At 53.1% G+C, this 68,639-nt stretch overlaps 2 protein-coding genes across 5 annotated transcripts; one reads left to right on the top strand and one right to left on the bottom strand.

The window, feature by feature from the left end:
- The first annotated feature begins 22,793 nt into the window (after positions 1-22,793).
- Positions 22,794-43,455, top strand: ADA (adenosine deaminase). Of its 3 annotated transcripts, XM_037402362.1 has the most exons (12): positions 22,794-22,886; positions 30,170-30,231; positions 33,380-33,502; positions 33,639-33,782; positions 34,566-34,681; positions 36,963-37,087; positions 39,119-39,160; positions 39,498-39,569; positions 39,826-39,927; positions 40,688-40,755; positions 41,247-41,376; positions 42,636-43,455. In XM_037402362.1, exons 1-12 carry the CDS (start codon positions 22,851-22,853, stop codon positions 42,735-42,737), a joined length of 1,122 nt encoding a protein of 373 aa, XP_037258259.1. In that variant the 5' UTR covers positions 22,794-22,850; the 3' UTR covers positions 42,738-43,455. The 3 variants fall into 3 exon arrangements, with proteins under 3 accessions (XP_037258259.1, XP_037258260.1, XP_037258261.1); XM_037402363.1 differs by lacking the exon at positions 39,119-39,160; XM_037402364.1 differs by lacking the exons at positions 40,688-40,755; positions 41,247-41,376; positions 42,636-43,455 and adding an exon at positions 40,081-40,676.
- Positions 43,456-45,906: 2,451 nt separating this feature from the next.
- Positions 45,907-63,563, bottom strand: PKIG (cAMP-dependent protein kinase inhibitor gamma). 2 transcript variants are annotated; one of them, XM_037402366.1, is made up of 4 exons: positions 63,466-63,563; positions 57,739-57,806; positions 47,999-48,174; positions 45,907-46,855 (listed from the first exon to the last, which is right to left on the bottom strand). In XM_037402366.1, exons 3-4 carry the CDS (start codon positions 48,147-48,149, stop codon positions 46,776-46,778), a joined length of 231 nt encoding a protein of 76 aa, XP_037258263.1. In that variant the 5' UTR covers positions 48,150-48,174; positions 57,739-57,806; positions 63,466-63,563; the 3' UTR covers positions 45,907-46,775. The 2 variants fall into 2 exon arrangements, with proteins under 2 accessions (XP_037258263.1, XP_037258262.1); XM_037402365.1 differs by lacking the exon at positions 63,466-63,563 and adding an exon at positions 63,170-63,391.
- Between the last annotated feature and the right edge of the window lie 5,076 nt (positions 63,564-68,639).

Genomic DNA, 68,639 nt, shown 5'->3' with positions numbered 1-68,639 from the left:
GTTACCACCCTGATTCTCTGCTTTGGTTTTGCTTCGTTAGCTGCAATCAGCCTGTTAATGAGGTCATGGCAGCTTGTGGAAATACCAGGCCACTTTCCAAAGGCTGCTGTCACTGATCCTGGCGCTGGACTCTCTGCTTCTCACGCGGGAGCCCCAGCTCCCTGCAACATCAGAGCCATGCCCAGAGGTCCAGGGATTCGCACTGGCAGCCCTGCCTATTGCAGGGAGGCGTGAGGACCCCGCATCTCTCTGTCCTCACTAGCAGGGAGGTCCAGGCCCCACTGACAGGTGCTCACAAGCCAGAAGGTTTGATACTGAAGGCTGGAGCCACATCTCTGGGGCACAATCCACAGCAGAGCACTTCAGTATGGTGCACAGGTGGTTTATGTCTCTATAGAAAATATATGGATATATGGATACATTAGCAACAAAAGGAGGGCTAAGGAGATTCTCCAACCTTTATTGGATAGGGAAACACAGGGACAAAGGGTGAGGAAAAGGCTACAGTACTTAATGCCTCCTTTGCCTCAGTCTTTAATAGCAAGACCGGTTGTTCTCCAGGTACTTGGCCCCTGAGCTGGAAGGCGGGGATGAGGAGCAGAATGAAGCCCCCATAACCCAAGGGAAATGGTCAGCGACCTGCTACACCACTCAGACACACACGGGTCTCTGGGGCCGGATGGGATCCACCCGAGGGCACGGAGGGAGCTGGCGGCAGCGCTCACCGAGCCAACCTCCATCATTGTCACCAGTCCTGGCTAACCGGGGAGGTCCCAACTGACAGGAAGGTAGCAGGTGTGATGCCATCTACAAGAAGGGCTGGAAGGAGGATCCAGGGAACTACAGCCCTGTCAGCCCAACCTCGGTGCTGGGGAAGGTTATGGAGCTGATCACCCTGGGTGCCATCACGTGGCATGTGCAGGACAACCGGGGGTCAGGCCCAGCCAGAGTGGGGTTATAAAAGGCAGGTCCTGCCTGACGAACCTAATCTCCTTCTATGACAAGGAGACCTGCCTAGTGGATGAGGGAAAGGCTGTGGCTGGTGTCTACCTAGACTTTAGTAAAGCTTTTGGATACTGTCTCCCACAGCATCTCCTGGAGAACCCGGCTGCTCATGGCTGGGATGGGGATGCTCCGCGCTGGGTGAGGCCCTGGCTGGGCGGCTGAGCCCAAAGCGTGGTGTGGGATGGAGTCTCATCCTGCTGGTGCTGGGCACCAGCGATGTTCCCCGGGGCTCAGCGCTGGGGCCAGCCCTGTTCAATGTCTTTACGGATGATCTGGACGAGGGGATCAAGTGCACCCCCAGTCAGTTTGCAGACACCACCAAGCTGGGGGGGAGCGCTGGCCTGCTGGGGGGTGGGGGGCTCTGCGGGGGGGCTGGGCAGCCGGGCCGAGGGGCCGAGGCCACTGGTGTGAGGTTCAGCGGGGTCAGTGCCGGGCCCTGCCCGGGGGTCACACCAGCCCCCAGCAGCTGCAGGCTGGGGCAGGGGGCTGGGAACTGCCCGGCGGGAAAGGGCTGGGGGGGCTGGGCGGCAGCGGCTGGGCAGGAGCCCCCAGTGTGCCCAGGTGGCCAAGAGGCCAACAGCAGCCTGGCTGGTGTCCCCAGCAGTGTGGCCAGCAGGACCAGGGCGGCGATCGTCCCGCTGTGCTCGGCACTGGTGAGGCTGCACTGCGAGTCCCGTGTCCGGCTCTGGGCCCCTCGCTGCGGGAGGGACGTGGAGGGGCTGGAGCGTGTCCAGAGATGGGAACGGGGCTGGGGAAGGGGCCGGGGCACCAGTCTGATGGGGGGCGGCTGGGGAACTGGGGGTGTTCAGCCTGGAGAGGAGGAGGCTCAGGGGGAACCTTATTGCTCCCTGCAATCACCTGAAAGGGGCTGTAGGCAGGGGGGGGTCGGTCTCTTTCTCCCAGATAACAAGCAGCAGGACAAGACAAAAGGGCCTCAAGCTATGCCAGAAGAGGTTAGATTGGATATTAGGAAAAATGCCTTCATGGAAAGGGTGGTCAAGTATTGGAACAGACTGCCCAGGAAGCGGTGGAGTCACCATCCCTGGAGATTGTTTGAAAGTCGTATAGATATAGCACTTGGGGACATGATTTAGTGATGGGCTTGGCAGTGCTAGCTTAACGGCTGGGCTCAATGATCTCAAAGGTCTTGCCAACCTCACCGATTCGATGGTTCTATGATCTCACGCTGCCGCTTCTCCTCCGCTGCCCCGGAGCCGTGCCCTCCCACGAGCCGCTGCATTTCCAATGCCGCGGCCAGCCAGGTGTCCCGGGGTGGCTGCTGTGCCTCGGTCAGCAACGGCTCCGGAACAGCCAAAGTGCTGATCCAGCCTTGCCACAGGACGGGCACTTCAATTACTTATTGCAGGCTGGTGTTTATTAGGGACTCCTGATTAATGGGTGTGACTTTATTTCCCAGTTAGCAATCAGGTGACAGTGCTGGTAAGGGAAATAAAAACCTCTCATCGCCCTGAGCGAGCAGCTCTGGGAGCAGCCAACAGCCCCATGTGTGGGGCCTTGGGGGGCAGCAGGGCACCCCTGGGGGGGCTTAGGGCTGCCCAGGGGGTTACCCTTTGCCTGCCCTTCCCTGGGTACGGGTTCAGCTCTTTGGGATGGGGACCCTTTCTTTATGTCCCTCAGCTAGGGACAAAAGGGGATATTGCTTGCCCCACATGCCTGATGTCACTGAGATGTTACTGCAGTAAGGTGACATCACTGGGATGGTACGATGTCACCAGGAAGCCAGCGGAGCTCAGGCAGTGACAAAGAGCTGCAGCAGTGAGTCAAGCAGCCAGGCAGGGGCCAAACCCACCACCCTGTGCAGCTGCCCATACTTCAGGAGGTGTTGGCCATCCCAGGCAGTACCTCATTGGACTTTGGGGGTGCTCAGAGGAGCTGGCCGGAGGGGTACCCACAAAGCCTACTGTGACTCTTGCCGTCCTGAGGAGGCTTTTCCATGGGGGAAGTGGGCTTGAGCTTCGCTTCTGCTGGCTCTCCATCCCCAGTGCCAGCAGTGCAGGGGCTGCAGGCAGAGCCTGGCAGAGCAATACAGCCCTTGCACAGGTTTTGATTTGCAAACCACGTGAGAGCAGCACGTTAGCAGTTTGTGTTATAAATACTCAGCCATAACCCTTCCCCTCTGGAGCACATGCCCCATATGTGTTCTGTACCATACGTGTGATCTCATAGCTACTAATTAAGTCCATATGCTGTGCTCCACAGTTTCCATGGTATTCTTGTCAGTTTTTTTTGGGGGTTGTGATATTTTTTTATTTTTTGTGGTCAGTTGTGCAAGAAAGTACTTGATACAAGGATCTGGATACATCTCCTTGAGTTAGCTACTGGCAGGCTCTGCTGTTTCTATAGAAATGAAGGAATGGACCCAGTGAATTTACATTTTAGACAGCTGGGTTTTTTCGTGTCTGTGCCATTTAACGTGCCACCATGAACACCACAGCAAAGTTCTCATGTGTGCACCCCGCTCAGCTGAAATTGCATCCAGCTGTGATGGATATAGGCCGTATTCTCCCTCCATCCCTTTCATTTGCTTGAGACTCTCTCCTTCTTTACGCTGTGTGTGGAACACCGTCCCTAGAGCTGGCTGGAGTCAGATCAGGGTCTAGACGTGTATCTTTGCCTGGGAGCACCTGGGCGGTCCTGGGTCATCAACAGTGAAATCGTGGGTCTAGGGCGAGCCCAACTCCATACCTTGGTGAGGAGGATGTTCCCTTTGCTTCTGGGCACTCCTGGCTTGGCTGCCCACTGCAGGGGAGCAGGGCTGTCCATGGAGGGTGGGCAGCACTGGTAGGAAAGCTGGAAAGACACCCAGCTTGGAAAGGCCAAGAGCCCTGAGATGAAAAGGAGACATCTCAGGTCTCCCGTAGCTGTTGGACACTTTGGGGTGGCTGTCGGCTGTTTTTCATGAGACTTCTGGAAACACCCCGGCTTTGGGAAACTTTGAAATACCTTTGTTTTTTGGCAGGATGGGAAAGTTGTTCCTACCCAGAATGAATCCAGCTCCAGTTTCAAACAGCAAGAGCTGAGAGAGGTGGTGATGGCCATTTCCATCCCTGTCTGGCCATTTTTATTCCCCCTGGTTCTCACACCTTAACTGGAGAGTGGAGCTGGGCTGGGAGGACTGGCCACCCCGAGGGACGAGGGATGGGCCAGGCAATCTTTTACCTTGAGGTCACTGCTTCCACCCCAGACACGGGCTAGCAGAGGCTGAAAGTATTTACCATCTGGTGCCTGTCCAAGTGACTTGTGAGAAAAGAATTCAGGGCTGTCGTCCAGTTTCTGATGGTCAGGCAACTACATCAGAAAACCTCGGCTTCATCTGGGACCAACTGACCCCTCCAAGCTCCCAGCCACCGTGGCAAGGCCAGCAAGGGAGTGAGCAACAGCTGGGCATTTCCCTCGCCAAAGGAGAAAGGGTCTTTCGGATGGAGTGGTGTGTGCTGGAGACACTTGATCCTTCACCATTTTCCAGGCATTTTTTAGTAGGTTTCTTTGGAAAGAAGCACTGATAAATGGCACTCGGTGCTGCTTCTGGTCTCAAAGTCTTGACATTGCCAAGAGGAAGGAGCTGAGTGATTACACGGGGAGCAAATGGACCATCACAACCAAGAAAGGGCTTGCTTAGCCAAAATTATAGCAGGATCTCATCGTTCAGACTGAGGGGCTTCTCATTAGTACAGCCCAGCCTTGTATCAGCTGTTGTGAAAGGACAATGCTTTTTCTTAATAGACATACCAAACCCTGGGCAGTAGTTAGTTCTATGTGATTTTCTTTTTTGTGCTACAGTCCAGACGAGAGCAATTCATAATTGTCCCCCTAAGTTAAACATTCAGATAACCCAAAGAATAAGAATTTTGTAAAACAAAGCCTGGAAACTTCAGCCAAATGAATCTTTCCATTATTATTTGGAAAACAGTGTCAGAAATCATCACGTATCAAACATTATGATCCCCTGGGAGTTTATTTTTGGTATAAAACATCGTCAAACATAAACTTCTAAAATATCTCACTAGAATTTTTGTCTTTCAGACAAGATATAAACCCCAGATCCTGACCTTGGGTGGTTAATGACAGGCCTTTGGTATTTTCCATGGAACTGCACGGCTAACTCATGTTTCCTGATCAAATTGCTCATTCTTTTTTACTATCTCTATTTTTCTTGTGGTTTCAGGCTAAAACAGTGTTTTTCCTCCAGCTCTTGTCTTGCTCAAGTGTGCTATGTGTTCTCCAGCAGCTGCCATGTCCCTTACAGCATCAAATAGGCTGCAAACTGAGGCATGCACTGAGGTACCACCAGGGATGCTTTTAGGTCTCTCCAAACTCACCTTGTAATTGCAGCCAGCTCTGCTTTATCTCTCTCTCTATATATATATATGTATAGGTGAGGTGATGTCTATGCCTCCTTCCAGTCCTGTTTCCTGTGATTCTGGGAAGACCTTTGAAGACGCAAGTGCTGCACCCATGCAGCAGCTAGTGTTGTGCCTGGGAAGTGGGTGGTGCTGGAAGAGGTTTGGATGACTCGGGTTTTGTCTGTTCCCAAATGTCACAGCCCTTCACATCCTCAGGGCTGCCCTTGGCTCGCCATCAGCAGGAGCACTGTGAGCCAGAGCAGCACAGGGTGCCGGTGCTGGTGGATCCACGGTGCCAGGACTGTGTGCAGGGAAGGGAGGGTGATGTTGTTGGGACAGGATGGTGCCAGGGAGGGGACAGTGACCTGGGACAAAGATAGACCTTCTGGGCTAGCACATCTCTAGTGGATGCTCTGCACATCTTCCTTGCAAATTCCTGGTTGTTGCCAGGACCTTCCCTAAGACCTTGTGCAGCAGAAACTTCTCAGCATCCTTGTTGGTTGGAAGGAGTTTGGCTTGTGCAGGGAAGGGGCTTCCAGCTTAGGCACTGGGCACGTTAGCGGGGCTCAGTGTGGTCGGCTGGGCTGGGGAGAGCTGAAGAGCTGCCAGTTCACCTGTCTTGAACCAGTGCTTTGCTCACATCCAGCACTTAAAAAACCCAAATGACTGGTCACCACCAGCTGGCAAGGGGACCTGCTGCTATTCACCAAGGCTCACACCAAAAGCTCCTACCCCTGCCCCAGCAAATAAAGTGAGGGCTGGGCTTGCTCTCCATCTCCTGAGCAAGACTACAAAGGCTGAGGCCAGTGATGCCTCCATATGCAGAGGGATCGCAGGACCCCAGCCCTCCCCTATGCCCCCTCCCAAAGCCTGAGACATCTGGAGACATCTCCCAACCATGCACTTCACATACACCACCTCCTCTTGTCCACATCCCCAGGCAAGTCAAAAAAGATACGGCTGAAACCTTTAGTGTGTGTGTGGGACCCAGTTGAGAAAAACAAACTTCTCGGTCTCTCTATGGTTATGAAAGCAACGATGTCGCCTGGAAAGTATGTACCAGAGAGCAAAAGGAGCTGCCTGTGTCGAGGGGCGAGCAGAAGAGGTGGGAACCAGCTCAAATATGACTCAAAATCAGGGGAAGTTATTTCTGATTAATGTAATTACTTCGGCTCCAGTCCTGATCAATATGAGGAGCAAAAATGCTCATAAACCGGCCGAGAATGCAAACTATGCAGAATGATTTGTAAAAGGTGTTTGGCTGGGCGGCTGTCAGGCTGCCCACGGGGCAGGGTGACCTGCTGTCGTGGGAGCTGGGAAAGCCGCAACTTGTTAATTGCAAACCGGTGGCCCCTAAATGAGAATCCCCTGCGAAGGAACAGGGAAGTGGCTGCCTCACGCAGGTCCTGAGTCTAATTAAAAGCAACCAGCTTGCTTGGCTGAGTTTCTGTTGTGCTCTGACCACAAAGCAAGAGCCAAGGCTGGCCCTTTACAGCCAGGCAAGGGCTTCTGCTGGCCCCCACGGCATGGGGAGGATCTGGTGGGCTGGCACCCAGCACAGCCTGGGCAAGGGCTCTGTGTGGGCACGGGGGGAGTAGGGCTGGGGACCTGCAGGACCACAAGGACAGAGCTGGAGGGGACAATGTCCTCAGACCTCATGGTGGCTCAGCCTGAACTGTGCCGAGTGTGGTGTCAGCCTGCACAGGAGGGATGCTTCCTCCTCAGGGGCATGGCTGTATCTTGGGGAACCGCACACACAAAAGCAGATCAGGAGGAGGAAGCGCAGCCTGGGAGATCACCTGCAGCAAGTGCCTGGGAAGCTGGTGCCTGTGGCCTTCTGGAGGTGTCAGGAATTTCCTCCTGAGAAAGCAAGCAGAGGCTGGGGGATGGTGTCCTGGGGCATGGGGTCTCCCGTGAACCGGTAGTTTCCCTGATGTGGGGAGGAAAGGGAAGGAGAAAGTCTGTGACAGACTCATTTTTGTTCCACTCTTCCCCAGGGATTCTGGAAAACCCCACTGTGAATATCTCTTACTGCCCAGGCTTCTTCTCAGGAGAGCATCCCCAGAAACCACAATGGCAGAGGCGCAGAAATAGGAAAAGATGAACAGAGCCCCTGGGCTGGCAGCTACCCGTGCCCTGGCACCGCAGGGCAGGAGGAGATGGTGGTGAGTGCTTCCCCTTCCCGCCTGGGCTGCTCTGCAGGCTCCGAGCTGCCGCTGCCCATCAGACAAGGCGATGTCTCCATCTCCTGTGGTGACAGCTCCATCTTCCCCTGACAGAGTGAGGCTGCAAGTTACAGCCGTCACTTGATGCTGCGGCACTGCAGCCACCCCACCTCATTTCCACAAGATGCTTGAATAGCAGTTGCAGGAAAACTCCCTGATTCTGATTTAATGGGACTCTGTTGGCTTTCAGCCATGCAGGCCCTGCCTGCCTGGGGTCCCTGCACCCACAACCCTCCCAGACATGGGAAGGGAGACTGTTCTGGAAGATTTTCCTTTTCTGACTAAAGTTTTTTCGTGATTTTCTTTTTTTTAAGAAAAAAAAAAAAAGGGGGGGGTGTGGTGGGAAGCCCATCCATGATTCGTGACTCACTGGGATGTGTCAGGCTCTGGATTAGCATTTCCTTGTTCTGGGCTGGTCCCCTTCACCACAGATTGCCTTTCCCGCTTGCATAACTGGTCCAGTTCTGTTTCTGGCACAGCAATTGGCATCTCCCTGGCTCCAGCTGCACCACCTGGACCAGTTCCTCCAAGGACCCTGCTGATGAGCTCCCTTTGAGGGCTCTGGGACAGACTGGGGCAAGAGGAACCCACCAGGCATCACAGAGCATTGCTGCCCTGCTGAGCTGGCCGCAGACCTCTGGGAGCATCTGCAGAGACATCCCAGCGAGGCAGGCAGGGCGCTGTTGGGAAAACCATGTGTGCCTTGACAGCAGCCCAGATCCCCGCAGCCCCAGGAGAAAAATAGCAGGAGCTTCTACCGAGGGTCACCAGAGCAAGGCTTCTGCCCACAGCCATCTCCTCCATCCTGGGAAAAAGCCCAGCAGCTTGTGGTGGAGCTGCAATGGGACTGTCTCCTGCCCTCAGCCATGCTGGGAACTGGGACAGGCTGAGCTGTACTGGGAATTGCAGGGCATCCTTCATGTAGTCCTCAAATCAAGACCCTTCAGTGTTGGATTTCCACCTGCTGCAGGCTTTGGGGAGGGAACTACAGAAAGGGAGTGTTTGACTGATGTGACTGTCTGTACCTGGTCACCCAGGGCTGGCAATGGCAGCCCGACTGCAGCTTGGCTTGTCCCAGGAGCTGTCCCAGCCAGGCTTCCCCCTCTGGTTTGGAGTCAGCCCGAGCCCCAGAGGAACATCTCACCAGGCAGCTCCTTGCATGGACCAAACTCCAGGAAGGGGGATGCAACCTGGAAGCCCTGGCCTGTGGGGTAGGACAGACGTCTGCTCTCCCTGCTCCGGCTGAGCCCAGTAAAGGACGACATCTCCTACAGGTGCTGCAAAGGCAGCAGCTCATAGTGTGAATAGCAGTGTGTGCATGGGGCAGCCAGGCTGCACTTCAGCCCTTACTGACGGCCCAGGCTGGAAGGGATGTTCTGAGGTGCTTTTGGCTGCAGTGCATGCTGTCCATGCTGTGTTTCTGACATTATCTCACTCTCCATCCTGGAGCAGGGAGCTCCCCAGGCCACATGGAGAAATCCTGGTCTCCCTGTGCTGTGATTTTGCTGGAAACCACATCTAGCACAATGTGTTTGGGGTTAGGAGAGCCATTTCCCCAGTGGCTGGCAGCACTCTCCACTGCCAGAAGCTGACCACATTCAAACCCTGGTTTTCTTTACATCCCCTGGTCCTGCTGAGCTGTGGTCTGCAGCCTGCGCAGGCGAAGCCACTCTGCTGGCCTGCCATCCAGAAAGCATGCTCTGGATTGCCTTTATGAGAATGAAACACAAACACTTTGCAAACCGCAGTCCTTGAGTGCGAGGCAGTGAGCCGAGAGCTGTCAAAGCAAAAGGGAAGATCCTCCAGGCTGCGCAGGTGAAGCCCAGCCAGCCTGGTACGCGCAAGTGGAGTAGCAACAAGTGCAGAGGCTCTGGCTCCAAGGGACATCAGCCACCCTCGGCGTTGCAACCCTGGCTTGGAGATCTTACTTTGCTGCTGCCACTGTTCACCAGTCCCACGTGGGATCCCCGTCACAGAGGTGGTGCTGGGCATGAGAGGAGACCAGTGGTGCAGCCTCTGCTGCAGAGCAGCCTCCTTGTTCAGCAGTTTGGCTCAGGGATTGCTCTGCTCAGCCCAGGGTCCCTGCAGGGGGGCAGAGCTGCTAAAGCCTCTCTCCCTGAATCCATGCCGTGATAGTGCTGCTGTGCCTTCCCTTGCGTTACATTCACCCTTATGCCACCTCTGATGGCACCAGAGCGGCTGCAACTCATGGAAAGGCAGATTGAAGGTTCTGCAGTGACATGCAGCTTCTGCTTGGACCTGGCCATGTCCCCCACAGCTTGGTTGTCCTTCCTGTCCCCACACAGGGCCATGGGCACCTGCTTTGAGACAGCTTTCCTCTCCCAGGACCTTCCCCTCCCTGGGCTGGTCTGTGGGGTGAGAGCCCAGCCTTTCCCCTCCTGCCTCTGAGCCCTGGCCCCTGGAAACATTTGCAAGGAAATAGCTGAAGGTATTGAAAGGGGAGGCAGGAAACGCTCCGAATTTTTTTTTTTCTAAATATACTGACACTAATGTTGTTTGCAGTGTTAAAAATAGAAATCAAGGGAACCTGCCTTTTTCCTGTTTGCTTTCAGCTCTCGCTTTCCTGCCTGTCTCTGTGTTCTGGGGATCTGCGTGAAAATAAACCCAATGAAAAAGATCTCAGCAGTGTGCAAAGCAAAGCCAGATGGGTTTTACCTCCAGCTCCAGCTTCTCCAGACAGGGCCATGCCCCCCTGGGCAGCGTGGGGAGCTTGAGGCTGTGAGCTCGGTGCCTCGGGCAGCTGTCCCCACAGGCTCTGAGCTGTGGTGGGACCATGTGCTGACACACTGCTGCAACACTGGCCGCTCTTGCTGGGTGTCTCTGGCAGTGTGGCCACCCTCCTGCACCCTGTGTCCAGGCTCTGGTCACTCTCCTGACTTTCCCAGGTATCTCAGTGCAGCGAGTTGACTCCAAGCAGTGCTGCTGCTCTCCCTTCTGCGGTCGACGGAGAGCCAGAGCTGGATCTGCTGGTGTGCTACTGCAGGAGCCCTGGGCAAAATCCCCCCCGTGCCCACCTCTCCTGTTGAAGATGTTTCCCCAGGTGCCTGCGGCTGGGCAGAACACCCCTCCACCACGTCCTGTGTGTGCTCATTCCCAGGTCTCCGTCGGTACACTGGGAAGATCTTGTTGCCAGTCTCTCAATGGCTGTGCTCAGCACCTGCACCGTTGAATTCAGAGGCTGAGGGATTCAAGCTCACTTTGGCAGTACTGAGCCAGACCAGGGCACACAGAGCTTGAGGGATAAGGATGTGGGAGCCAGCTCCCTGCCCTGTATGGGGAAAAGAAAACACCAGAGCACAGCAAACTGGCCAGGGAGACTGTCTGAACACCAACGTGCTTTTCATTCAGGAGGAGATACCGCACCCCTGGTCAGCGCAGCTGCCTGCCTGCTCCAGGTGTTCAGATGAAAAGCTAGGCACTCATTTTTTAGCAGAGCAAATCAGGGTATGCGTGTCTTGGATGGAGGCTGCTGCCTGATTTATTACAGACACAGCTCTAGGTGCCTCAGGAGAGTAGGTCCTGGCAGAGGATGAGAGACAGGCGTATGTAAGGATGGATTGCAGTGCACAAAATGCTGCATTGTAGTAAGACTGCTTGGAATGCAGTCTTGCATTCCCTTGGAAGGGAGGATGAATGTGTCTTCTGGCCCAGTTTGCATTCCTCTGCCCTCCCCGTTCCTTTCTTCAGTCAGTGAACAGGGAGGATGGGCAGCCCTGGGCTCTGGTCTGTCTTGGAAAGCCACAAGGCAGCCAAGCTGCTGGGGGACTGGCTCTGCTGTGCCACCCTCTGGGCAGCATCCCTCAAAAGGCTGGTATTTCTAAGGAGTGGTTTTCTGTAGGGTGACAACTTACTAGGTTGACCTCAGGTTGTTCTTTCAAAAGTCTTTGGTCAGCTGAAAATCAGGTGTTTAAAATGTCACTGGACTATCACGAGTCACTGTCTGGGCCGGTTTTGTATCACAGAGTCAGTTCTGCGTGTCACTGGTAAGTCCACTCTTGAACCTGGCATGATGTGATTTTAAAAACACCTCCACAAGAAGCTTCCCTGAGTTTCCTTCCCCCTTCCAGCTGCTTTCCTGGCCCTGGCATAGCCCTGGCCCCTGGCAGCCAGCCCACCTCTTCTGCAGCTTTTCAGCTGCCTCTTTCCCTGCCAGGCATGTCTGGGGCCGCTAGCGCTCGGTCTCTTTGCTATCAGCAAACGTTCAGGTCTTTCAGCAGCCATATGTCAGCGGTATCCGAAGGGGCCGTTGGTTTGCAGAGTGTGACAGTGACCTGGGTTGGTGGATGGATCATGACTGGCTGCTAACAGGACACCCCTGCTGACGGGTTGCATCGGGGGCTCCCTGATTGTGCTTTTGGGGCCCATTTGGGCACCAAACCTGTGGTGGAAATGGGATCCTGACCCCACCTGGTGCTGATCAGCAACCTGTCAAGGTGTTAACTGGGACTGAACTGGAACTATTGACAGAGGATGGACGTACAGCCATGGAGACTGACAGCCCATCCCTGTAAGCTTCTCCCCTGCTTGGTGCACTGAGCCTGCACAGTCCCTCTGTAAGGCACAGAGGGCAACTGCCCCCAGTTTACAGATGGGAGCTGAACCCCAGGAACTTCCCAAGCTTTCCCCTGTTCCCGGTCCTGCTGCTGACCTGCAAGATATCCCCTCCACAGCTTTGGTGGGAATGAGGAATGGGACACAGCCTTGGCATCCGAGCTGACGCCGGAGGAGAAAATAGCCCTTTGAAAGGACTTTAGCCAGAACTTACATATTCAGATGCTCATCTGCACCCGAACCGAGGGCCCTGGGGTGGCGGGCAGCGATGTCACCCGGGGATCACCGGAGGCGGCTGATGTTTCCACGGCGCTTGTGTTCCCCTGCTGAAGGACGATCGCCCTGCATCACCGCAGCTCCGGGGGCTGGAGCTGCCTTCTGCGGTGGGATGGGTAGCAGCAGCGCCGCAGTTCCACAGCCCCCAGACCCACAGATCCAGCTCTGCAGCTGCCCCCTGCTCTGCAGCCCCGCAGCAGCCCCCGGCCCCAACTCCACAGCCCCAGCCCCGCAGCAGCCCCCAGCCCTGCAGCCCGGCCCGCAGCAGCCCCCACCCCGCAGCCGCCCCCCAGCCCCGCAGCCCGGCCCGCAGCCGCCCCCCACCCCGCAGCCGCCCCCAGCCCCGCAGCCCGGCCCGCAGCAGCCCCCAGCCCCGCAGCAGCCCCCAGCCCTGCAGCCCGGCCCGCAGCAGCCCCCAGCCCCGCAGCCGCCCCCAGCCCCGCAGCCCGGCCCGCAGCCGCCCCCACCCCGCAGCAGCCCCCAGCCCTGCAGCCCGGCCCGCAGCAGCCCCCAGCCCCGCAGCAGCCCCCAGCCCTGCAGACCGGCCCGCAGCAGCCCCCAGCCCCGCAGCCGCCCCCAGCCCCGCAGCCCGGCCCGCAGCCGCCCCCACCCCGCAGCCGCCCCCAGCCCCGCAGCCCGGCCCGCAGCAGCCCCCAGCCCCGCAGCAGCCCCCAGCCCTGCAGCCCGGCCCGCAGCAGCCCCCAGCCCCGCAGCCGCCCCCAGCCCCGCAGCCCGGCCCGCAGCCGCCCCCACCCCGCAGCAGCCCCCAGCCCTGCAGCCCGGCCCGCAGCAGCCCCCAGCCCCGCAGCAGCCCCCAGCCCTGCAGCCCGGCCCGCAGCAGCCCCCCAGCCCCGCAGCCGCCCCCAGCCCCGCAGCCCGGCCCGCAGCCGCCCCCACCCCGCAGCAGCCCCCAGCCCTGCAGCCCGGCCCGCGGCAGCCCCCAGCCCCGCAGCAGCCCCCAGCCCTGCAGCCCGGCCCGCAGCAGCCCCCACCCCGCAGCCGCCCCCAGCCCCGCAGCCCGGCCCGCAGCCGCCCCCACCCCGCAGCCGCCCCCAGCCCCGCAGCCCGGCCCGCAGCAGCCCCCAGCCCCGCAGCAGCCCCCAGCCCTGCAGCCCGGCCCGCAGCAGCCCCCAGCCCCGCAGCCGCCCCCAGCCCCGCAGCCCGGCCCGCAGCCGCCCCCACCCCGCAGCAGCCCCCAGCCCTGCAGCCCGGCCCGCAGCCGCCCCCACCCCGCAGCAGCCCCCAGCCCTGCAGCCCGGCCCGCAGCAGCCCCCCACCCCGCAGCCGCCCCCAGCCCCGCAGCCCGGCCCGCAGCCGCCCCCACCCCGCAGCCGCCCCCAGCCGCAGCCGCCCCCACCCCGCAGCCCGGCCCGCAGAGCGCACGGGCTCTGCCTCCCTCTGGTGGCCGCTCTGCTCGGGCTCCGCCGGGCGCCGGTGGGGGGCTGCACCCCGGCCCGCACCCCGCTCCCGCACCCCGGCCCGCACCCCTCTCTCGCACCCCTGCCCCGGGCTCCCCGCCTGCCCCGGCGCCCCCCGCCCCACGGCGCTTCCCCGCGCCCCCACACGCGTTATCCCAGCCCCGTGCCCGCGGGGGCTGCAGGCAAGGCCAGCGGGTTCGCAGGCAGAGCCCGATCCTTCCTTGCTCAGCACCATTCCTGGATATTCACCTTTCGCTTCTCAGCGAAGCCTTTCTGCTGTCACTGGAGGAAAACATTTTGTAGAAAACTTGCATCATGCCTAGGGAAAGACTGGAAATTAAGCCAGCTTCCCACCTCACTAGAGACAGCTAAGAATTGAATCTTTTCTTCCTGATAATCTGTTTTCAATTTCTTCTGCCACCCTTGAAGACAAGAACTGAACAAAACAAGAGCTCCAGGAGATCCTATAGAATATTATTGGGGTCAAGGCCCTGGATTAGATAAAGTGTCTCCAGAAATCTCCAGCTCAACACAGTGAGGCTCGGTTCCTCTTCAAACTTTTGTTCCCGGAGCAGGAGGGCTTCCCGGGCTGCCCAGGGGCTTGCAGCCGCCTTTCGTGGGGGCAGCAGCCAGGCAGCCCCTGTATGCCCCAGCAGCACCATTCCTGCTGGGAGCCAGCACTGGGGAGATGGGTGGGAGCATCTGGCTCTTCCCCTTCTCCCTCTGCTTCTTCTCCCCTTCACCTGCCTTTCTCTCTCTTCCTGCTATTCCTTCTTTTAACAGCATCCAATGCAACAGCCCTGGTGTTGATATTTCTGCTGGTGGTCTGCAAGCCCAGTTTGAGGAGTGAGCATCTCCTGGGACCAGGACCCCACAGGTGAGTGCTGTGACCCTTAGTCTGGGACCAGTCAGACCCCAGCTGGCCCTGCGAGAGGGGTGATCTGGGCATCCTGGGATGGCAACATCGAGCTGGGACCAGGGAGGACAATTTAAGTTACAGCTCTGCTCTCCAGATCCTAAATCTGGGCATGAAGATAGCTCCTGTATCACTCAAAATCACCTACAGGCAGGGTGGAGCAGTAGCAGGGATGGACTGATGCCAGCCCAAACCCTGCTGTCTGCCAGGTTCAGGGGTCTCACTGTGCCCTGGGTCAGGGTGGCAGAGGGGCAGAGGCAACCCCCCAGCTTTGCTTTGCAAGATGTGACACTGCAAGTGTCAGAGCCCTGAGAACACGAATGGGCCTTGATGGCCTCACCCAGCCCCGCACCCATGGGCCCAGGAGCTCTATTTAAGCTCAGCCCAGGGCCTCAGACTCTTTCTGAGCTGTGCTGGAACGTGTGGCTCCAGTCCAGCTCCAGTGGTGCATGGCCATGGGGTCATTGGTCCTGACCTCAATCTACTGACTGTCTTCCTGGCCTGGTGTCAGCCCTACACCATCACTGTGGACCTGCCTGGTGCTCTTGGACCCAATCCTGATGGGCACGGTGACTTCTCAGCTTGACCTGGGACCTGCCTCATCGCTGTGATTACTGCCTTATGATCTGTGCTCTTGGTTGGACCTGCCTGCCTGCCCCAAGTCTGTGCTGCTCCCCTTGCCGGCCCAGTGCCTGGGTCTGGGCACAGCTCCGCATCTCTGGACTGGACTAAGGTGGAGGTGAAGGTATGGGACAACGATGGACTCTCTAGCCCTGGTCCACCAGTGCTGCTGAGACCAGGGACCACTTTCAGCTGTGGCACTGCTGCACTGCAGCCTGAGCCGAATGGCTTGGTCAGAGCCTGTACAAGTGGAATAAGCCAGCACTAAATCCCTGATGTGGGGTTTTGGATGGATGGGATGCCCTTTCCCCCAGTGCTGAGGGGCCCCACACCCCCCCATGGTGTGACCCGTCCCATGCAGTGGCTTCTGCATCCCTTCAGCAGCTGACCAGCCTACTCCCATCTCTTTTGCCCCAGTCCCATCCAAACTGACTGTGTGATAAAGGGTTGAGAGCTCAGTTAAAATGCCTGAAGAAACGCAAAGCTGATCCTGTGGCTCCTTGTGTGGGGACACCCACACAAACCTGGCTCCAGAAGGTGTTGCCTGGGCACCCTGCGGAGAGGTGAGATGTGACACTGGCTTCAGCAGGAACTGGAAGCTCCCAGATCCCCTTGACCCCTGCCTGGCCTGGGAAGAGGAGCTGTGCTGTTGGCTGGGGAGATCCAGGTTTTCCTGCTGTGACAGCATCCCACTCTGGAGCTGAAGCTGTGATACTAGCAGGAGTCTGAGGAGGGCAATATTATGCTGCTGTTTTCTGCTGCTCAGTCCCAACCACAGTATCTCTAAGAAGGTCGAGTTTGGCAGCAACATTCTCCCTTTCTTTTTCTTTTTGCCACTGCAGTGAAGATGGGGCGCATGGCACTGTCCTGCGGCACCACAGCCCGTCTGAGATGTGCTGTCCTCAGCTCCTCTCTGTCCTTCAGTGGGCTGGGTGGCAGTGTCTGGTCAAGCACTTGTAATCTAATTACCTGCTTATACTGGGGGCTGGAGGGCAGCTCAGCCCTCCCAGTGCAACACGTGCAGCTAAACCCTGGCACACAGTCTCCTCTGGGGCTGGAGAAGCTTGTTCCCGCTGGTCACAGCAGCCAGGTGTGCATACAGCACCCTGACCAGAGGTTTCGTTTGGGATCCTCGTTACTCCATCCCAGTGCAGTGACTCTGCAACTTTTAGACACTACTGGACCATGGGACAGGGTGTGAAACCTAATCTAGCTCCGTGGTGGCTGGAGTGGTCTGTGAGGATGGAAATCTGCTCCGAGCGCAGCCCTGGATGGCGGGAGGAAGGGCTGGGAAGCACTGTGGGTCTGGGGCTGCAGAGCTTTGCGTAGGTAGAAAACTGCACAAGCCTCGGCTCCCTGGGCTGTGCCTTTCAGAGAGAAAATCAGAGGTGTCAGCCCATGTGTCTCCTGGTCCTTAGTAAAAAAGTGGATTTAAATAGAGACGTGTGTTAACCGGCCACAGCTGGGCTTACACTTGGCCTTGGGAGCTGTATCTGCATTGCTCTGCCCCGTGACCCACTCGCCAGGGCAGGGCAGCCTGCTCCGTGCGGAATTTCATCGTGCCGCAGGAAGGGTTGGGGTGGGGAATCGTTCTGGAGGGGGCTTGGCAGGCTCCTCTCCGCTCCTCCCTGGTGGGTCCCAGTGCGACGGGCTGCACTGCAGGCTCAGGGTGCTCTGGGCCAGGACCAGAAGGGCTAGTCCAGCTCTGCAGGAGAGGTCAGGCAGGTCTTCTCATAAGGATCATGTCCCAGCCCCATCCTGGACACTGTGCTGCTGCTCCTGTGGAGGTTCTGATCTACAGGTGAGCTATGCCTTCTGAGATGGTGCTAAAACCCCTCAGGAGAAGCACATTGGGCCAGGCTGGGCTGAATCTGGGTGCAAACCTGGGTCTCTGTTGGTGTGTGGTGCCTACAAGAAGGGCCGCCACCTCAGCAGAGAGAGAAGGGCCTGATAGCCTGTCCTCACAGGATGGTTCCTTCTCCTGCAAAATGGCAAGGATGGCTCTTCCCTGTCTTTCCCCTTGGCTCCTCTCAGCACACCCTGAGACGAGCTCAGGGCATTGCTGAGCTCCAGCTCTTGCACCCAGTGCCTCAATTAGGGATGTGTTTAAGGAACGACATAGCCGAGGAATGTGTCCCCACTTCCTTATTGCTGGCAACTGGACATGGTGTGGGGACCTGCTGGGGCATGCCTAGCTTGCATTCCACTCCTGTTTCTGCGTTTCCCTTTGTGAGCTGTCTGCACCTCACCTCCACGGTATGGCAAGGTAAACCCTGATTCCATTTGTGGTGTCGTTACCTTTCATCTTGAACTTGCATACTTGATTTTCGTACTGTGAAGCTGACTGACAAAGTGGGTAGGGCAGAGGGAAAGGTGGTGGTCCCAGCAAGGCGAAGCTGCCCTGTGCTGTGGGGACTGTGTGCTCCTCTCGCCTGCAGGCACCAGGTCCATCTGCAACCTGTGATCTGAAGAGCTGGGTGAGAGCAGGGCTGCCTTTATCTTTAGATAACCCACAGCTTCCAGGGTGGGTCTTGGAGGCATTCCCAGGTATGAAACACTGCCAGACCCAGACCACTGCTCTTTTCCCCAGCCCAAAGCACTGACACCATGTTTCTCTGCCTTTTCTCTGCTGTATCACTTTTCATGCTGTGCTGTATACAACGTCTGTGGGCTCTGGAGCAGCCCAGTTTACCCATAGCTCAATTCAGACAGCCTCTCTGGTCCAGGAGATGTTGAGAATAAGTTCAGATATATTAGCATGGCCTGACGCTCAGTGCAAAGTGGACCTCTGTGTTACAGCCTTAATCTGGTTAGGGGATCAGCGTGGCAGGCTTGCAGCAGCCCACGTGGCTCTGCCAGAAGCTGCATCCCGGGGGATGACCAGGAGTCTGTGCTGGGCATGTTGACATCAGCCAGGTGTGCATTTCTGTGCTGCTCAAAAAGGGAAAATGCAACCTTTTGACATGATAGCCTCATTTATTACCCTAGGGTATGTCTGGGGGTGGAGGGCCACTGTGGAGGTTAACAGGTTTTTTCTATTTTCATGCTAGTGTCATGTGTAGTGGTGTGAGGGTTGTGGATCTCTGGAGCAGTGCCAGGCAGGAGCCCCCGGCAAGGCTTGCCTGCCCAGTGGCAGCTCGCAGGTGTACTTGTGTAGCCACCAGCCCTCCGAGGAGCTGCTTGGTGGCACCCTGTGGTTGCCCTAATGCTCCTGGAGCTGCAGTTGCGTGAATATCCTTAAGGAAAACCTGTCACCTGCTCCCTGCTGATGGAGAGCTGGGGGAAAGTCTGCCCGGGACCGTGGCGTGATGCAGGACCTGCTTCTGCTTTTGGAGGCCAGTGTTGGGGCTGCTTCCAGCTCCTTGAGAGCAGAGGGAAATGAAGTCCCTTTGGGGGAGCAGCGTGGATCCTCAGCTGGGTTTTGCCTTTCCCATTAACCGCAGGGTCCAGTGATCCCCAGCAGGAACCAAGGCATTCACAGCTGAGTTCCCACCAGTGACTCCAGTGTGGGGACTGGTGGTGTTTCGCTCTGGGGCAGAGGTTTTGCCCGCCCTGCAGGGAAGCTGCAGAAGTTAAATGGGAAATGCTGAGATAGTCAGGGCTTTGTCTCAGAACAAAAATTTTGCAGAAGCAATGATGTTTGGGCTGAGAGCGTCTACTCTTGCAAAAACGACCACTATAGCAGTATGTCATGTTTATATATGACAGCAGCTTTTGTAGTATCTTGCTAGTAGTAATTAATCTAAACACTTTTTATTCCCTTAGCCACTTAGCATGAGCTGTAGTGTGGCATTCTTTGGTATCTAGTAAAAAAACAAACAAATTACCCCAAACCAAAACAAAAAAAGTATTTGTTTTGTTTGGGTTTCTTTTCTGTTTTGAAAAATCTAAGCCCAGCATAAGCAAACATGTTAATATCTTTGGGAAGTTGTTTGCAGGTGTCAGCCACCCTGAGCACACAGCTGGTAGTAACCTGTGGGACCAAGAGAAGAGGAGCAGGTTTAAATATAACTTCTGGGAAATAAGCATTGGAGTAACTTCCAAGATCAGCTTTACCCCTACTTTGCTGCCTGGGATTTTCCTAAAAAGACAAGACAAGCGATTAGCAGCAGAGACTGAGTCATAGGCAGACTGTGTGGATACCAGCAGCTGCTTCCCCCAGGGATGGCTCCAGAGCATCCCTCATGCGAGTGCCTTGTACTTGGCCAAGCACTGGAAGCATGAGATGTGTTCCTCCTACCATCCCTGCTAGCCTGTGGTGGCTTCCATGCATGGTAATCGAGCCCCGGGTGCCTCTTGCATCCCCCAGCCCTGTTAGTGTGTGCACTGATCCCGCACCTTTGCTCGCAGCAGCCCTGGGAAACAGCACAGCTAGTGCTCCTGCAGCTGCCCAGATGTGCATCCTCCTGCCTGCAGCCTGGGACTGCCTCTCCTCCTGCTTGCAGGGGTCAGGAGAGGCTCCCAGCTCAAGGCAGCGACATGAACCGAGTGGGCAAAATCACATTGGGACCTTTCATAACTGTGTTTTCCTCCTGAATTGTTGTTTGCTTCTTGTTCCTAACAGCAAAGCTCTGGGGAGCATCTGTTGTGCTGATGGGATGGAGGGGTTTTGTCTCTCTCTCCGCTACAAAAGCACCAGCCCTCGACGCTGAACCCAGCACAGGGCTGGCTGTCTTTTGCAAGTGACTCAAAGGTGTGACCAAAAGGGGAAGGGAAAGCAAATGAGGTTCAGAAGTGTTGGGCTGGCACAAATATCCAAGCAAGGGTGTTGTGTGGAACACAGGTCCCTGCCCGTGCCCCTCTGGCTTGCCAGGTAGGAAGTCTCATCAGCCATTAAATAACAGACTTGTTTCCTCTTGAGCCTTCTGGCTGCAGGGAGATGTGGTCTTCTCCGTAGGAAAACATGCATTTAATACTAGCAGCACAGCAGTTATTGCAACCACCCTGGTTAAGCAGTGGTAAAGATGGATGAAGTGGATCAGAGGTCAGGTCAATTAAAATCAGCCCAAGCCTTATTTCCAAGGCTCTGCAACACAGTTGCGTGCGATGAATGCACTGTGCAGTCCTGGTGCTGACACTCCTGGAAAGAGCTGAGTTTGCAGAGCACGTGCATTTGCTAAGCAGAAAAAAAAACCACCAAAAACCCCTTACTGCACCATTCCCTGTCAATGGAGCCAGTTCAGCTCCACTTGCCTCTTTCTGACCTTTGCTAACAAGTCATCTCCTGGGCAGAAAACTACCCCACATGTTATTTTTTACCTTGTAATTTTCTTTGATCTCAAATAAAGTCTCTAAGTAACCTATGTCCTCCCAGTGCAGATGACACATCGAGCAAGGCTCTGCCCACAAAGGAACATTAGAAAGCACCATGTACTCACACTGGGACTGTTATTGTTACAGATGCTTTGAACCAGAAGTCAGACCTCAAATATATGATGCTGTGGGACATTCTCCAGGCAAAATAGGTGTTTTTCAAGTGGCTGCTAAAAAAGACCCATGAAGTGGAGGTGAAATAGTCCACCTGAGCCAGAGCTCACTTTGCCCAGGGACAGTTTCATACCAGTTGCTAATTTGCACACTCAGGCTTTGTGTTTCTGCCCAGAACCTCCATGCACAACCAGGGGAGTTTTTACCCAATTTCAGCAATTGCAAAGCTTTGGGAGCTTGGAACAATGTCACCTTTTGGTGACTCCAGAAATCACAAGTTTTCGTGCAAACAACAGCTGCTGCTTATTCCCACTGGTTTCCCATCAGCCTGGGGTAGCACTGTGCCATCCCACAGGCTCCCGAAAGCTCTGAGCAGTTCTGGCACCGTCCTTGGCAGCTAGAGGTTACTTCCCCTGCCAGGTCACTAGTTTGTAAAGAATATTTTGCCAGTTAGCTGTGGCTAATGTGTTTTTATTTTTTACAGTATGGATACAGTCAGGGCACCTCTGAAAGGTGGTACTCCATAAAAGAGAACATGTTGGTGAACTTTCTCCCCAGCCAAACCCTGCACTTTTCCCACGGGCTCCGCTGCAGTGCACGTACCCAAATGACCTTGGGATTCAAGCTGAAAAACTGCTGGTTCCTCAATGCCTAACTTGGCTTTGGGGCAGATATTCCATCACTGCTCTCATGGCAAAGCTGGGGAGGAGTGGCAAGGGATGCCAGTGGCGTTTTCCTGTGGAGCAATGACTCTGTAGCATGTTCTGCACTCACTGAGCAGTGCCTAGCACCAGTTTGCAATCCCCGCTTTCAGGGCTGCTCGCTCCCCTGGGCTGTTTCATGTCACCTTGCTGGGGTGGCAGCGTGGCTGTGACTGCCCGGTGCTGGAGGAGCGCCCAGCCCTCACCATCCCGCGGGCAGGGCTCCGGTCTACTAATCCCCTGCTGCCAGCTTCCACAACAGTGTCCTTCTGGTGTAAACACAGCTGGGGAAGAAAAGGAAACTTCATTTCCCAACCATTTGTGGTAGCCGTCACACCTACAGCCCCAAATGCTTTCTCTGTTTATGTGCCAGAGCATGTAATAACAGTATTTTACATTAACATAGTGATTTTCATCTCCAAGGGCTTACCAGCAGAGCTGGCCTGAGGTCTGGGATGGCCTTGCCTGCGCAAGCGAGAACAAAATGCAGAAGAAAACTGCCACAAAACCGTGGTCCTTGGCTCTGCAGTGACTTTGGAAACATCACCTGCCTGCTCAGCACCTTCCAGGCAGCTTGGATCTCACCTCACCCAGGGCTGCACGAGGACTCAAGGGGAGATTCGCTCTGGGGAGTGGTTCCACCTTGCAGATTTGCCTTTAGCTAAATGGGTGCAACTTTGCGGCTGCTTCAAGACTGGAGCAGCTGAAAGCTCTGCTCCTCCAGATCAGAGAGGCTGTGCCCCGGCAGGGAAGAGCAGGACTTTGCCCCACCATCCCTGGCACAGGCTGCCATGTGCATCACCTGTGGGAGAGGAAGGCAGGAGGCAGAGGAGCAGTGTGGAACATGGTCAGCAAAAATCGAAACGACACACTGAGCCTGGGTGTGCGGGAGCTGAAAGCAGGTGTAGGGATGGACCAAACAAGGCCAAAAAGCCTGGGGCAAAAGAAGAGTCACTGGGTAGCGACTTTGCCAGCAGGAAAGAGGGCGAGGGGTGGTCGTTCCTCAGCTGAACGATTAAAGTCCTTTTAGGTTACAAAAAGTAAAGAAATTGTTGTATTGGCTTAAGACTGCAACCAAAGTCGGAGCGCGCGTTCCCGCCCCGGGATGCTGTTTTCTGTCCTACCCTGTTACCCCCGCGTTTTCTTTTCTACGGTGTTACCGGGGGCGCGCGGGGCGGGGCTCCGGGGGCTCGGGGCGGGGCCAGCTCTGCCCGCCGGGGCGCGCGGGGCGGGGCGGGGCGGGGCCAGCGCGCGGTGCGGTGCGGTGCGGTGCGGTGCGGTGCGGTGCGGTGCGGTGCGGTGCGGACAGCGGCGGCAGCAGCAGCATGGAGCGGGGGCTGCGCGTCTTCGGGGACCCCAAGGTGAGGGAGCGGGGGCTGCGCGTCTTCGGGGACCCCAGGGTGAGGGCGGCGGCGTGGCCGGGGGCGCCGGGCTGGGGACGGGAGCGCGGCCAGGGGCAGAGGTTGCCGTGCCCCGGAGCTGGGAGCCGCGCCGTGCCCCGGGCCGGGGAGGGAGCGTGCCCCCGGGGCTTGAGGTGCCGCGCCTGGGGCTGGGGCCGCGCCGTGCCCCGTAGCCGAGACCCCGCACACGCAGCCGGGGCGGGAGTCGGCTGCCCGGCGCGGGGAGCGGGGACGTGCCCGGGGCGCGGCAGCCGAGCCGTGCGGGTGAGCCTGGGGGCCGCTCGGCGGGTACCGGGCAGGGACCGCGATGCCCGGGGCCCAGGGACCCGGCAGGAGCTGCTCGGGGGTCCCGCCGCCGCAGCGCCCGCCTGGGTCAACCCTGAGCTGGCACGGCTGGAGCACGCAGCGCTGAAGGGGTCCGGTGCCCCAGCCGTTGCCTTTCTCCTAAACCACATATCTTCTCTGGGCGTTTTGTTTCGGGATTTGTTTTTATTGTGTTGTGGGTGGGTTTGGGTTTTTTTTTTGTGTTTCTCTTTTTTCCCCTCTTACCATTTAGTTCAATTATTCTTCAGATACCCAAGATACCATCTTGGAGCTGCTGCCGGAGTGTGCTCCAGTCTTTTGTTCTTACCATGCGCTGTATAAATACACCTCAAGTGGGATTATACAGTAACATGTTTATTAATCAGATCATTAAAAAGTTGACAAGGAAGAAGATGGCCCATATGTGGTTAGCGATGAACCCGTATCCAAGGGCAGACCCTGCCCGTGCTGTGGGACAGCTCGGCTCTTCGGCTGGGCGCTGGGTGCCGGCGCGTGGGGCGCAGGTTTGCTCTGCCAGGCAGCGCTGGGCTCTTGGTAGGCAGAGAGGGGCCAGGGCAGAGGGCACCAAGAAAAGTGATGTGAGGATCACAGTGGGCCTGATCTGGGAGAACCCCGGTGGTGGCAACTGTATGTGGCTTTACTGGAGAAGATGTCTCTGAAAAGCCATAAAGGTTGGGGGGATTTTGCTGCTGTTTGCATTTACTGCCACTCCCAAACCATTTATCTCTCATCTTGAGCTTACACCAGGGAGGTCTAGTGTACATGGAGAAGCCTGTGTGCATGGGTCTGATTCATGTTTTGTTCTACTGCTACGTGAGGTTTCCCTCTTGGAGAAGGTGACCCATGCAATAGCAGGCAAACCTTGATACCAAAATCCAGCGAATGGCTGACATCGGCTAATGGTTAAAGTCTTTTTAAGAGTACTTCACTTTTGGGAGTTGTTGTCATCTCATCAGCTCCACTGAGAACAGAAGCTGTTGGTGCACTGTAGTGATTTTAAAATTTTGGCTGAGAGAAGCAAGTTTTTCTTTCACGTGTGCTTCTTCCTATTTTTTCAGTGTGTGGGAGAGTGGGGTCCCAAAGAGAGAAACCTAGGAAAAACCATGCAGGGTTTGACTGCTAAGATCAGCTTCTGTTGTCTGGTTGCCGGCAATTACGAGACTGGTTTTCCTGAGTCAGGCAGTCCCTTTCAGTCCTGTGAACCTGCTAAGTCAGGTTTGGGAGGAAAAAAAAAATGGGTCTGAAGTCAGTTAATGGGCGCTATTCATTCCCCTGGACCCTCTGCTATTGGGAAGCGATCAGTTTTGTGTTTTAGAGATGTTTCTGGTAACTGGAGCAGCTTCGAGCCCTGGCTGAACACTGAGGCTGGGGCTGCCTCCACGTTTTTCGGGAACTCGCAGACTCCCAGCAACCGCAGTGGGTGAACAGGGAGCTGCTGGGGCTGCTGGAGGGTGACTTTGAACCCTGCTTATCATGGCCATAAAAGAGCAGAAAAGACTGCCATTCCTTAGACGGCGACCATCAGCCTCTTCCCGGCTTCACAACCAGAGCAGAGACCACGTTCTTGCTTGCCGCTGCTCCAGCGCAGGGACTTCAGGACACACGACTCTTCTCCTGCGGCTCCTGTGTGCCTTGAGCAGTGCTGTGGGGAGCAGGATGGGAACGGGGGCTTCTGGGGTCAGGCCTGCACCCTGCCAGCCACGGAATGCTTGTTCCCAAAACAAGCATCACGTCGCGTTGGGCAGGTGTTCCCGCAGGCCCTCCCGGGGCATGCTTTGTGTGTCATGGCATTCCTAATCCAACCTTCCGACGTGCCCTTCGCACCTGGGAACTGGTGGAAATGGCCAGAACTGGCTGTAGCTGCGTCTGTCTTGTCAGTGGTTAGGGGAGCATCTGGTGACCAAATCTGGATGGCACCAAAGATGTCCGCTTGGCTGCAGAGTGCTGGCGGTACCCAGGGAGGTTTGGGTGGGCGTTCTGCCCTGCCCCCTATAACGCTGCAGCCCCCCCTGCTCGAGACAGAACTGCCCATCTGTGCCAAGCTGATAGTACAGGTATTTGCCTTGGGCACGAAACAAATAATAAAAATTTTAGAAGATGATCCTTATTGTGGGGAGTGCAAGTACATGAGGGTGTATCCAGGACGATGTTTTCTTTGGCTTATCCACTTTTTACACACAGCCTGACCCCTGACAGGTCAAAGCGTGGTGCTGCTGAGCATTGAGCTCAGCTGTACCTCAGGCAGTAGGTGCTCGTGCGCATACTCATTCCTTCGGTAACATGGCGCAGGCAAGCGCTCGGATAACCTCCCTGGATCCACTTGTCAAACGTGGTGACAGAAAGAGGCTGGTTTGCTGCTGCACGAAGCACAAGGACTCTGTTTATTGCTGTGAAGCGTTGCCTCGTTCCAGCCCCATGTGGGTGCGAGGTCTGTGGTGGCTCAGGGAGGGATGTGACCCTGCCACCCCCTGGGAGCTGTCTCTGCAGGAGGGGGATGCGCAGCCACCAGCACCTATTAACAGCACCAGGAGCCTTGTACCGAGGTCAAGTAGTGGGTGCCAGGAGAAGTGATACTAAAGGCTGCTCAGCACAGGAGCATCCTCCTCCTCAATCACCAAACCCACGCATCCTGTGAATGCTTGTCTAGAAAGCACAAATATTTCTTGCAATGGACCAGTGTGTCGTGTGGGTCTTGCAGTCTTCCACGTTTTATCTTAAAGCCCAAGCTTTAAAGCATATGGTAGATTCGTCTCTAAAATGCATTTGTGGGCGTCATCAGGTTTGAGGACAGTACTGTGCCTCTTCCACTTCACATCCCTCTTGATCCACTCTCACCTCTTGCTTCTAAATGAGCGTCTGTGGTGAGTTTGTGACGAGGCTGCTCCTGACAGCATGCTCTCATAAACCCACTGTTTAGGGAACACATTTCTTTCTTTTTGCAGTAACTGGCATTCATCTTATCTCTTGTTGATTTTTGCTCTCTATTAACATGTTCCTGGCACGTGTATCTAACAATTGACAAATGAGAGCTATAACTACTCTGTTTTTCAGGTATCAAGATCAATAGAGTAAACTTTAAATTACCATGTTTTAATGTGCTGATAAATAATCCTGGGCAAAGTCACTGCTAAAGGTTTCAAACTGATGCAACTTTAGCAGCTGCCTGGATTATCTATTAACAACTACTGGAAAACATCAAAATAAAAGGTGAGGTGGATGTTACTTTTACCGTGATGTTAGGGCTGATGTTGGTCATTGTATATATTTTTAAAAAGCACTAAAACCACGTAATAAGAGAAATTCCCTCAAGTGCCTTAGCTTGGATGGTACTTTTTATGCCACGTAACAGGCAAACAGAGCAGTTAACTGCTCTGTCATGGTCGGCTGAACAAACCGTGGAGGAAGAGAGAAGTTCTGTTGGGTTGACTGTAGCTGAAAAGACTTTGAATGTTCGGTTACCTTTTAATTTCACTAAATTGAAAATAATCAGACTCAGTCTATTAACAGAACGTACTTGTCTGCAGTTCCTCATTTTGTGTTTGAATTTATTTTTAAAGCTTGTGAATTTCCAAAGAAAACATGCTGGTTTTCAGACAAGAAAAGTCACGCCAATGCCCTTAAAACTTCTCCTTTTTTTTAAATCTGAACTAACTTGCTGATATATGTGCTAATAAGTCATGTGCCATGGTTGAGCTAAAATTTTTTTTGCATAAAAATGGAAAGCGCTCGGTCTGCTCAGAGAGCCTTGCTGGGCATTATCTGTGCTGAGGACGCACAATTTATGGCCATTTATGTCTTTTGAACTCGTCCCTCTGGCTTTTCACAACTCTTCAGTGAAACTCTGAGATTTTATTGAGTTGTATGATGGGTTTTTGATGCACTGGCCAGCAGCCAGTGAACTGGCTCCCAGCTGCAGCGCTGCGGAGATGCAGAAGGAGGGCTGGAGAGTGGCTGCACAAGGGTGGTCCTGAGGGTCCTTGCTGCAGCTGGAGGAAGAGCAGAGCTCCTGCCCCAGGAAAACATTTGACAGCTGTGCTGCTTTCTTGTTCTTCATCAGAGCAACCGTTACCATGTCCAAGTTAGCTGTGAGAAAGGAAGGCATGGCTGGTCCCAGAATGGTTGAAGGCTCCTCTCCAGTGCTGGTGGTGCTGTTGGGGTCCTGGACCAAGTGTTGAGATCCCTGTTTAATCTGCATGCACAGGCTTCCTCTCCAAATAAACCAGAGGGCTTGGGGTGGGAGACCACATGTTCATGGGTCTCTGTGCCGAGGAGCAGAGCCCTGGACTGCTGCATTCATCTTGTTTCTGCTTGCTCAAGCATTGTCTCCTGGAGCAAGAGTTCAGAGAAAACTCTTTTATCTTTAAGTGGGTACATTCCTTGACTTATAGCAAGGTCACGTCACCCACTTGTATCTGGAAAAGTCTTGTGCTTTGTTTACCCAAAACAAACACGCAGGAAGAGAGATGAAATGTAATCTGCAGCGAGCAGCCTTGTACAGACCTGGAAACCTGCGGGGTTTGTGGGCAAGGCGCCTGGGGAGCCGAGCTGCTGGCTTGTGCCTCTTCTGATTGTGTCCTTATCTAGGGCTGGCTTTTGGTGAAGACCCTTGCAGGCACACCTTTACTTCTCTTGAACGTCCTTTGGTAGTCTTCATAGCACAGATTAGTTCTCAGCTGCAGAAAACGCAACACCCTGCCCCTGCCCAATCTTGATTGGGCAACACCCAACACCCTGCACTGATCTTGAGGAGCTCCACAACTTTTTGAGGAGAGCAGCATTGCACAAGACTTTCTTAGCACTTGGTTTAGGTCCCTCCAGACCCAAAGAAATACATGGCAGGAGAAGGCATGGCCTGTTGCTGCTGTTGGAGAGGATCCTTGCTGCTTTACAAGCATCTCGTCTGCAGTAGTGGCAGGAGGTGGTTTGCATGAACAAAGGACAGCACTGAATTTGCTTTTGCATTCGTGGAAGTGTCATGTTGGGATGTTCTTGCATGAAATGCTTGAGAAATGTTTGGAGTGAAAATATATCCAACATGAGCGAGTTTCAAGCCTGTAACTCCATCAGAAGGTCACAAGGGCTTTTGAAAACCTCAAGGAATGGAGCTTGCATGGTTTTGAAATGGGAATTGGAGCTCAAGAGTGGAAAATGTGCCAGGCATCCACATCTGGTGGGGCAGATCATGCCTGTAGTCTGTCATTTTATCTGCTGCTTCTCAGGACTTTTAGTTCTCATAAGCAGGACTGTGTAACTTGAGGTGGGGGGAAAGTTCAGGTTTTGCCCTCTTGAAATCTTCATCCCTGTAGATTCAGATAGTGTCTTAAGGGTAGGAGAAGTGACAGGGATATCTTTTTACAAACTGTGAGCAGCAGTGTCTGTGTGGGTAGTCATGACCCCTGGGCCAGCTGATTGCAACGGTGCAGGATCAGCAGCTCGAGCTGCCCTGAGCATTTGGTATCACATCGGTGCACGTTTCAGTGGCATCTTCATGGCCATCCTATGGAGGTGGCCTGAACAAGCACTGTCCCACCCCAGCAACGATGGCCTTTTGCAGCAGAAGTGGTCAATGAAAACCGTGGCCATGAGTCAGAAGGTGGGTGTCAGGCATCTAGGGCTGCGGGAGGAGATGGGGATGAGAGCGAGCTTGTGGGCATCAGTGCGTGCCCCAGAGATGGGCATTGCCACCCTGCGCTGGGAGCTGGGCCAGGAGTAGTGTCAGCTGCTCGTGGGTGCTTCACGGGAGAGCAAAAGGCTCTGGAGGTGGACAGTTATCCATTGCTTTGCTTGTAGGCACCACTTACTCATTTTTCTTCCAGCTTCTTGTAGTTATCGTTTGATACATACCCTGCCATCAGAGGATTTGTGGGTTTTAATTAGTAACCCTGGGTGGTTTAGTTAGCCATGCAAATACTCAGCTCTCTTCTGAATCCTACTCAGTTCTTACTCTCGGCATCCTGCAGCAATCATCTACACAGGAAAATCTGCGCAGTGTTGTAACTAATAAGAACTTTGTGTGTTAAGTTGCTGCTCTACAGTTTCATTAAAACAATAACAAATGTATTTTGTAAGCTGTTCTGTTGCTTGAAAGAAAACAGTTCTGTAAATATAAAGATCTGGCTGAAACATTTTACAGCTAATATTTTCCTTCCCTGTTCAACTTCCAAATTACTGTTACCATGTTCCTCTCAAAAGTCCCAGCTGTCTAATGCAAAAAGCTTGTTCTTCTGGGGCTTTTCTCCAAAATCCATTGTTTCAACAATTATCAGGGAAAGAGGGCTCCAGCGTGAAGAGATCTGAGTTACTGTCCCAGGTTTTAATGGGGTGTTTAAAGTGTTTTATTTTTAAACCAGCTTGTTAGCTTTATGGGGCAACTCTTGGGTTTTTATTTTTTACAGCACATTGGACCATGGGACTAACTCCATGTGCAGGATTAGAAAGCCTTTAAGCTCTGATAATGCCAAGTAATTAACAATATATCAGGAGCCGATTCTTGGAACTGAAGTCAAAGTTTTTGTTTGAGGACTCTTAGCAAATTAATTGATGCTTGGGTGCCTGTGAATTCCAGAAGGAGCAAGCTGGAAAGTGAAGGTGTTTGGGGTTTGTTTTTTTTCACTCTTCCCAAACTCTAAACCATGCAAGCTAAATAAGGGTGGGGCAGTTCCTGAAAATTACGGGAAACAGAATAGATTTCTAAAGATCCATTAATTGTGTGAGCTGAAGCAGCAACAAGCAAATATTTAGACGATATGTAGGTGCTGAAAAATAAACTTTATGATGATAGTATTTAAAAAATATTCTTGTGCTTCCTCTTTGTCCCTGTGTTGGCTGCATTTATACCCATGTTACACCAGCTGCTTATCTCTAAACTTTTGCTGCGGGTCTCAGAGTACGTCACTGATTTCCTCGTTATCTTATTGCAGGTAGAGCTTCATGTCCACCTGGATGGAGCCATTAGACCAGAAACAATCTTGCACTTCGGCCGGTGAGTTGTGGGGGGAGGAAAGCTCTGCCAGCTGCGGTTCAAAGGCATCCTCTCCTCTACTTGTCCAGTTCCTGACAGAAGAGCTTGTGCTGGCAGGCTGGCAGGTGATTTCCCCTGTGTGTGCTGATCTCATCTCTGCACAGATGGGTCCTCTGGCTGCACGATGCAAGAGCACTGAGCGCATCCCAAAAGGTCTGCGCTGGTAGCAGGAATGAGAGCGCGGTGGGCATCGGTCCTGTGAGCCGGGCAGGCTAAGAGGAGCCACTGTGAGAAAAGTACAGAAGATGTCTCATGAACAGAGCTGTCTGCCTTTGAAGCGTACCCAGGAAGCAGCAGACTCCGTCTATTCTTGTTTCTTTTTGCACATTCCTAATTGCAAAAGCGAGTAAAATGAAAGCAGGCTGGGAGCGTCGTCTCAGTGGTGGTGCTGTGCCGCAGCCTTGGGAGGCAAAACCAGCTTGGGTGCTGCTGTGTGCCTTTGAACCCCAACTGAGCCAGCACTCGGGGAGGCACGCTTGTGTGATGGTGACCCAGGAAAGCGCTTGGCAGTGACTTGAAGAGAGGTTGTTTCCTTGACAGAGCCCACGTGCATCTTCTTGCCTCTGTGTAGCTTGTGTGGGAAGCACCAGGGTGAATAATTAACTGGTGGGAGGACCTGGCTCCGTGGTTGTAAGCAGAATAAACTTAAGACTTCTTCTGGCTGTCACTATTCAAAAAGCTAATGGAGACCAACAGGTACCCTCAGATTGAGAAAGCAACAAGCTTAAAAGTTTTAGGAAGCAGCTCTTAGGCACAACTCCAGTACTATGGGGAGGACAGCAGTGAGGAGGAGGAGGATAGGAAGTGGTTCTGGCATCTCATGAGCCCAGCGGACTCCAGGGCAGTGCAATCCTAGGGGAAAGTATTCCTTCTAAAGTAGCTTTTTCTGCAGCAAGTGGCCGTACGTTTTGCAGTGCGGTCAGAGCAAAGAGGGTGGATCAGAGATGTCCATCTCATTCGTTGCAGGACATTGGCACGGTGAGCGGAGTCAGGGTTCCTGCTGGCTCTGCCCTTGCCGATGGTGGGCTGCAGGGCTGGAACACGAGTCCTGATGGACAGAAGAGCCGGTGCTGATTCTCTGGGGCTCTGCTGGGTCCCTCCGCCAGCAAAGGAAAAACACCGGTCTAGTCCCCAGGAAGGCTGTAGGAGCCCTGAAGTCCAGGAGGCACCGGCCATCTGAGGATCCTGTGCTTCAATCTTGCTTAGGGCAGAAACCTTCATTGCCCGAGTGTGTGCCGAGTTGCCTCTTATTTTTAAACAGCCCTGGCATCCCCTGCAGCTGCCAGCCCTCGGGTGGAGCAAGTCTGTGCTATTCATGGGCTCTAAAACTAGCGGTCACACAAATATAAAAGCAATGGGGCAGTGCAGGAGTCTGTAGGGAACTGCTTTAATAACCTCACCCTGACACAAGAAGCTGCTTGTGGTCTATTTTTGAAGGTAAAGACCTGGAAATAAATTTGCCAGGTGGTGCCTGACCATATGCAAATAACCCGAAGCTGCTGGGATGCACAAGCCCCCTTGGGCAGTGGCTGAGCTCGGCTTTTTTGAGAAACTTTGGCTTCAATTCTGTCAAGTCTGGGTCAGGCTTTGCATCCCCTCTACCTTGCCAAAGGGTTTAGAACCATGGCAGACCCTCGTGGGCTGGGGTGTCCCCAGGAGAGGTGCCCTCTCTGCGGTGGGATGGTGTGCGTGGCTCTGCCGGTGGCTGGAGGTAGCTCTGGGCAGGATGCTGAGGTGCCCGTGGGCACGAGCACGTTCCCCTGGGGCAACTTTGCTCTGGGAAGGCCCCTGGCTACCAGGAGGGTTGGATGGGGTAGCAGCAGCTCCCAAAGCCGTGCTGGCAAGCTCTGACTCCAGTATCTGCACTGTGGGTCGTCCCAAAGCACTGTCGCTGCTGGCTGTACAGAGGCAATCCTTTGGGAAGCACAGGAAAGAGACCGGGGAGACAGCTCTGCCATAGGAAACTTTCCCTGGGCACGTGGAGGAAGACCTGGGCTTGTTCTCGGAGCTGGAGACCGATGTGTCAGTGCCACGGAAAGGGCAAAGCAGGGAGGAAAACCGATGCCTTGGCAGTGATGAATGTCCTCTGTTGAGCGCCAGCAACTTAATCTGTGCAGACTGCATGTGAAGGCTGAGCGTGGGGCTGGTTTCCTTCCTGCCCGAGCAGGGAACGAGCGATGTGTCCCCTGCCCCAGAGTGGGGTCCTTTGGGCTGCTTCCCGGCGGGTTGCTCATCCGGATGGCTGCTGGCATCGGGACGCTAGAGCTGGCTGTGGTGGTTTGTCTCTATTTGCAGAGAGATCCATCGCTCAGCTGTAATCCACTATGGCAGGAAAGAGGATTAAAAACAAATATCTAGTTATTATTCCTAATTTAGGTTGGCATGTGCAGGGTAACAGGGTGTGGGGTGGGGGTGGCAAAGTCTGCCCAGGGAGCATGCAGCATTCTTGGGGGGCAGCCTCACCAAGCCCAGCTGTCACCCCAGAAGGGACTCCAGGTGCTCCAAGGAAAAATGGTATCTTCCCTCTTGGAAGCATTGAGGTCAACTTTGCCCTCTTCATCCCTTTGGCGAGAGCAGTTGTTGGGATTGTCTTTTGCTCCTGCGAGGGAGTCGTCCCCATCAGAGAAGGTGCCACCGCAGTGCTGGGCTTGGGAACCGGCTTGCTCGCAGGAGCTGCCAGCGTTAGACCCACAAGCCACAATGCTTGTGTGTGTGTCATTTTTCAAGCCTTTGAGCCTGTGTAAGTGGAAATAAGCTTTTCTAAAGAATTTTGGCAATTCTGAGACTACGGCTAGGAGGTGCCAAGAAATAATCCAAAGACCCTTTAGATGAACTCCTTGTTAAACTTAGAATGTGCTCTGGCTGTGTTCCTGCTGGGTCACTCTGGGCTTGTATTCTGGTTTATTTATGCTTTGCCTGTATTTTGGATTGCCTGCCTTCCTGCTGAGATACAGGGCTGCATCTGTGAGGGGATTTTGGAAGGACCACGTGTGCCATCTTTTCTGTGAAGAAATGGAGGTTAATGCTGCCAGCTAGGTTTGCTGTATGGAATGGAACCACGAAAAATTCAGTAGCCTTCCCTGTCAGTAATATGTGGCTTCATTTCCAGGAAAAGAGGGGTTCCTCTCCCTGGCAGCACTGTTGATGACCTCCTGAACCATGTCAGCTGCAGAATACCAATGACACTTACTCAATTTTTAGGAAAGTTTAATCACTACATGCCTGCCATTGCGTAAGTGCCCTGCTTTGTGCTGCTTCCCCTTCAACCCTTGGCAGGGCCCACTGGCTGATGCTGCTCAGCCTTGGAGCTCACCTTGCCTGTCCCCCGTGTGCCCTGAGGGTGATGGGTCCCTCTGCCGTCCCTACAGGGGTGACCGTGAGGCAGTGAGGAGGATCGCCTACGAGCTGGTGGAAACGAAAGCAAAAGAAGGAGTCATCTACGTGGAGGTCCGGTACAGCCCTCACCTCCTGGCCAACTGCTGCGTGGATCCCATCCCCTGGGGCCAAAGCGAGTGAGTGACCCTGCCGTGCCAGGGGGCTGGTGGGTGGCCAGCCAGCGTGTGTTCAGCCTGGTGTAACCAAACCTTCTCTCTCCTCCAGCGCAGCCAGCGCCGGCACGCTTCCGCTTCTCTTCCCCATCGTTAGGATTTTTCATCTTAAACTATCTCTGCATGGCGCCGTGTCCTAACATCCCTTGCTTTGGGCATGTAATTCTGCATGTGCAGAGCAGCTGTGCTTAAACTTCTGGCTGAAGCCGCTCTTGGTGTGAGGGAAGGCGGTGTTTGGATATGGATTGCCTGCATGCAAAATGTGAATTTGAGCTGGTGGAGACAGAGGGCAGTACTGGAGAGGGCTGGCGGTCTGGTCCCTTCTTTGCATGTCATCCCCTCTGTGATGTGTGCCTCTGATTAAAGCAGTTCTGGGCTCTGTGGCCCCTTGCAAATTGTGCTGTTGAGCCCACATGCTTGGCCCTGCCCAGCAAGCAGTTGTGTGCCCTGATGAGATGCTTTGGCAGGATCAGCATCCAGATCCCTTAGGCTTTTCTGGATCTTGCTATCATCTTTGCATGCTTTTGTGCCTGACATCTGGTAAGTGTGGGCATGGCATGGGTGCAAAAGGTGCTCTTCAGCTCTGGGCAGTCTCGTTGGGCATCTCTGGATGTTAAGGCGAGCGGGACCCCGGGCAGCCTGGGTTTTGCATGGCGTGTCCTGTAGGGATGCTGACTGGACCTGTGACCCCTGCCTGCCTCCCTGGTGGGTGCCCAGCCTCTCGCTGACCGCTTTTCTTCCCTGCAGGGGAGACCTCACTCCAGATGAAGTCGTTAACCTCGTAAATCAGGGACTACAGGATGGAGAAAGGGATTTCCGCATCAAAGCCAGGTCTATTCTATGCTGCATGCGCCATATGCCAAGTAATGTATTGCAGCTGCCCTGCTGCTCTGCTCCCCTTCCCTGACGCGTGGCGGCGGGTGACATCCCCTGGGTTCAGGTCCCCACAGAAATGCGGGGAAAGCCCCGGTCCCATGGCCCTGGGTCTGATGGGTGCTGAGGAATAGTTTTTTCTTGGTGGGCGTCCTCTGCTCCCTTCACTATGGGGAAGGGATCTGCTAGATGTGAGAGTGGGGGCCTGTAGGCACAGCCAGTATTGGAAAGGGAGACAAAATGGGCTTTTCTGTCCTCTCCTGGGAGCGATGTGGTTTCTGCTCTTACCTCGCTCCCTGCCCCAAGGCTGGAGCTCTCCTTGGGCCAGCTGAAGCCATTGCCACAGCGAGCAGTTGTGTCTGCCGTGACCGTCTGGTGGGTCCGGGAGCAAACAGTCACGGGAGAAGGACCAGGCGTGAGACCTCGCACTGCCCCTGCTCATGGTCATGCTGCTACAGCAGCGTAGCTCTTCATCAGCCTGGATCATGGGTCAGCCAGAGAATCCACTGGCTGCGGTCTCTGCTAGTTTAAGTTGAAAACACAAGTAAAATATACTTAAGTCGCATATATAAAATATTTTTTTATAAAATCAGCAACTCTGAACTTCGTCGGTAACAGGTGCTGTGACCCAGGATAGGAAGAAAACCCAATTTGCAGTGTTCCGTTGGGCTGCCGAGTTCTGCGAACATCTTCCTCTAGGGAAAGATGCAGTCAGAACAAAGTTGTATGACAGTAGCTGTTCTGTGTGAAGACTTTGTTATAAACATCTTCATATCTCACAACAGGTTTATGTAGGCTTAGTAGGCTAGATGGTGGAAAGATTTTTGCTAACGAATACATGGTTAATTTGTGTCTAGAAATGTGAAAAATTATATTCTTGGAAACTGGATGATTTGAGAGTGTTTGTTTTCTTGCTTATACAATCAACCCCAAACAGTATTTGAAAACTTGAACCTTACATTTCTGGCTTCTAGGAAGAAAACTTTTTTCTTCGTAGAAACTGGAAAGCTGTAAGGCAATATCGCACTTGTCTGCAGTTGCAGTTGTGCCGGTACACAAGTGGTACAGGCAGAAGGTGGCGGGAGCATCTGAAGAAATGTGCAGCGTGTGCTTGCACAGCCAGGGGCATTTGCAAACGATGGAGTTGGCACTCTCATGCCTGTGTCCCAGGGCACCAGCTCTTACCCAGAGCCACTGACGTGCTCGATACGAGAGTCTTTAGCACTGCATTCAGGTTGTGTTGCACAGTGAGGAGCCACCCTGTGATTTGTGAACTGCTGAGAGAAAGGCAGAGGTGCCAGCCAGAACTACCTCATATTAAACTTGTTAATATAATAATGGCTCTAACCCAGTGAGCTGGAAACTGATGAAAAATGAAGGTGAAATTACACATGTTTTATTGTATGTTTATATGATTTTGGGATTGTACGTACACGGCAGGTGCCTGTTAATTATTAACGCTACTGTTTATCTCTGTTTCTTGGCCTTTTTGCTAAGGGAAAGTGCTATGTGAGCTGGTAGATGTGTGTCCTTTCTCAGAGGTTATCTATCCTGAGCAGAGATAGCTCTGAAGTAGTTGTTGGCCCTTTGTGACTTTCTTTCTCACTGATGCCAAAAAGACAAAACTTCGCAATGTTAAAGGTCAGCCTTCCGGGAGGCTGACCAGCTCCTTCCCACCAGGAGTAGCATCTATTGTCCTGCCTGGGGGAGTCGGGGGTGCTGTGCAACAGGGCAGGGCTGTCATACAGGGCTCAGCAGACATCCCTCCCAGCCCAGACTCCTCCATAATGCAACACCTCCGATGGGCTGGTTCTTCCTTGCCCAGCCTGTCACGGGGTGAATGCTCAGGAGCAAGTTGAGGAATTTCTCCCACGCACCGTGTTACAGCACCTGGGTTGTGCAGTTCAGCTTACCTTGGGCCAACTGCCACAATCACCACCGCGTTTGGAGGTTTTTGTTGTTGGGGTTTTTTTCCCCCTGCTCAAAATGAGCAAAAAATCATGATGAGAGCAGTTTTATAGCTAGTAAATGCATTTGATTTGCCTTTCATTGATGATGGACTAATCAGTTGACAGCTCATATTTGCCTGAAGATGCCAGACCTTTGTTTGTTAGTTTTCTTTTTGAGTGTCAAATTTTAGGAAAGACCAAAGAAAATAGCTTTAGCCTTCTATTTATAACTAGGCTATAGGACCAGGATTTGTTTAGAAAAATGCTGAAGGTGTGACCTTCACAAATGCTTTCTGCTCAACCCTGGCGCTGTCTCTTCCAGGCTGGTCCCCGGAGGTGGTAGAGCTCTGCAAGAAGTATCGAAACAACTCTGTGGTGGCCATCGACCTGGCTGGAGATGAGTCCGTGAAGATGGAGAATTCCTCTGAGCATAGGAAGGCTTACGAGGTTTGTTCAATAAGCTGCTTAAAAGAAATTATAAGAAAAACCATATATTGAGGGGATATGCAGCATGTTATTCTGACTGCAAACAGCTGGTACAGCTTAAATGCGCTGCAGTTATTAAAAACAGTCAGTTGAACAGCAGAAGTATTTGTTTATATTTTCTAAATAATTAATGGCAGGCATCATTGCTTACACATGGCCTTAGAGCTGGAGCTTGGCACGCTACCCTGTAGCACAGAGTGCAATGGGAGTGACATGGAGCCCGTGTCCCCTTGGCAGCACCCCGGGGGGGTCTGCTGCTGCGGCTTGGCAAAACCACCCCCGAGGGTGGAAGAGACTGGCCTTTCCAGTCTGGCAGAAATCTGCCCAAGGAGAAGAGGAGCAGCTGCAGGTTTGAAGTGCTTTTATCTGATCATTTCAAATGCAAACGCTGGAATGGCTTCAGGAGCCTGATCCGAGACTCTCCCTAGACCTCAGTGCTTTGCAGTGCTCGGAAGGGGAAGCCTCGTGCCTCGCTTCTCGTTGGTGGGAGTTTGGGGTTGGTGGTCCCCTGCATCAGCGGCAGACGAGCTTGTGCAGCAGCAGCACTGCTGGAAAGGACAGTGGTTTGCAGGCAGCGCTCAGGTCTGAAGCAGCACAGGGTTTTCTCAGGGTCTTTGTCCCTGTCAGCGGGAGCCGGGAGCCGGTGCAAGGTCCGCCTGCACTGCTGTGCTGGGTGAACTGAGTGGTTCTAAAGTGAGATGCAGGCACAGGGTTTCATTAAGAGGCAGGGAAGTATGCCTCATCCCGCCCTGGTGTGGCACTGTACCCAGGTCCAGACTCCTCCATCTGAAGGATGCGTCTTGTCTGTGCTGGGGGTTCGCTCAGGCTCTGAGATGCTGAAGCATCTGTCAACCCCTCATGGCCTGTGTGGCAGGGAAGTACATCCCCATAAATATTGCTGCTGTGCTCCGTGGGGGACATAATGCACCAGGGAAGCTGGAGAGACTTGTCATGTCCCTCAAGCAGGCATGTTCTGCCTGGGAGCTCTCGGGGCTGCTGGAGGGGAAAGAGCAGATAACAATGAAAACTTGACTGGTTGCTGGCTGTGGAGGAGCACCGGGAAGGATAGAGCCAAGCATCCTAGGACCACTGTGTCCAAAGAAACAGGGATCATTGGAGGAGAAGCCAAGGGAATTGCCATGTGTCCTTGGACAAATGGTTTGAAAAAGTGATTAAAGCATTTCTGGGAAGGTATACCCATGGGTGGACGTTAGACACAAGCTCCCTCCTGGATGGAGAGGCTCAGACTTCAGCAGCCAGGAGGATTAGTGGGGAAGGGTCCTTGTGCATGTGCTTTTCCTGACCCCTCTGCTCCTGTTGTGATAGTTAGGGATGCCTGTCTTCAGAGTGGGGGGTGAGAGTTTCTGCTTTCTTTCATCCTCTGTAGAAGCAAGTGGAAAATCTCTGTGCTGGTGTGAATCTGTCTCTCTTCTTGGTCTGGTACTTCAGCCCAAAAGAATTTTTTATTTTAAAAAGTGTCAACAATTAGCTGTTTGGGAAAAAACAGCACTGACTTAAATGTAGGGAGCACAGAGTGCCTTTCAGGTTGATGCACACAAGGCTCCTCTGAAGACATCCTAGGTAGAGCCTGGCCTGATTTACACTGGGGTTCTGTGTGCAGCACATGAGGAGCTGAAAATTAAGTAACTGAAAAAAGACCTGAGTGAAAAGGTCTGAAGGAGTGCCCAGGAAGCACGTCTGCTGCAAGACGGGGCTTGCAGCCTGCCTGCCGCTGCCGGCTGGGTGGCCCTTCTCCAGCAAGGCAGGAGCCAGGCTTCCCCCAAGGTTGTATGGCTTCCCAAAGCCCAGGTAGTGGCCATCCTGGCAAGGGATTTCTTGGGATGGCCACAGAGAGCATCTCAAACTGCTCCCAAAGCTGCACCCGTAGGGTGGTCCCGGCTGGGCTGCCTCTGTCCCCAGTGCTCAGTGTCTGAGCTGAGCGTTGCTTCATCTCTGCCCTGGGGGCTTTTAAGTTCTCCCATTTGGTTGCAGCCAGCCAGAAGAGGAGGAGTTTCAGACAGGAGCTGCTGCAAGGTTTGTGGGGAAGGGCACGGGGTGGAGGAGGGAGAGCTTAGAGCTTCTTGCTGTCTAGAGGAGACAGCGGTGAGCTCAGCCGGTATTTAAAGACCCTGAGGAGTCTGGCTGGGCTGCAGGGGAAGGTAACCAGGCTTTCTAAGTTTCTGTGTCTGGCATTCCCGAGCTCTTCTCCTAGCCTGTGCTGCAGCAGAGAGCATGCGCCTCTCATGGTGCAGGGCTCGTGATTTGGGGGCTCTTCGCACAGAGTTGTGCCCCCAAGAGTGGTGCCAGCCCAGGGGTTTGCTGACCATGCTGCAGGCGATGGGAAAGGACCGTGTCCTCCCTTGTTTTGCAGGAAGCTGAAAGATGTGGGATTCATCGTACTGTCCATGCTGGGGAAGCCGGCCCGCCTGCCATCATCAAGGAGGTACGGGGAGCTCCTGGTTGGGGCTGGGAGACTGGCAGGGGTGGGAAATGCCCCTGCACCCCCTGCACTGGGGAGAGAGGGACCCATGTCCTCTGTCCTCATAGAGCAGAGCGAACATCGGGGATGCAGGCAGAGATCTGGCCCTGATGGCTCTGAGAAAGACCTCCCCAGAGCTGGCTCGGTGGGGCAGGGCTCTGGGCGGGCAGGAGCCCAGCTGGTGCTCGGAGGCTGTGTGTGGTTTTCCTGTGCTCTCTAGGCAGTTTATCTCCTGAAGGCTGAGCGCATTGGCCATGGCTACCGTGTCCTGGAGGACCCTGAGCTCTACAAGGAGCTTTTGGGAGCAAAGATGCATTTTGAGGTAAGGATGCATGGTGTGGGTGTGACAGCCAGGTAGCTGCTGTCTGAGTGCAAAATCAGCCCTCGTTTGTGCTGTGCTGCAGCCAGGGACACGACCTGACATGTGCGTGCTTTAGTATCGACACATGTGTGTTGATGTTGCCGTTGAATCCAGATGCCCAAAGATCTGCAGCAGAAACGGTGGAGACACCTGACTGTTTGCTGGGATCTTTGCTACACGGAGCACTGGTGCACACAGCAGCTTGCAGGAGGTGTGTAGCAGAAACAAACAGATCCTGGTCTGGCTAAGGATAAATTTTAGAGGGCTTATTCACTAATTTGTATACCTCAAGCCTCCTACCACAAATCAGGCTGCTGTACCAGAGCCTGTCTGGTTAGAGGGTGGAAGTGACTGGGAGTTACTGTGCATGGGCAGATTTCCTTGGCTTTTCCGCAGGATGGGTGTATCCAACTAATATATGGAATATTTATGTATGTACTTAACGCCAGTGGTTTCTTAACTGTGGTCAACACATGGCTGGTGGCTGGCTGGCCACGGGAAACATCCCGGGGGCTCGTGCTGCTGCCACATGGGCTGTGGGCTCTTCACATCTGTGTCCTGGGATGTGCACTGGTCCATTGGAGTAGCACCGAGGGGCAGCTGTGAACAAAGCTCTAAACCTGTATCTGGCTTTACCAGCATGCTTAGCTATCTGTGTACACAGCTGGGGTTCAGATCTGTGTGGTTGATTCTCATTTTCGTGTTTAACATCCCCAAACAGGTCTGCCCTTTGTCCAGTTATTTCACTGGAGCATGTCTTCCAGACTTTGGGAAACACCCAGTAGCACAGTAAGACTTCTCAATTATGTTCAGTCTTAAATAACCGCAATTTGGGTTGATTATAGCTGCTTTATTGCTTTACAAATCTAACGTACATTAACCGCTTAGGACAATGTAGTGCATCCTCACCCTTTGGCTCAGAGGGTCCCCGTGCAGCTGGAGGGGGTCCCTTGGGGAGGCTGTGGTGTCTCTCCTGCCCCTGCTCTCAGCTGTGGGGTATGAGATGCTGCATGCTGGCTGCTAGCCCTGGTTTGTGGGTGAGAGCTGAGGTTGCTGAACCTCTAGGTACAAGATGCCCTGCTCCTTGCTGCACCGCAGCAGCAGATCAGTGCAGAGCACTGGCGAGACAAGCCAAGCCCTGTGTTTATGCACAGCAACACAAGCTGCAGGGACAGCTGTGAGGTCTTGGCTTTTACTGCATTTTACCCTGAGAAGTGCATGACCGGTGCTGCATCCCAGTGTTTTGCCCACCACGCCGGTTCAACCCAAGTTTCTTGCAGATTTAGGAAGGATCGTGCTAACTATTCTATAAACACGGATGACCCCCTCATCTTTAACTCCAATATTGACAAGGATTATAGCATAGTGAAGGACTACATGGGCTTCACTGAAGAGGATTTCAAGAGAGTGGTAAGTTGACTTTGGCTGGACGCTTTGCTGATGTCCCGGTGCAGCCCAGGACAACCTGCTGGTTTTCTTTATAAGCTGAAGAGTTTTTAATGGAAGTCAGAAAATCTCACGCTGGCTTTGTAAGCAGGAGGCTGGGGGAGGGATGCTGGGAGTGCTGTGGGGATCAGGGGGATGTGAGTGCAGGGTGGGCTCTGCAGGGGCTGCATCATTTGGGCTGACTGCTTTGGGCTTAATGGGGAGCAGGTCAGGGTGTAAATTGTCCACTGACGTCCTTGCAGCAGGTCACAGCAGTAAGGAAGGTAGGTGACTGGGGTTTTTTTTTTGGTTTTTTTTTTTTCTTCTGGATTTAGAATTGCAGGTAGGTTATTTCAAGGCCTGGCCCAGAAATTAGCAAGATTCAGCAGGTACGAAAATGCTTGCAGATTTTGCATAACATCAGCATGCAAAAACTGAGTTGGAAACAAAGTGACTGCTGGCTTCCATTTGGCACACACAGTCATTTATGTGTCTTTGATTACATCCTTGATTTTCTAATTATTCACCCAGGACAGAAAGACGGGATAGCTGTTAGGAGGTTGACTGGGTACCAAGCAAACCTGTCCTTGTTTGCATTTAGAGTCATGCTCCACACTTTCACCTACATGTCTCCAAGGATACTTGCTTGGATTGGGAAGTGCAGGATGCATCAGTCCTGCTCTCAGCTCTGGCTGGAGGAACAAATCCCTTTCTCCTAAAGACATCACCCTCTCTGGGTCTGGAAGGAGGAACGCGGACAGCTCTGGGATCCTGGACCCAGCTGTCCTGCTGCCAGCTGTCCTCTTCTGGCAAAACCAGGTTGTTCCCGTGTAATAGAAGAGAAGTCCCTGCGGAAGGCGGCCGAGCAGGTTAAATCGCACAGCCAGGCTGTGTCCCAGCAGCATGTCCCTGTGTCCCGTCAGGCTACCACCACCTCTGTGCCAGGAGGGGCCCTTGTCCAAAGGGCAGCTGGGAGCATAGGAGCGGGTCTGCAGTGCGTATCCTAAAAACTTTAAAGTGTTTAGAGACCTTTGCTTTGTGCCTGCCTCATTCCTCTTGGGACTGTTGCGAGTGATGGGCTAGAGCCCTGTAAAACAAGGCCCTGGAGATGAATCTTGGAGGGGGAACTCTACACCCTCCCTCACCTGTTGCTGCTCAGGGCGAGATGCTGGGCTGCGCACAACCATGTGTCTGTGTCTGGTGTGTCATAATGTCTCTCTTGTGTCCCTCCTCTGCCCCCCCAGAACATCAACGCAGCTCAGTCCAGCTTCTTACCCGAGAAGGAAAAGCAGGAGCTGCTGAACACGCTGTATGAAGCCTATGGGATGGTCCCCAACGCATTGTGACCCATCCCTGTGAGCCAGCATGGAGCGGTGGCCCTTCTTCATGTGTGCTTGACTCCTCTGTGCTAGTGGGAGCACCAGGAGATGTGCCCAGAGTTGGTCTCTATTACTGGCAGCCCTGTGTTAACCCTCACAAGTGCTCAGCAGAATCAGCTATCACATATACCTATCTATACCCTCCCAAACTCCCCCAAATGGATATCCAGCTTCCTGTCTTGCTGTTCTGCCCGCAGACGGAACCTGCCTCCTAGACTGACTCCCTTCACCATTTGCCAGTGTTTCTGTACCACAAATGTGGACAGAAGAACCTCCCCTGCATTTTTTTTCCCCTCTTCCCTTGCTTTATCTGTCCTGCCTCACTGCCTAGCCGTCGCCTGCAGTGCAGAAATAACCACCTTTAACTGTGACTGTAGCTTGGGTGACTTCACCTTTCTAGGAAAAAGGTGTGTCAGTGCTGAGAGGGAGTGAGCAGGCACTCCAGAAACAGGGTTTAGGAAGTTGGAACATATTTTTACCATTTTGGGCCAAAATCTGCCTTCTGGGACTTTTCCCAGTTCTGTACTTATCCTGGAGAATTCCTGTGAACTGCAGTTTGCTCTTCCTCTAGCTTTGTTTAGGACTTGGAAAAAACATGATCAATCGACTGTTTTAACTACTCTGCCCTCCTCCTGACTTGATGTAATCTTTAGGCGCTATTAAAACTGAATGAGTAAATTAATAAGCTGGGGCCCAATGTCACATGTTCACTCTGGTCCCATCTGAATTGCTTCTCTCACTCAACCACGGTGCTGGCTGGAAGTCAGATCTTCAGTTTGGTGGAGAATTTATACAGAAGTATTCACCATAAGCCATTATGGTGCATTATAGTATTTTTACTTAATACACAATAGAGCTGTGCAGCCAGAGAAGAGACCATCATTTTCTTACATGAGTGTGTGCTGTGCTTTAGCATCCTAGGTGTCTGCCAAGGTGCTTACTCCAAAGATACTGTACCAAAAAGTTGCCTTTGAGAAGGGGCCGTGGTCACACACTCACAGTGTGTGAGACTGGTCCAGTCTCAGCCAGCAGCGACTGCGTGCTGGGAGTATTTCCATGCTTTCTGGGCTTCCATATTTGTCTTCTGAGTAAAATACTCATCTCTGAAGTATGTGGTGCATATATATACACACAGATATATATATATATAGCTAGATAGATGGATATGAGAGAGTGAATTTCTTACTTTTATAAAACAAATGATAAAGCATCATCTTTAAGATCATGATTGCAGTAAGAACCAGGCTTTTTTGGGTAACTTTTTCTCCAAAAATTGTTTCTGAAGAAGAGTTGCTTGTTTGGATTCTGGGCAGTTGATTGTTAATCCTGTTTAATAAAATAACAGATTTATATTAAAAGATAAATCCTCCTGCCTTTCTGTTCAAGGGTGACTGTTAGGAACTGTGGTCTGTGGTCCACAAGGTGAGCCATCGTACCCCTGCTAGAGCACAGGGTTAATCGGTCGGGGTGATGGGGGCTGTGGCAGCTCGATTCCTGACTTCTGCCAGCTCGGAGCACTTTGACAGCCACAGGGAAAGTTTCCCTGCTCCCTTGCTAGACAGGCAAGTTGGATTTATGGAAGCAGGTCGTTCCAACCTCACGTGTCCTCCCTTCGGTAAGCAAAGGGGTGCATATCACTGCTAGAAGCAGTGTTGCCATCGCTGCGTCCTCTCGCTTTTTCTGGCACATATCAAAAACAGTTTATGGGGTGGGGTTTTTTTTCCCCTGTTTCCCGAGTTGTGCACGGTGGGTTGATGCTAAGGGCCAGAAGTGATGCAGCCTGGGCTGCCGGGCTGTTGGACTGCACTGTCAGCTCAGGCAGAGAGTGTTTGCTGAAAGACTTTCTGATCGTTTAGTGCTGGGTTAGAGTTTCAGGAAGTCTGGCAGGCCCCTATATTCAACCGAAACGAAGGGCTGGGAGCACACGTGTGCTCAGCAGCTTTTGCACGTCAGGATGTCGCTGGATTAAGCCAGAGCCCTTGGTCTTTCAGCACAGTCAGCAGCGGCAGCTGAGCTGGCTCTTTCACTTGCAGGGGGAACCTGATGCCTCTTGCCTGTCCTCTGAAGGTAGCTGGCCAACAGGTCCCCCTAATCATCTGCCTAAATGTATTTCTGGAACAGATATTTTCTGACCAGGGAGAGCTAAGATTAGCCCACATTTGGCTGCTGGAGGTCTTGCATGGTGCACAGTCCCTCTGCACCCGCCTTTCAGCTTTCTCTGGATGTGTCAGCGTGAGCCAAAAATACTGTTCAGTGGCAGTGAGGAGAGCTGGAAATGGGGCTTAAAGACCCAACTGTGCGGTCAGCCAAGCCCAGCAGCTACCTGCTGTTTTGCCCCTGGGAATGGGAAAATGGGAGCAGGCTCTTGGCTGCTGGCCGGGCAGAGCTGCAATAGCATCCAGGCAGCTCCGGCAGCTGAGCTGGTTTGCAGCTGCCAAAGCAGCAGATGCAGCCACTACCTGGCTGCCAAACCCTTGTTCCTTGTGGGGACTGGAGCTTCAGACATCTCTGTGCTGGTCCCACAGCCATCGCTTCTCAGAGGCCCACAGACAATTCTCCCTGTCTGGCAGCTGCTTCTCTGCTTATTTATGGCCTTGTTTTCTCTGATAAATTTCAAACTCGTAACATTCAGTTCTTCCCTAGGCTGCCAGGGTGATGCTCGTCCTTGTGTCACCAGTGGAGAGTTTCTCAGGCCAGCTCTGCCTTGTCCCTGCGCCGGCCAGTGGTCCCAGCCAGGCTGTGGCTGCTTCCCACAGCTGTACCGGCAATGTCCTCGTAGCTCTGTGCTGCACAGGGGAGACACCTTTTCCCACCGGCACCTCCCGAGTCCCGAGCCAGCCTTGTGCCTGACTTCAGGGGCAGTATTGAGGGGAGCAGTGCTCCCATGGGTGGGTGAAACACCTGTGGGAAAAGTGCTGCCTGGCAGCAAACCTACGAAAGTGGGGCAGACTTCTAGCATTTTCCATGCCCAGCTACATCTGCTTCCACCCAGATGCTGCAAACCTGCAGGTTTTCACAGAAGGGACTCTTGTAACACACTCTCGTGTCCACCTGCTAGGGGAAGCCGGTGGAACAACCCCCAGCTCAACCAGCTATGAGGCAAGACAGAGGAAAGAGAAACATCCAGGCAAAAAAAAACCCCCTCCTTCAGTACTTGAAGGCTGCGTTATTTATTCCAACAGCTTATATAGTTTTATCAAACCATCTTTAACACAAAACATGTCTCCTAAAAGAGAGAAGGGTGTGAGATCCTACCAGAGATCATTTCAGCTAACAGCTTGCAAAGTTAAGCCTGAATTTTAACAGTCAAACCAACAAAATGTTTCTCCCCTCCCCTTAACAATACCTTAAAATGCTAAAACCCGAAGAAAAACATGCCTGTGGCTGGTGCTGCTGGTCTGTAGGTGGAGTTCATCCACACAGAGCTGTGCTTTGGTCCTTTCCTGATGCTCAGTGGCAGCAGCACAGGTGAGTGGTGCTTGACGTGAAGGCAGCGGGACTGGCCGGGTCCCTTCCCTGCTGCCCACCCTGATGAGGGACCACATGGACAGTCCAGAGGCCAGGTTAGGTCTAAGATGCAGATGAGGGTGAGGCTTAGAAAAACCAATAATCTAAATTCCTAATCTATGGAAACAGAATAAATAATAGTCTAAATTTGCAAAGGAGGAAGGTACCTTGGACAGGAAAGTCTGACATGTCTATTATTACTGAAACTGTTTTTTCCCCTAGGGGAAAATTGCAGCTAAGGCATCTTGAGAATGGCTCATATCACTACAACCACGGCAGTGTTGCTCTAAATCACTAGGGATGGGAGCAGAAGTCTTTTGGAGGCGTCAGTCCTTGCACAGCATCTTGTGGTGCTCTAAACAAAAATGGTTGCAGCAGAGGCATTTGACAGACAACTTGCTGTTCCAGGTTGGATTTTGTCCGCAGATTCAACAGCAAATTCTGGTTTAATGTTCACAGCAAGGCCCTCCTCCTGCCCATTCCACCCCCTGTACACTGTCATGGGGAGGGGCTGTTTTCTTGCCCCTTTGGTCTTGCTCCAGGGTCGTTCTCAGAAGAAGTGGCATCTCTTTGGCTTTCTGCAGAAGGGAGGATTGGGAAGAAAGCACGGTTACACCCTGCTGAGGACACAAGCGATCAGTAGTTGCCACAACTGATTTTATTCAGATTGTCACCTGCAGACCTAGCGCTACCCTCCTGTGGCCAGATATTTGGCTTAAGACTATTGGGTTCTCCCTTCTCGTTCCTGGAATACAAATGCTTCTCACGCTGCCGGTGATGCTGGAGGGAGCCTGGGGGCAGGGATGTGCTCTCCTGGATTAACCTGCCACAGCAACTCACAAGTGCTCCAGGAATTCCTGCCAGACATCCTGGCAGCTAGCTGAGATGCTGGCTGTTAGAAAAGCTCTAGTTTGTCCTTGTTACGGATGGGTGGGTGGAGAGGTGCTAGTATGGACATGTTGAAAGAGGTACAGTTAGGGTAATGTGTTCTAAAGTGGTTTTATAGTTACAGATTGTAGGCTGGAGGACTAAAAGAGCAAGGGCAAAAACTGAGTTTACCCTCTGCGGTGGTGCTGGATGTTTTGTTGCTCGTTAGTGAAATCAGAGTGGCTGGTTTGCTTGTGCTCTGAACAGAGGATTCATGCTCCTTGTAGCCAGCTGGCCAGTATATACTGAGCAGGGTGATCCTGCTGCCGTGTTTGGGCTACAGGGGAAGATTTGTAGGTGGCTGGTGGTGTTTAAAATTATTTCTGTGACCTTTAAGATACCGTGGAACTATTTGAAGGCTGATTTTAAAAAAAAACAACCCAAAGCAACCAGCAAAGAAAAAGCAAACCACAACCTGCCCCACACTTGATTTCTATAAAGCCTAAGGTATACCTGATGTGTAATTTGCTGTGGGATGGCTCTTGGTCAGCCCATGGCTTGTTCAAGCACCAGTGGCTCTACAAACCAGCCGAGCGAAGGGTCTTGGCTGGAGTGTGCAGTGCTCATGTGCCAGGAACCCAGGGACCACCCTGTTCACTGCAACAGCCCCTCAGCCTGCGGAGTCTCCCACTAGCTGAGTACCCACCGAGCATGAAGACACTGGCTGTAGCAAGGCCTGAGCATCTGTGTGATGCTCCCAGAGGCAGCACTGGTCAGCCGTACTGCCGTTTGGTGCCTTGCTCTTCCAGCCTGAGCGCCAGGAGCTGAGTTTACCGGTGTCTGCAGCAGCTCACCTGCTCCTTCAACGGCGAGGTCACCTAGGTCCTTGGTCAGCTTGCGCATGCTGATGGTGGTTGCATCTCGTTGGATGTCATGGACAGCGTTCCTCCGACCGGCCCGATCGCAGGAAATAAAGTCGGTGTATGTGCTGGACTCTACCTCCATTGCATCTCTATACACCTGCAAAATGCTGCAGAGAAAACACAGCTGTGAGGTCAAGGATGCTCAGCAAGCCTGGAGTCATGGCTTTGCCCAGGTTAGGTTACTCTGTGGAGTTAAATTACAGCATGAAAAAATAGTCCCTGTAATTCTGCTCCAGCTCCTCTAACAGTAGCTACTAAAATCTCAGATATCAACCCTGTCATGTGGGATGGTGCGGAGGGTGACCCATCATGCTGGGTGAGGGCAGGTGGGCAGGGAGGGTCCATCCCAGCTGCCTTGCTGGTCCTCGTTCTGCCTTCCCATTGCAAAGCAAGGCAGACAAGGCGTTTGCCTCCCCTTTTGAGCTTCTGTCCTTCTTTAGGAGCTGCAAGGTCACTTGCAGCAGCTTTTTTCCTACAGAAAAAGCCCTCCTTCTGCCTCAAAATGCCATGGGAGCTTTGAACGGAGGCCAAATCTGGCTCACTGTGGGGGGGATGGGGTGCTGATCCAACCTGAATTCGTAATGGGGAACGGTCAGGGCCTGGATGGGTACCCGCTGGAAAGCTGGGGGAGCAGGGCAGCATGTTGTGGGGATGGGGCTTTGGGTGAGTACTGATCTCCGCTGGCTGCCAGATGCCACTGAAAAAGTGTCGCACTGGACTGCTTTGGGATAAGCACTTTAAGATGTGAAAATCAGCCCTTCTGTGAGATGTTTGGATCCCTTCGCTCCAGGCTGGTGTCTGTGCCAAGCACAGAGCATGAAGAAAGGCTTGGAGCAGCCACTCGTCACACGCCAGCCCCGCTGTGAGCCAGCCTTTAGTTCAGCCTGTCAAGTCCTTAAGTTGTTGGTTTTTCATTCTAGCTGATGGTGTAACTCGGGTCCAGGGAGCTCACCGGCCTGGGGAGCGCAGCGCAGGCGTCCTGGCTCCGGGCAGAGCTCGCAAGCGCACGCTGCCTCTGCCCTGGCAACCTGGGGCTCTGCTCCTGCTCTTCTTTATTCAGTTTGGCACTTAGTTTCTTTTTCTACATGGAAGTTAGAGATTGATTGTTGTCTTATCTGTGATTCTACTCACTGTGAAAAATGCCCTTAGCCCTGCTGATGCTGCCAATACTTGAGGAGGTCCCAATCAGAAACACTTGTGTGTAATGAAAAAAAATTCAGCGTCTTGTCATTCACTTGCTTTTGTGTCTTGGGGTTAACAACCCGCTGAGAAATTTGCCTAGCCTCCTGTACAAACCCTGCTTTAAGACTGATCTTCCTACTAGGGAAATCTGCTGGCAAACCACCAGCCTGGGCTGGAATCGCACTCCTTGCTCTGTAATCCCCAATGTTCAGGCATTAGAAAGGAGATACTGGCGAAGAAGCAATAGCCAGGACAAAAGAGGTTAAATTCTCCCCGTTCCTGAGACTGAGCAGGGTGCAGTAACCTCAAACCTGCACAAACCCAGTACATTTTGGTAGCTCCAGGGACTCCTTCCTTGGTGCTGATGCCCGCTCAGGCAGTGCTGGCACCAGTTTGCTGGTGGGTCGTGGGGCTTGGCCCACCCAGACCCCCCAGGACAAGAGATTTGCTTCTCTGAATCCAGCACATCCTTGCAAACACGCGCCTCCCCTCAGGGCTTGGTGTCCATCTAGCCCCTGTTAAATGACCCCCAGCAAAAGCTGCATCCTCTGTCCCAGGGAGAGATGCCAACTGTTATTTCTCCTTGACTTCCCTCCTCCCTTTCCAGGCATGCCCTTCCTGCGACGAGGCACCCGCTCTGGATGCAGCAGGCTGGTTGATCTCAGCGAGCAAAGCGCCTTTTGCCCAGGGCAGGACAAGCATCCATCATTCCCAGACAAGTCCTCCTCACAGCCCATGGCATGCCACAGGCTGCTGACTGTCTGTAGCTGCCGGAGCGATGGCATACGGACTTGGGAGGCTTCCCTAAGTGATCCTGGGTCCACCTTCACATCAGTGAGGCCAATCCAGGGGTGGTATGCTCAGGAGTCCTCCTGCACTTGCACCGGAGATGGACCACCTGGTTCGTAGGATAGACTCTACAGACAGGGGAGCAGGAGCCGGCCAGCTCCGGGATGCAGCATCTTCCCGGTGTCCCTTGATGTAGCTGCCAACGGGGGGTGTGCTCACCTGCGGCAGTGCCAAAGGGCGGAATGCCCCATCACATGGGAAAAGGATGGGATCTTGATTAAAAACAGGGGAAGGAACCAAGTGTGCAGAAGCTGGTCCTGCTCAGGGCAGGCTTGGTCCCAGCTCAGCGGACGGCAGATGGCGTGTGTGGTTTAGTTATTTTCCGTGGCTGGGCAGGCTCCTGCCTTCCCCTCTCTGCGCAGAGAGCTGGAGAGGGCGGATTTATGAGCAAAGCTTTCAAATTTGTGCAGTTCCTTCAGGATTTTCAAGGTAGGAGGCTCTCAAAAGCCTTGCAGGCAGACCCCTCCCCGCTGGCAGGGACACACCAGCCTCTACCTCCAGGCAGCTGTCAGACCGAGGAGGTGATGGGAGCAGCCACCTCAATTTTTTGATAGAAAAACCTGATTTTTCAAAGAGCATTTTCACATTTCCAGGCAGATGTGTAACAGTTCAGTGGGTTTTTAGTCAGTGGAAGAATCTTTTAACATCTGCCAGGGGCAAGAAAGGAATCACTTTCCCTCTTGCCCACGTAGTTCAACCTGAAACTGTGTCACTGTGGGCAGTCATTTAGCAGTGGCAGGGGGTGCAAAGAGCGCTGCAGCACCCGCCGGCCCCCCACCTTCAGTTTTTCATACTCCCGTGGGCCAGCAGGAGGGAATGATTTTGCTCTTGCAAAGCACATTGCCAGAGCTTTTGCCAGGCGTTGTGGGAATAAGCCCACAGCACACAAATACACCGTGCAAGGGGTTCCAGGGTGCTTCGAAGACATGATTCAGCTTGTCCCCAGAGGGCCATTCTGTGCCTCCCTTTCCTCCTTGCTGTTGATGGGAGTAGGAATGGTCCCTGCACCCTCGGCGCAGCATACCAACCTGTGGAGGCAGGGCAGGGGACATGTGGCACGGTGACAAAGGACCTGCTGCCAGTGGCTCATCCCTCAAAAACTTTTCTGTGCTGCTTGGAGGGAGGTTGTATCCCCTCCAGATGGCCACAAGTGAAGAAGCCCCTTGGCAAGCTGCCACAGGCACCCGACGTGTCCCCAGAGCTGCCTCTGCTCCCATGCCCCCTGAAATAATCTGGCTCTGCCAAACCTGCCCTTTGGTCTCAACTTATTTTTCTGTGTTGTCTTGTGAGGACTAAAAAATCTGGAGCTGTAATAGTCTTGGCTTTGCTGGCATGAGCTCAGCTTCTGGAGCGGTTTTGCTCTTGGATTGCAGCTGGGCTCACCGGCATTTTCCAGGGAAGTCACCCAGCAGCTGATGGATCAGCTGGCTTTGCTGTAGGTGGTTGCAGCTAAACAAGCCATACTTATACTGGGGCTGAATTGTACCCATTTAGAAGGTGGATGCTAAGAAATTCAAAGGTTAAATGTTTTTTCTGCCTTTCCGTAGAAGAAACCAGGGCATTTCTTTTGGGTCAGCTCAGTGTCGCTCTTGGTCCCACTGGCAAGCCAGCGTTTCAGTCCCATTTCCCCGTTTGCCTGCTTCTCCACAGCACAGATCCCAGGGACTACAAGCAAACAGCTACTGCAAATAATATAAGAATGGCAGACAAATGACCTGGAAACGCCAGGGGCAGGTTAAACTCAACACAGGGCCATGTGCCTGCAGGGCAAACACAAGCCCTGTGACCTGAGCCAGTGGCCAGGCTCTAACTCCCAGGGATCAGATGGATGTTACAGTCACACCCAGCCCTGGATTCCAGTTTCAAGGAAACCCTTCACACGATATCGCATCTGTCCCTTGTCTAGGTTAATCTGTAGGCTTTTTATGGCTAGGAAGGGATATTTTTGGACTCCACAGTGATGCTGGCCATCAGCAGGCTGGGCTGAATTCAGCCAGCTTCCCCTCCGCTGCCTGCTCTGCTCTCTTGCTGCTCTGCCTCTTACCTCTTGCCATCCTCAGGATTTTCCGCTCCACCTAACCCACCTTTGCAGTGAGCACAAAGGGCCCTTAGGTCAGAGAAAGTCCTGTTTGTCTCTGCATGGCAGCCGTGACATTTTTGGGCGTAAGGTGGCTTAGTCACCTGCTTAGACATCCCTTTAGGGCAGCCAGCACAGCACCCCTGGGCTGCTGTAAGGAAGGAGGTTCAAAGGCTGAACACAGCAATGGATTTCCCTGCTTAACTAAGCCTGGAATCGTTGCCTGCTCCCACCCTGCTTTCCTTCAGAGATGTCCCTCTTCCTCAGGAGCAAGCGGAGGCATTGCCCTGCCCACGGTGCTCTCCCCTGGGACACCTGCGCCTCGTCCCCCCCTGCGGCCGCAGCGGGCAGCCCCCGAGGGCAGGGACCGCGATGCCGAGCTCCCGGAGCAGGAGCCCCAGCAGACTGATGTCCTGGGGTGCTGCTGCCCATCTGGGGCCCTGGGCCAGCCCATTGCCAGTGGCAAGAACCAACAGCTGCGGGTTCTGGTTGGAGATGGCTCCCTCATCCCACAGCCCGGCGGGGGACGTGCTTTCCCACCTGCTTGGTGTCACACCAGCAGGTCTAATGCTCTCCTTTGGCCGCCAAACTTCTAGAGTCATAAAGCCACAAAGCCGAGCTAAACCTTGCTGTGTTTCTGGGGTGAAATTTCAAAGTTCTGCCAGGGAACAGGGATGCAACCCCTTCTTCTACTCATGCATCGCATCCCACTTCTCTCCCCTTCATTGGCAACCTGCAGGGGCCATGGCATGAAGTCACAGGGTCGCCTTCAGACGCTCCGCATTGTGCAGTGCCCCTTGCCCTTTCATTCCAGGGTACAGTGACTATTATTAGACCTCTCCTGCTGGGGCCGGATCCATAACAACAGCAAAACATACTCAACAGCCCTGCTGGGCTTTTAAAATATTTACAGTGTAAGATGGTTTACTGCAGAGGGGGGCCTGGTAGAGCACAGAGATGGGAGCACCGGGATTTCTGTGCTCCCTGTGGGGCTGCTGTGAGGTTTCCTGCTGGGAGAGTCGCATCCAGCAAGGAGGAAAAAAAATCCTGTAGGCTGAAGCCATCACTTGAGGTCAGGGGGTTTCCACCAACTGTCTGACAGCTTCCAGCTGGAATTTCCGCAAATTTTCCACTGGGTCTTGTCTGGGAAGATGGGTGAGGGGCTGCACATCAAAGAAGGAGGGCTCTGCGATGGTGTTATTGGGGTTAGAGAGTATTTTTAGACCTGTGCTCATGCCTAAAAGGCCTCGCTGTGGCTCATGACCCCCATGCACTAGAATTTAGACCTGTGGCCAGAAGCCAAGCTGAAGATGCAAATGCCCGGTTGGGAGCCTGGTCTGGTAGTGGCTACGTATGCAACAAGCATTGGTAGGGCTGTTGACAGGGTCTGAATCAGCGCAGAGCTCTCCTGCTTTCCTGCTGGGTCTGTGGACCCGTCAAAATGTGATGGTGACGGGTCTCGTTGGCCAGAATTGATATTCTCCAACCTGCTGAGCCCCAGGTTTCCCAGTGGATTGAGGAAACAGGCAGGATCATGGCAGCAGCCTGGTCTCCTATGAGGGCACATGTGTCCCGTGCTGAGCAAATTCTTTCCAGGCAAGAATAGTGTGAAAATGCCTCACCACACTTCAGTGGTGAAGAGATGTCAAGGCTAGGCATGGCACACTGGTATTTTTGGAAAGCTTTTGCTGTGGGATTCCTCATAACTCTGCACCCTCTGGCTCTTACACTAAATACAATCAATTCAGTCAGCACAGACATCACAGCTTCTCCGGCCACTGCAGTGGTTTTGCAGGAGCAGAGCTTCTAGGGTTCTCTAGGACTTAGTGGAAATTTATAATTAATTTAGGAAAAGAGTAGATACAGCAGGGGGACTGGGGCTCAGTGTCCACAAGCAGATCCCTCCTTTTGCTTTGGCCTGGTTTTACAGTATAAAGGCCACTTAATGCCTGTAGAACTGGTAACTAATTGCTTAGCCCCAGGTCTAAGATTAGGCTTGGAGACTCCTCTGCAACTTCACAAACTTTGCATTTAGCTCTACCAAGCCCCTTAAACTCCATCCCCTCCCTCCTGGCCTTCAGCACACCCTCAGGGACCCCTGCTGCAGTGTCTCTGCTGTCCCAGGCAGTTCCTGCTGCCCCACATCCTCCCAGCCACTGCCTGGCTCCCAGCTGATACAGGAGAAGCTCCAGACAGATTTCAAAATCACGTCCAACCCTTGGCATAGGGGTAGGGTGAGTCTTTATGTGCGCTGCTGCAGTCCCCATGGGAGAGGGGAAGGCTTGGGGCGGGGAGTGTGGGAGCCAGGAGGGGATTGCTCAGCCCCACCGGCATCTCGTTAAGGTCAGGATGTGTGGGTGAAGGCGGGAGGGACCCAGTCTGTCCGTCTGTCCATCCGCCAGGAGGGCAGCCCGGTGCCCAGCTCTGGCCACGCAGCACTGCCAGCCAGCATCCCCATGGCTGGAGCAGGCAGCACCCCTCTGCCAGCCCCACGGGAACGGGTGCTGAGCATCTGCTCCAAAAATCCTGTGCCACGCAGGAATCACAGTTTGCCTTGGCAACCAGAGTTGATGGAGCTCTCTGCTCCTCCCTCCTCTCAGCACCAAGCCTTGGCTACAGCTTCAGCCTCTTCTGCAGCTTCTCACTAAGTTGATTAATGGAAATAATTGGTCTCTTTGTGCATCTGGAGACAGTTGCCGTGACAGCAGTTGTATTTTTGTTTTGTTCCCGGGTTGAACTTGTTTTTCACATCCCACAGCTTCAAAGTGCTAATAAATCAGGGCACTCGGGTGTCATCCCCCCCACCTCTGAAAGGTGCACATCCCTCCGAGGGATGGGGTGGCAGAGCGGGATGAGGCACACTCAGCCCTAGCAGCCCTTAGGATGTGGCAGGCTGGCACCTTTCTCCCCCCCGACATTTTTCACCCCCTCAAGCCAGGTGGCTTGAGGCACACTGGGTGGACATGATATTCTGACTTCTGCACAGAAAGCAGCGAGACAGATTCCCTGTGTTCACCCAGCATGGCCATGAGCACCCATCACCTTGTGAGCTAGCACCCAAGTGTCTCTCTGTCCCCTGCAGAGACCCTTTCAAAGCTGTAAAAAGTATGAGGCCATGAGTCCCTTCTCCATTATTTTTATTTTCTCCTAATTTCTTCTTTCCCTTCCTTTACTTGTCAACATATTTTTACATGAACAAAACCAGTGACTGCGTGGAAGATCTGCTAATGCAAATTTGCAAAGCAGATGAACCACAGACAAGTCACATTAAACCCTTCAGCTGCAAAAGCCCCACAGCTGCTGTCACAGGCATGTTCCAGGAAGACTCGTGTATTTTCCCTGCTTGTGATGTGCATCAAACTTGGCCACGGGGTGGATTCCTTTGCAATGGAAAGCCCCTCCAGACTTGGGTTCCCAGTCTTCCCCCAAATCATTCAGGAAGAAAAGTCCCTACTGGATTTCACCTCAAAGGCTGGAAACCCCTGCCGTGGTCCCACAGGTCTTCTGATCACACCAAGGTGCTGACCTCTGAGTGAACATCACCTACTCAAACCCCGCTTGAATTCCTGGCCCAGGGTCCCTCACTGCCAGCACCACCTCCCCAACACCTTGCAGGCTTCCCTGAGCAAGGAGAAGTCAAGTAAGTGCTGAGGAGATGCAGCTGGGGGTATTTTCTAATTTTCTATCCTAGCACAGCTGCCCTTGTCACACATAAAAGGAAGGTGTGAGCCATAGCAGCCCTCGATGGGATGGCTCTGTTTCTGGGTGGAAGAGGACCTTTCTATGGCAACAGAGGTGAGCGAGAACAGATTTTTATGCCTAATGAGAAAGAGTAATTTTGTCTAGCTTTTCTTTGTGATGTGAGGAGTGGGGCTCTCCTGCTGTGTGGGAGCAGTGCTGGTGTGGCTGGGAAGGAGAGCTTGGCTTGGAAGAGGTGCTGTGCAGGCTGTGCCTGTGCAGTTCTGGCTGCTGCTAGGTGAGGGGGCTCTGCTTAGCACGGGGGGTGTGAGGCTCAGAGCCACCTGTCCTGGCTTTTCCTTATTCAGGCTTGCACAACCCCATAGAAAGTCTCATCCAGCATCCACAGAGCCCCTCGGACTTGGTGTGGTCTAAGGGGCTGAGTGAGAAGCTGTGAAGCCTCCTGAGGTGCGAGAGCCCTGGCAGCTCCCAACAGTACTTAAAAAGAACCGGGGCAACTCTTCGGAGCGTCAGTGTGGAAGGAGGCTGATTAGCAAAACCAGGCTTAGCTCTGGCTGCCACGGCAGGGGAGCAAGCTGGCCCCAGACCTCCCACCCCAGGCAGGGGCAGTGCTTGCCTGGGAAAATCTATCTTTGGGAGCTGTGGGAGGGATTGGGTGCCTGGCATGGTGCTGTTGGTGTTTTACATACAATAGAAAAGGGAAGTGTAGGAGTGAAACGCAGGCTGGTGGTGGGAAGTGGCTGAGCTAAGCCCTTCTGGGTGGCTCCACGGCTCCCATTACCCACTGAGATCAGCAGTCCCTTTGGCTGTGTGACTTTGCTGGGACCTCCACATGGGCAGGGAAAGCTCTGCTGGCGTGCACACCCCCTTCTCTGACTGTTTCTGTGATGGGTGAAGTTTTGTACATCTGTGTCAGGTGATAGCAGCTTCTGCAGGCAGGGTAAATCTGTCTGCGTAAGTCACCAGGGATGTGACATCTAGTCACGAGTCGAGGCAGCACTCGAGACGTGCCTGTAACGTTACACTGGGATGCTCAGCAATCATTGCAAGTTACAGTCTCAGAAAAGGTGAAGCTTCTAATGAAATGAATTGCCAGCTATGTTATGGTCCACTTGAAAGGCAGCCCAGGTGTAGGATACAGGTGATGCAGGATATAGGTGAAGGATGCAGGAGATGAACTGCTCTGAGGGACCTGCAGGAGAAATGTCTACGTGTGCCAAAGAGTCCTGAGATCCTGCATAGCCAGACCAGCAAACAATACAACCATGGCAGATCTGTGTACAGGAGAGCTGAGCACAGGAACAAGAGAAAGCAGCAAGATGACATGAGGACTGAGGAGATGCTCTGGGCACAGCAGCCATGGAAGCGAAACCATAAAAAGGACTGTCTGAGCTGGCAGATCTGCCGTTTACACAAGTGCTGCAAAAGGTTAAGCTTTGGGGGTTCCCTGGATCTTGCTGGGCTCGCTCTACCCGCAGAGCAAAACTCGCTTACATGGTTGTGTACAGGCAAAGGATATTTCCATGCAAAGTACGCGGGCAGCCTGCAAGCAGGATTTGCAAACGATGTCCGTGTGGCTGGCAGGGGAGAGGCATGGCTTGCACTAGGGGCTGCACTTAGTCAGCCCTGGGACACTGCCTGGGACAAGTACATGGCTATGAAGTATGGAAAATACAGCAGGAAAGTCATTCCAGCAAAATTATTGGTATTTTTTTCCCTTTAGCAGCTTTCTAGCGTCTAGTAATTCACAATATACAGAGGGAGGACAAGTGACTCTATGAAATGGGAAGGAAAACCTCATTCCTGTTTGTGTAATATCTCCCTGTGAATAAAAATTTTATCAGTCCATAGTGTGAATCTTTACCTGAGTTAGTTGACTTTCCTTCTGGACATGACTTCAAACAAGCTTCGTACGCAGCAGGGCAACAGCTTCTGGGGAAGGGAAAGAAAATAAATGTAAGAAAACATAATCTGTGCTTTTGTTGGGAAACATAAAGCTCAGCTGTTTTCCACCAGCTAGGACAGCCGAGGGGATGTGGGGTCTGGCGGGGCTCTGCCCAGCAGGCTCAGCTGGAGCCTGGCTTGGGGACACCAGCCGCAGGGCTGCGGGTGTTCGTATGGCACCTCGGGAGGGTTTGTGCCAACAGAGGTTTGGCCTTTCATGTCTAAGAGCAAGGAAAGGCCAGCCAGGGGCTGGCTTTGCAGAAGTTCTCCTTGGTTTTGCTTCTCCTTTTGTTGACCTGTGAGTGTGCCGGGGAGAGCTGCAGCCACTCATGCTGCCTGACCTGCTCCACGGGGGGACCGGCAGCTGTGGGGGGGTGTGTATAAATGACCATCGGTTTGCAGCTCCACTGCCCTTTAAAGAAGTGACACTTCCGTGTCGGCTTTTCCAAGGCAAAAGGGGAAGCTTGATCTGGTACTTGTAATCACCTTGCTGTATGGGTTTTGCTGCACAAAGAAACCTTGGGTTCCTTTGCTGTTTGTGCATGGCTGTGCCTTCCCCCCTGTCCCCAAGCCCCACTCAGAGACATTTCCTCTGTGGCCTCAACATCTGTGGGTGCGTTGCAATCTCCTGACCTGCAGAGCCCAGCCAAACAAGACACTTGCTTATTTTAGCAGCTGTTTCAGCTTTCAGACTTTTTGGAACATTATGGACTATTTTTTTTCCACTTTGTCCCAGGGACAAATATTAACAGAACAGAAAGCAAGAGAAAAACCATTTAACCATATAAGCCGTAGCTCATCCAGCAATTGATTGGTCTGGCCCATCGGTGTTGAGTACCACTCTGGCTAGAACTATTCCCCATCGTTTTCCAGGCTGGGAGAGATCTACAGCTTTTCTCTCTATTTTTTTGACCCACTTTTAAAACTCCCTAGCTGTTGGAGCCGACAACTTGCTGGCTCTGGTCCTGCTTCAAGGACGGGGCACTTGCTGCTTCTGTGTGTCCGTTTGCCCATCTGTTAAACGGAGCTATTAATACTCGCTCCCCTCGCTAGATGCTTCAAATATTTGTAAAGCACTTTCGGATCTGCAGATGACAGACTTACAGAAGTGGAAAATACTAATTATGATCATGACAGTAGCCAGACAAAGACGTGGAGATTTTACAATACACTTTTTGGTGTTCACCCCATTCACAGGGAAGTGCTTACTGGAAACGCTGGACCGGAAAAGAAACAGTATTCCCACAACTCGGGGAATATGCATCACCCTTTTGGGGCACCAAGTAGGCAAACAAAAGCAGGAAGGAAGAAAGGCAGCTTTGGAAATCTATAAGTCTTTATTTTCTTCTTTTGCCTTCCTGCCCTGCTCTGGCTTGTGTGTTACACAGCCCAAACAGTTAAACCTCCAGCACTTGATGTGTTGCAAAATATCTCGAAATATGTGGCCCTCTGCCAAGAAAGGCTTAAAGAAACTTCTACTTCAGAGCATCATTGCTCCAATTTATCACCGAACAGCCCTCTTCCTGATGGGATGTGGGGTGAAACACATTTTTCTTTCAAAGCAGGCTGATTTTGGTGATGAAAACTCTTAAGCAACTGGTACTGGCTTTCCAACCCTGGAGCCCTGGCTCTGGTTCAATATTTCTTCCCACAGCTCTCACTGGGGAATCTGGAGTCTGCAAACCTGAAGCTGAGCCCCTTGCTCCATCCCTGAAGGCTCATCCTTTTCCAGTTCATCTGGTCCTGCTCCTGGGGTGACGGGCAGAGCTCTGAAGGCCCCTCTGTGCAAAGGCCAGGCAATAACCTACACAGAGTTCAGGGATTTAAGGGTGGTGAGGTCCATGCAGTATGCCTAAGGATGGGGTAAAGTCACTTAAAGAAGAACACTTTACATCTCCTGATCTAGTCCTATAACCCGTCAAGGTACATGGATTATTCTGGGACTCCTGTGGAAATAAATGTTCACGGCATAGCTAAACATCCATACCCCATCAGGAATGAACTACAAGGGCATCAGCATGATGCACGTGTTTGAGGTTCAGATTCCCTCCATGTTTATCAGCTGTTACCCAAAAGGAACAAACACACAAAACAAGCTCGATGCTCTCAGCATTGCTTCAAAATGAATATATGTTCAAAACAAACAAACAAAAAAAACTCTGAAAGCTTTTTGGTGGGATTCAGCATCATTCTACACAGCAGCTGTTATGGTGCTGCTTTTGATCCAGGGAGGAAATCCTTTCTGGTTTCAAGCAAGGTGATGGCAGCAGAGAGAAGGTTGTTCTAGTGTCTTTTGACTCCTGGGTAAACAACAGGCTGCACGCGCTGCTGGTGGGAACAGGAGCCCACTGCCTCCTCTAGTGCCCTGTCCCCGGCAGCAGCTGGCATCCTTGGCCTCGGAGGTGCAAGAAAGCTTGTAACTATAGTGGAATGTTTTTCATAAGTCACTAATTACTCTGATCCAGGAAGTTTTATAATCCTTAAAATACAATGTCCTCTTAATCATACCCAGGATTGTTTTGCTACTGAGATAACTATCTGATCTCCATTAAAATGCCTTCTGAGCTCTTTGTTCCAGCGATACCTTGTGTCGACGAGCACCACAGATTAATTGCACTTTGTGGAAATGGTAATTCCAGTAAAGTTGATGACTCTCTGGTGGGGATATGTTTGGCTTATTACATCACTGCAAATATCAACAAAAGTTGGCATTTTGTTGCTTGCTGGGGAGTTCCTGAGGCAGTGGTTGGCAGCTGGCAGCGTGCCTGCGTGCAGGAGCTGTGCAAAGCGCAGCGAGCCCAGCCTCGCCGGGGCTTTGCTGGGGAGGGAGCGTTGGGGAGCTCACTGTGCAAGCCAGGAACAGGTGGTGTAAAGTACGTATCCCCGTGGGCTCGGAGGGAGTGAGAGCTTTCAAACCGGGGAACAGGTCATTCATAGTCCAGTGGCCGTTCTTCCCGCTCGCGCTACAGGTGCCGGCTGAGCCCTGGAGCGATGTCTCAGCCTCTCCAGCTGCCATTGTGAGGAGCTGGGGACAAAGTCCACCCACAGCTGAACCTGCCCTTCTCACTGTTGAGCAGCTCCCTTATGACTTGGCTTTTTCTAGTCATGGGGCTAGAGACAACTAGAAGCATGGTCATTTTTTGGTTTTGGGTTTTTTTTTTTTTCCCTCCCCTCTAAAATGGGTACTGTGATGGAAACCCTGTTTTCTGGATCAGTCCATAAATACAGCTTTGGTGACACAAGGAAACCTTGAGAGTGTGAACAAGGTGAAAATGGGAGAGACCAGAACTGGATGGCATAGAAAGGCAAACAAAAGGCTGGGTTGCAGCTTCTGCTGTTCCTTATGGACTTGTATATTCATCCCTGACCGTGCCACAGACCTGTATGAACCCAGGAAAATCATCTGCTTTGTGTGTAGCCTACGGAAAACAGGAATAATGCTGGTGCCTAGTCGCCCAGACAGGCTGCAGGGATTAACACACAGCAGTATGCTGCAGGACCTGGCCCTGAAATGTGGGAGATCAGGAAATATTAACTTGGAAAATGTTTTCCATAGTTATATCAGGCGGCAGGGTTATGTACCTTTGGGTATTCCTCTGAGTGGGCTCAAAAGTAGCTTTAGTTTTCTTTGGAATAAGAGGATAAAGGAAAAAAGCAAAAGTCCTCGTTCTAGCTCACCGCATGCCTGTAGAGCTTCTCAGAACTGGCCCCTGAGTACAGAAATGCTGGGTGGCTGGAAGATGCATGGCTATGAAAGTCCTTGGGTTTCCATCTCTTTGTGGCCAAGCTGCCTATGCTGGGAGCCCATATACGGTATTTAATGGTCTCCAGCTTTTTGAGGCATCGGAGCCCATGCTCTTTGGAAAGCGTCCTTGAAAATGATGGCATGGGGGACTTGTACATCCATGTGGAACTCTGTCTGAAGGACTGACTCAATGCCCTGCTCTGTGCTTGAGGTATATTAAGCAGTCCTGGTGCATCCATGTTTGTAAATGGCCATTTAACCTACATCAGCACTATAAATGAATCCAGCCATTGAGGATCTCTTCATGCAACCTTCTTTCCCAAACACCATCCCTCACGAGAGCAGAAAAGAGGCAGTTTCTCAGTTGGGTGGCCACGCATTAGCATGGTGGCCCTTTCCAGCCAAGAGTTTCAGAAGCCAAGGTCTGCCCCACAACTACCGAAGCCAGGCACGCCGACCTCACCACGGGTGAACATCCCAGAGCCTGCAGGGCTGCAACCATCTGAGGGTCTCTGCCACCCGGTCAAGCCATCCCCACTCCACAAGTCTCCCCTCGCGCTTGCACTGCTGCAGCATCCCCGCTGCAGCTGCCTCTTGCTCATTTGACCGCAGCATGTCCCCCTCTTAGTGCGAGTCACCCAGGGCATTGCTTCTGGGTTCACAGCTGTGCTTGGCTCTTGTTCTGCAGAACCATTTACCCGCTCTAAGCAAAGGGAAACATTTCCCAAACACCCCTTTGGGGCCAAGGCATCGCGTGCATGTGAAAGCTCATCACTGTGGCTCGCTACCAGCTCCTTGGGGGACTCCAGAGAGAGGAGGGAAAGACACACAGCTCTGAGGTGGAGGAATTTGCAAAGCCTCCTGAGAATACCACCACACAGCAGTTCTTTTTTTATCCCGAGCCTTTGCCTGTTAAAACATTTGCTTGGAAAGCTGGATGCCAGCGAGCCTCCAAGCCTGCTTCTGCTGTCACACGCTGCAAAGCTCTCACTTATGCCTGCAGTTCGAAGGGAAGCCCTGGGCAGCCCTGCAGCTCCTGACAGCCCTAAGGGTGGTAGATTCATGCCATGGCCCCGCACAGGCAGCACACGGTGCCTGTCCCGCAGACTGGCATCCTTTCTCGTGCAAGCACAGAGCCACCCCGATGCTGTAAGGGATTCCCTCCGGCGTGTTGCTCGGAATAAAAGGGCGCGTGTCAGAAATGAGGCCAGAAATCCCTGCGGGGGTCACTGATCCACAGTCCTGGGTGACTTCTAACCGCCACATCTGCTCTCCGTGCTACCCCTTTGCAGCAAGCACTGAACTGCACGATTTTCCAAGTGAAGCAGCAGCCACCTCCCTGCCATCAGCCTACAAACGGTTTCTCCCAACAACAAAAAAATCTGGGAGGCAGCTTAGTGTTTCATCTCAGTTTGTGGGCAGCAAAACTCTGGCTGTTCACAGTCGGTTAGGTAAAAGTTAACCGTATCTCTAAACAAACCACCTCTTTGTAGCACAGCCGGGGGCAGCGGGTGAGCAGCCGCTCTCTGTGCTGCCAGTCTGGTCTCCTGCCCGCCATCCATCCCAGCCCCACGCCTGCCCCACATGCCTGCACAGCCCTACTTACGGCCACCCAGGGTCCCGCTGCTCCTGGAATGCCCAGCTCCACGGTCCTGCTGCCGAGGAAGCGATCGAGGCTGGATTACACCCTGCTGGCGTTTCTGCCCAGTGTGGCGAGCAGCCGAGCTGGCCAGGGGATCGCAGCCAGTTTCAGACTTGCTGTTTCCTTATACTGGGAGCTGCTAAATGAAGTTGCACTTCTGGGGCCGAGGGGCGTGTTCTCCTCCCTCCCAAGTCAGTCCCTGCCTGCTGTAATCCAATGCTCATCCCGATGATGTCAAGCAGCTACTGCTCAACTCCTACCTTACAGTCGGCAGGAGGGATCCGTTTCCTTTTCACAGCGATCTTTGTTTAGCTTCGCCTTGTAACCCCATCTCCTGGCAGCTGCATGTGCCCGAGCATCCTCCCTTCGATGCCGGGTGCTGCGGCAGCTGCTGCAAGGTGCTTCCTCCTGCCTCCTCCGGTGCATCGCTTGGGTGCACGTCCCAGCTGCATCCCGCCGTTCACCCTCTCCATCGGGGCTTGGCCAAAGGTGCCACTGCACCCTGAGCTCTTTTACCAGGTGTAGTGCTGACAAAATGCCTCCCAAGAAAAAAACAGCTTTGTGTCTTTTTAGAGTGCCTTTTACTCCACTGACTCCCACAGGGTAAAATCCAAGCACGCTGCAGCTCCATCTGCCCCTGCATGCCAGCCTTATGTGGGGGTGAAATGCAGAGGTGGGCACAGCACCTGGATTGAAGGTGGGGAGGGTGCTTAGGGCAAGGCAATATCGAGCACGTACCTTTGTACCCACCCTGCTGTGAAGCACAGCCTGGCAGCTCTCGATGAGCTCGGGGCGGCTCCAGAACAAGAGGAAGTTTGAGCTGTTCTTGGCACCACAGGGGTCCAGGAAGGTCCCTCTGGGTGGTATCACCTTCCTGTGCTATGTCTGCCTTGGGGACACTGCTGGGTGGCTGAAGCCAAACGAACAAGGTGATTGCAGTGCCAGGTCTCCAGTCATCCTCCTGGCCCTTGCTCCAGCCCAGCCCTACCAGTGTGTAGCAAGGTGTGTGAGCACACAAGGGTGTGCACAGTGCTGTCTGCTCCTGCCTGAACACCCAGACTGGAGCAGGGCTCGTTAGTGCTAATTGTTTTGCTGAGAGAGTTAAAGATTCACTCCATCCCTGCTGTAAGGTCACTGGAGTTCTCAGCCTCGTAAGGGGAGAAGAAGTGGCACGACTGAACTGGAGAGCACCGAGGGTGTTTGCCAAGGACTGGATCCAGTCCCCGTTTGAGCTAGACGAGCTTTTATTTCAGGGCAAAGTGAGCAGTGAGAGCCAGGACTTGGCTCTGCCAGCCTGCCATCTCGCTGAGCACCACAGACACAGAAGCGCCGTCTCTGCCATCCGGCAGCTCTGCTATGGCAGATGGGCCCCAGAGCCGGTGGGTGCTGGCGAGGAGCACCAGCCTCTCCTCTCGCCCCGGCACCGGCTGCGCAGCCGGACCCGCTCCACCTCTGCTGACTCCAGCCAGAATGTGTGTGTGCGCCTGAAAACACGCTGTTTGCCGTGAGATACCCACACCCCTGCCATCGCACGCAGGAAGAGATAAAAACACCAACAAAAGCAGCAGGCAGTGCAGGAAACACCCTGATGACAATACCGAGGCACAGAGGAAGGGGAACGGACCTCAACAGAGCAAAACATCACCATGCTCCGTGCATCCCCACACTGACCTCGTGTAGCTCTGCCTCCCGATTCAATTCGGGTTTATTTCCAAACCAGCCCTGGGAAGCCACTTTGATTTCCTGAGACGTCTCTCTCCCCAGTGCTTCTGAGTCACGCGTTACTACTTATCTAAAAGTAAGGGTAAGGGATTCACCTGCCTGTCTTGGTGAGATGCAACAGAGGGAGGAGAGCTCTGCCACGCTGTGCCGAGGGACCGGCACAGCCTCGGGAGGTTGCTACACTGGCCTGGCCAAAGCTGCAGTTTTCTCTCGACTCCAGCTTGTGTTTGAAAGCGATCCAGAAGGCAGCGGCTTCACACTAACGCTTGGAGCGCAGGGTCTGAAGGCCAAACCTGGTAAGGGTGCAAATGCTACACGAGCAACCCAGGCGTTGGCTTGGCAGCCTGCGGCCAGCACCGTTACTGCAGGCAATGTATAGCACTGGCAACAACAAAGCACTTCAGAAAACCAGGAGCACAGCATATGTACTTTTAAAATAAGATGTGATTTTGCCTTACTCAGACCTCCCAACCCTGTGTGTCTGGTCCTGGGAACAAGCCCCTGAGAGAATCCATCAAAGAGTCCATCCTTCTCTGCACACACTCGCATGTCCTTGCAGTGACCTCCTCATCCAACACTATCCCCTACAAGGACTGGTCAAACATTTTCCATCAAAACTCTTTTGAAGTAGAAAAATGCAGTTTCGAATTTTCTACAGAACATAATTTTTTTTTTTTCACAAGGGGAAAAAAAATAAATCCCGAGATGCCAAAAAGTTTGCCTGAAATCTTAACCCATTAGGATAAAAATGCATGGCTTTCAATCTATTTAGCCTTCTTATTTTTAAATGAGAGTTGACATTTTTCACTGGAAAGCCACCTGAATGTCTAGTTAATTCTCAGGTTCACTGTTTCTTGTCCTATTGCTCCACACACCATAAGACATTCACCCAGAGGTGTGGGCTCTGAGTAAATGCAGTTCCTATCCCACCATAGTGAGAAGACGTTACAGCTGCCTGGCACGGCACGCTCCACGTGATGGATGGCATTACAGCCTTGAGCCAACTGACTCAGCTGCAGTCACAATCAGCCTTTAATGGCTTCTACTTTACCGATACACTTGTATTTGATGAGGTTTATGCTGCCTGTTGCATCCATCTGCTTTATACTGTGCTACCCCCTGTGGTCTAGGACTGGTGGCAATGTCACTGCTGCTCTGGACAGCAGGAGGTTTGGCGCTGCTCTGTTGGCTGCTGCTGCTGTTGATGATGCAGTTGGTCTGCAGAGAATTGCGGTGCTTTTTTTTAGCTCTGCATCACAGAGTGGGATGCCAGGGAGCAGCACCCCAGCGAAGGGATGGTCCTACAATGCCCTGCAGCTTGCGCTGTGGGTGCCACCTTCACTGCTGCGGTGCAGCACAGGACGAGAGAGCAGGGCTCAGGGAAGAGCAACAAGCTGTTCTGTGGGTTGACAGTCAACCTTCAGCTGGGGGGAGGGACAAAGCCAGAGCAATCTCGTAAGGCAAATGAGTCAAAATGAGGTGAGAGTATCCCTGAGGGTGCTAATGTAAAGAAACCCACCCCCGGAGCCATGCTGCTGTGCTGGATTGCATGCTGCCTGCTCCAGCAAGAAAAACCACCAGCACAAAGGACTGTTTGGGAAGCTTTAAAGCCCAGGGAGACAAGATGTCACTTCTGAAGGATCTGACCTGCCTCTGACCTGAATGTTTTTGTAGCCTGAGCCTCGCTTCCCTCAGAAGCTTGTGCTGCTGGGGTTGGAGCAGCGCTGTGATAGCCTGCTGATGTAGCATGAAGCTTCCTCACGTAAGAGCAGCTTCCCGCTGCATTTCCCAGGCATTGAGCTCTCTGTGTCACTTGATGTCATCAAGATTGCAAGGAAATGTGGAATGGCACAAGATACGCATGGAAAAAATGTGACAACTTCGGGTTTTTTTCCCCAGACTTCCTCCCCCAAAATAAATACTTTAAATAAACTTTGATCAAAAAACCCACAGAACATATTTCAGCAGTCTGCTGGACTCTTTAAGGAAAGTGTGAATATCTTAAGCCATCAAGTAACAGCTTGCACTTGGAGATTCGTGAGAAGAAGAGAAACTGGCAGGTAAAAGCAGCTTTAGTGAGAAGCCACTCTTTGCTGTCAAAGGGAAAACATGGTTTGCCATCGGTCAAGGAAGAGAGAATGGGTGTCGGGACAGCTGAATGAATTATCAGCACTCAGACCCATTTTGTTTTTATAGAAGTTGTTCATCCAGAAAGGTTCATCAACAAGTGAAATGAAAAAAGCTTGTAATGAGGCTAAACTCATTAGCGAACCGGCTGCAGGGCCACCTCTGAAGCGGGCAGGGTCGAAGAGCCGTGCAGGGCAGTGGGGAGCCCCTCGGCGCTGGGACAGTGGGGACGTGCATCGCGGCTGCCGGCAGGGTGGCTCGGTGTGGGGCTGACATGCCAGCAGGGCAGAGCACACTCAAAAAACTGTTTACTTTGAGCTGGAGCTATTTTTAGCTGCAGTAATCTGTGCAGAGATGATAAAGCTTTTCATTGCAAAGTGAGTGGCTGTGCTTTGCTTCTGGGCAATTTCACTCCATGAGCTCATCCCTTCCCCCTTCCCAGCCGTTACTCCCCACGGACCTTATCTCCTCTGTCTGTTGAGCCAAACACCTCCAAAAGCTTTGTCCCGGCTATGCAGGTTGGAGTCTCAGCCCAAACTGAGATTTTTTTCCCCTCTTTCCCTAGGGAATGTATTCAGTCTGGAAAATAAATGAACTTTTTTTTTTTTTTTAAGTCTCCAAAGTCCGGTTCAAAGCTTTTGCTGAAAGCCCATCATAGAGATGCACCCTCTAATCCTTCATTTCTGCAAAACTGTCCAAAGGCTCTTGCAGCATCAGTCACTTGATGGTTCCCTCTTTGCAGCTGCCACAAATACAAGCAGGTCTCAAACTCAGATCTCGTGGCAAGCCAGCCATCAGGCAGTGACAGCACTGCCCCACGCCACGCTTTACCCAAGGGGTCCCCAAGCCCATCACAAACTCCCTTACACACTCTATATAAGAAGCACTTTACCTGCTGCTGATAGGAGAAAGCGTGGCAGCTGGCTAGCGGCACAAAGACTACAAAACAAGCACAAATCCTGCTTGGTAAGGGATTTGTTTGTCTAAAGGAATCCAGAAGCTTCTTCAGTGTAAACCCACAAAGGTCATGCATCCAGCACATGCTTCACCAGAAAATCATCCCACTAGTAAAAGCTTTCTGGTTTGGGACACGGGGTGAACAGCAGCATCGCTGCCAGCTCAGGGACATATTCAGGGGGGGTGGGGAGAATATGCGAGTATTAATTAAATAGGCTCATTCTGCATGCTAAGAAAGGTCAGATACACAGAAAGAGCTAAAAATGATTGTCAGGATGAGAAGGTACAACAGGAGAGGTGTTGCTCAAGTTGATCGCAAGTGCCTGCTCAGGTCTCACTGGCAGGGAAGCAGGAGACACTGCTGTCCCCACGCAGGTCCTCCTTCCCTTTGTCCCTCTTTCTGCTGGAGGGGGTGGTTGGAAAAAAACGAGTAGCAGGCTGTGTTGGCAGTTGTGCTTCTCTCTTTTGGAGAGCAAAGGGGTATGCTAATAAATGAGAAGAAAACAGTTGTGTCTGTCAGCTTTATAACACGTGCCAGAGCCACCCAGCCAATGGTGATGGTTTTCCCCTGGTGTTTGGCAACCAGACGCGGATTCCTGTTGCAGATGTGCAGAAGGCATGTAAATAT

This window comes from Falco rusticolus, chromosome 10, assembly GCF_015220075.1.
Source record: "Falco rusticolus isolate bFalRus1 chromosome 10, bFalRus1.pri, whole genome shotgun sequence".
NCBI lineage: Eukaryota > Metazoa > Chordata > Aves > Falconiformes > Falconidae > Falco > Falco rusticolus.
This window is presented reverse-complemented; position numbering and strand designations above follow the sequence as displayed.

What these genes read in the sequence shown, in the direction of transcription:
- ADA (XM_037402362.1), top strand. Translation starts at nt 22,851, where the DNA reads ATGGAGCGGGGGCTGCGCGTCTTCGGGGACCCCAAG. An exon ending in CACTACATGCCTGCCATTGC is followed by an intron (nt 33,503 to 33,638) that starts GTAAGTGCCCTG and finishes CCGTCCCTACAG; the next exon opens with GGGTGACCGTGAGGCAGTGA. An exon ending in CTGCATGCGCCATATGCCAA is followed by an intron (nt 34,682 to 36,962) that starts GTAATGTATTGC and finishes TGTCTCTTCCAG; the next exon opens with GCTGGTCCCCGGAGGTGGTA.
- PKIG (XM_037402366.1), bottom strand. Translation starts at nt 48,149, where the DNA reads ATGGAGGTAGAGTCCAGCACATACACCGACTTTATTTCCTGCGATCGG. An exon ending in CCTCGCCGTTGAAGGAGCAG is followed by an intron (nt 46,856 to 47,998) that starts GTGAGCTGCTGC and finishes TCCCTTCTGCAG; the next exon opens with AAAGCCAAAGAGATGCCACT.